Genomic DNA, 72089 nt, shown 5'->3' on the forward strand with positions numbered 1-72089 from the left:
ATACACTTGCAGAGCAAAACAAAGTATTTGTCTTACCATCAAGTGAGTTGATGCCAACACTGTGAAACCAAAACTAATACATTAGAATACTAATTCCCTTACTTCCCTGCCCTTTGCTGTATTTTCTTCTGAAATGGAAAACCTTTTGAGCCACTGAAAACTGAATGGAAACTTATAAGGACCATTCTGTGCTGGATAATTTTGTGGCAGCAGGTTTTTACTCTACCAGGAATGTTTTATTTTTCAGCTTTAGTTTCTTCATTCTTGTTTGATTTCAGCCTACTCTATTTTGTAATAGACTCTTGCTGGAATGTGCAATGACATTCTCTTCAGTATTCCTTGCGGGCAGCATAATGCTGACCATTAACTAGCAGCTAAGTGTTATTAGCTTAGTGACTCAAGGTCATTCAGGATATCTTGCTTCATTTTCTGTTCTCCAGCAGGAAAGTAGCTCATGGAGAGAACATTTTTGAGATGCATCTTGACTAAAAAATTTACCACTTTTGAGCTTAGAGTACAGAGGCTTTATGAAGGCAATAGACTTTATGGGTATGCATTAGGCCAATAACGTGATAGGTCAGTAAGTTAGAAAATTTCCCTGTAGTGACATAATGTTTCATAACTCCCTATTACTTTCTTGGGGATATGGTATAGGCAGTAATGTCTTTCCTTTTCCATGCCTGCTGTGGAAAATATTTCTCTTTTCTTTCTTCCTTTTTTAAGTACCTTCTGTCAGAGGATCTCAAAGCACTTCACAAACAAACTAAAAACACCTATGAGGAAGGCACTTATTTATGTTGCTCAGGTTTCATATGGGGAAATAGAAGTATGAAGGGGAGACAGACAAGGTTACAAAGTGATTCGGAGATAAAATGAGGAGGAAAAGAAACAGATTTTCCATATTCTTTTTCTACCCATTCTATGGCTTCTTACCATCTTTTTTTTTTTTTTAATGATCATTTGAAAATGTTTTCTTTGAACATTTAAGGGAAAACTATGTCTTACTAGTAGGAGGAAAATTAATACAATTTCTCTAACATTCTTCAGGTTACTGTGGGAGGGAAGAAATAAGGGTATCAAATAGTGAAAAGCTGATAAGAAGCAGCATGGAAGGACTGACTCAACTACAGGCATCTACGATGTGGATGTATTTGTAGACTCTTTCCTCTCATTGTAATCCTCTTTTCTGCTATTTAGGAGCTTCCCATCAGTGAATATGAGTAAGTCTTGTTTTTATTACCTTGTGAAGGCATCATGCTATCTGCATCTTTTCAGAGATTTTGGAATGCTTTTTTTCCCTCATAATAAAAGGATTATTTTATTAATGAGGCAAGGTCACAGACTCCAGTGGATTGGTAAAGAAGTGGTCTATACAGGTTATTTTTCCCATAGATGTTAGTATTCCTTGTGCTTGGATATAGGTCTCGAGGAAGTATCTTAAGGAAGTTATCTTAAGGAAGTTTTGAACACTGATGAGCATCCTGATGTCTACTAGAATGAACAAATGATTCCTATTTTTTCTGCCTCTTTAGCTGTTGTACAAGTAGCTAGGAGTATCACTGAACCCTCATATGGCAGAGAATATAGAGGATTGACCATAGCCTTCAGAAACAGGTAGGAGTAGACCCAGAAGAGAGAGAATAACAACTACCTGTCGCAGTACTCTGGAGGCTCCCAGTGAAATCTCAGCTGTTATAAGTCAGGGTTACATGAGGCTTCTAGACTCTTCCTAAGCACAGAGCTGGAAGTTTTCAAAACTTCCAGAAGAGAGGAAAAATAGTCTTCATGTTTTTTGCAGAAAAATTGCTTGAAATCTATTAATACTTCCTGCACATTAATTTTAATTCAAGAGCTCTTACACTCCAGACAGACCATGGGTTTAATTCAGCTAAGCTTCTGAATTTTAGGATAAGTTGTTGAGGTATCATTTATTGTTATATGTACTACTTTTAGTGATAATTTTAATATCAAACGATCTTTCATTTCCTTGTCTTAGTTTGCTCAAGTAAAAACACTACTTGTGTAAAAATATGTAGCTCAAACTTGCTCTAGAACTTAACGCACAACACTAATCAGCCTAATAAATACTGGCAGTTCTAATGTGAGGAAATACTCGGCAGTCCAACAGGAGAGATTACTCATCATTTCTTGGTAAGCAGATTGACATAGTGTAAAGTCTTGTTGGAAAGTTTTTTGTAACATTTGAATGGTCATAATGCCAGTCCTATTACTGCTCTCTTGTTCTTTCTGTCACTGACATGCAATTATGGAATTTCACAATTGAAGTGATGACAATTGCTCCTGTATGTGTGTGTGTGTGTGTCTGTCTTTCCACTTAATCCAACTGTATCTAGCAATCAGTAATTTGATAAAGTGGAATTGAAATGACAGGCGATGACAGAAGTGCCAAAACAATAATATGACCTCCTGCTGAAGTGTCAATGTGTTCAGCTGTATGACTTTTACAAATGCTGAATACGTAAAAGGGACATTGATAGTATGTTATTGTACTAGAATACCTGTTAAGGCAGAATACTGAAAAACGATCTTACTGCAGTGTGCCCTTTTGCCAGCACATTCCATCTGTAACCATTATGTTTTCTGTGCTTTTATTACTCTGTATGCACATGATTGTATACAAATTGCCTTTATAATTTTATTAGGAGAGGATTTTCTTGAAATCTTCAGTTTTGAAGCTATTTTTCTAAATCTTGGAATTATCATTCTGTGGTTGTGTAGCGAATTAGTACTTGAACAGGCTGTTTGTTCTTTGCTTTCAAGGACAACTCTTTCTTATTAAACCTCCTTGGGGGAAGAATGAAGAACGAACCATGTTTTCCTATATAGAGAAGTTGTTCTTTTTTGAAGTCCTTTAATACTGATGAAATCCCTAGTTCCAGTTCATACTGAGTATAAATTTCATCCCTGTTACAGATTAGCCTGTGTTGTAAACAAATTTTATCGAGGGCCTCAGTCCAAAAAATGGCAAATTCTATTTACTGTGTATACAAAGTACAGAATATAAAAAAGTATTTTCTGCAGTAGCCATGTACTGATAACTTCAATTTTGTATGAGAAAAAGCTTCTGGAATGGGTGACTTTGTCAGCGAGCAGTTTGAGTACTTGGTACCTCTGAAACTCTAGCTTTTCACTGAGGTATGCTGGAGCTTAAGAAATCCTAAAATCAGGTTACTTGTACTCATAGTTTTGATTGAAATCTGATTTTTACAATGCTTCCAAAAAAATCCATGGGCACTATGAGTTGTATTACATCTACATACAGAATAACATTTCTCTGTTACGTTTACATGTTACAAATGAAAAAAGCTTTTTTTTTTTTTTTTTTAATGAAAGATAGTGCTCATTTCGATCTTTTCTTGTGACTACCAGTCATGGCTTTCAGCTGATATTCTTTCCAGCCTTTTTGTTTAATGCTTTGGTGGCACATGCATTCATCTACTATTAAATTCAGCACCGATGTTTGCATTATGCAAATTTAAAAACAGAAAGCAAAAAAAAATTTACTTTTTGAACTTGCTCTGCCATTAAACAAAATGCATTAGGCATGACAACTTTGTGCTGATATCTCCTGAAAAGCTCACTGCATGTCACAAATAGCATTCTGCAATATCTAGTACTTTTAGATAAATTCATAATCATTTTCACTGAAGTAAATTTCATGCATATGCACAAATTGCATTGGAATATATTCATATGTACTGTAGCTACATTGCATATAATGAATTATATTTCACCTGGGGACAAGGAATGAGAAAGAAGAAAGAATGAACTTTTGGATATAATATTCAGATCAACGTGAAGTTAAAATATTCAGTTTCAAGTCAAAAAAATCGACTGGAGAGTGAGAACCTAAGTCTGATTATCTGTCAAAAATAACTGAAAAATAATTCATGAGACTAAAGCCTTGTTGAACTTCTTTGGCTACATCTGGCCATTAAGTTTTCATATACGTCAATGGTATAAAAACCCAGAAGGGAATTGGCTTTTGAACTTGTACAAAAAAAGGTGGAAAAAACCACAGATCTGTCAATATCAGCATGCTGTGAATGGGAATGTGTCCTGGGTCTTCTCTGTATGTGTGAATGAATAAAACCTTACAGCAATAGGACTGATTGTATAAGCTTTTACCCAGACTGTATTGCATCAGTAAGGTATAGTTGGCGTTAGCAATTATGTTACCTTACATGACTTGCAGTAATGAATCTGACCTACTGGATCTTTTCTTAATGCTAGATAAAGTTGTGCAGGACTGAATGACATGGATTTAAATCCATATCAACTATATCTCAGCATGCAATTTTATATTGTATGCATATTCTGAAGTGTTTAACATTCACTGTTGTTTTAAAAAGAAATGTTACAAATTTAGGTTTCCTTCCTGATGTTTTTGTTTGCTTTTTAATAAGGATCTGGGAGACCTAAGAAAGAAGGAAAGAAGTTAACAGTATGTGCAAATTAATCATCTGATTTACAGATGCTTTCCTCCATACTGTCAGTTATACTTGGTAACCCCAAAAGGAGAAGGTGCTGAGTGAAAAATAAGAGCTCTGAATTCCCCTTGCCTGCTTCGCTTTCTTTGAGTGCAGCTTCTCTGAGTGACCAGGGCTTTGGCAGCACTTTTTTGAGTCTTTGTGCAGTACCTTTGGTGTGTAGTCCTTCGTTAGGTTTCCTGCTGAAAGGCTGGGGAGCGCTTAAGTTGTTGTCTGTCTGTTGTTGTTGGTTGGTTGGTTGGTTGGTTGTTTTTAGGACCTCATCTGAAGTACACTGAGGTGGGAGGGAAATCTTACATTGAACTGAATTACTTCCTTGTGGGCGAGAGTCTCATGGCAGGGGATGTTATTTCACGTAACTGACTGCCAGTCAAGGCAAACCTCTGGCTGCTGATTCTGGTATGGAGGAAGAGGAACGCACACAACTAGGCAAACACCTAATAAACAGCTGTCCTCCCCACTGCCTAGTCTCACCTGACTGTATTTTTGCTCGTTTCTCCCCGTTCCTCTGGCGAGATGACGGGCGATGCGGGAGGCTGGGGTGGCCTGCGTGACAGCGCCGCGCGTGTCTCAGCCGCCATGCTGGCTTGGCCTGTGGCGGGGCTTTGCGCTCTTCTGGGCGGGGGTGCTGAGCCGGCCGGAACCGGTTCTGACCGGCCCGCGGTGATTGCTGCCCCCCACCCCAAACGCAGACCTCAACTGCTCCCCCTCCTCAGCTAAAAGATGTGCGGTGCGTGAAAGTCCTAGGAAAGCAAATAGAAATAATTCGCTGATCAGGATTATACAAAGCTTGTGTGTTATAGTACCATATGGGGAGACTACAGGTATGTTGGTTTGTTGCTGTATATTAAGGTGAATTACGCCTGCGGCCAGGAAGCTGGGGTTTCGTTCCGGCCCAGGGCTGTGCCCTTTTTAGCAGCAACCACGCCGATATGCTGGTGCTGGGAGCACCGAGAAACTTGGCCTCAGCCTTTTTTTTCAGTTACACCAGTATCGGTTTGTTCTGTAGGCAGTGGCATGCAGTTATGGCAAAAACTGTTCAAAAGGCAGAATATGTGAATGATATTATCATTTATAGCATTAATGTGCATTATTATTTGTTTGCCTTAAGCAAATGCAAATAACGCTTCATATGAAGTCGGGCATGTAAAACGATTTTGCTATTTAGGCCCAATTCGAGAGGATTACTGTCTAGTGTGTGCTGCCTAAGCAATCCTGCTGCCATAATACACTTTAAGTTAAGAACATGCTTGATTAGCTTTCTGCAAAAAGATATAACTTTTAGCTGTGTCTTGTAAGGGGAGATGAGATGGGAGTTCAGGGTTGAATGGTGTAACAAAATGAAAGTATTTGGAATGGGAAATGAGATAATGATGACATTTATTGGGAGAGGTTTCATTGCTGCTAGAGCTAACCTTTCTTAATGGCTTTTCACTTCTGTGATAAGGATTCAAAGGCATGTTAACCAAAAATACAGCTGGACCTTAAAGGGACCTTTATTTACAATAAGAAAGAAATATCTTTCATTCAAATTAACTAGAAATCACCTGCTAAGCAACTGCTAGAAAAGTCTTTATTTCTGTAGCTGACAGCAGCTGAAGATAATTTAAGATATATTTTTGATGTAATCCTTTCCGACCTGTACCTGTGTTTGTATGCCTGCATTTGGAGACGTACGCCGTTTCATGCTGTCATCTGGTCACAGAAGCACTGAGATGTTTTGCCTTTCAATGTGATAAAGTTGCTGCAACCTGAACCAATATCTAGCTTCTTCCTAGGCAGCAGGGTTATTTTTGTAGATAAACATTTCCCAGCACAGGATTTCAGCACAGTTTTACCTGCAACTGGTAGCCATTTTGACTTCTTTTTAACACTTATGCAGAGTTTTCATTTTGTAATCAAGATTGATATTTCATGATTGGGGAAATGAAAATTATAGACTCATTTTACTTAAGGATTATTAAAACCTTTCATTTAACTGTTTAAGCTGAACCATGTGTTCCTAGTAATTATCTGTTTTAGTGATCTGGAATTAAATGTTTCTACTGAACCTACAAGAATAAAGTATCTCTTACAGGATTTCAGTAGTCTGTGGTATAATTGTTTTAAAGAGTTTATCCAGTTAAAAAGTTACAATTTTAAACTCAAGGGCTATTTTGGTGGAAGGCAAAGAGGAAAGGAAAAAGGTGTGTAGCATCCCTCTTAACTATGTTTTTTATATACCTGAATAATTACCCTGAATTTTAAAGTGATGAGCATTCAACTAAAAGCCTTTGTTTTAAGCTGTTATTACTAGTTTCAATTATTCTTGCTCAAAATGTGCTTTCCATGTTTGAAAAAAGTATGGTGAAGTCATTAAGCCAGGCGAAATCTAGTCATGATGACAGTAAACAGAATAGGTCAACATGAGCTGGGATATGGAGCAGAAATAGGCAACAGAATAAATCCCAAGAGAACTTTATTTAACAAGGTCACTGTAGGAAGCCACTTGGTGTTCTGCACTCACAGAGAATCAGAGAATTTATCCAGCTGACAGAGCATTTGTTCTTGCATAAAGCCCCCAGATGGCAGCATTCAGAAAATATAGATAATACTTTTCTTTCTTTTGTTGCGCATCAGGCCTGTTGATACACTTTTTATTAGATAAGTAATTTCCCAGATGTTGTTTTACTCAACTCAGATACAGTGATACCTTCCATTAATTTGCTATTCCCCAGTTCAAGGCAATGGATTCTAATTTTCTTTAAAATTGCAGGACAGCATTTTGTATATTGAGTAATACACAGATCGCACATTAACTGATTAAACTTATCAAAACAGCACTAATAGAACACTTGCTAAATTGTCTTTTTGAGTTCTCTAAAAGGTTAAATAAATAAATATACAAATTTTAACTTGTATACAACTTTATTGTTTCAGAAATATTTTTCTTGCAGTAGGAAAAAGCCACTATTGACTTCACAAGTGTTTGAAATAGGCACTGCATTTTCATTAAGTCTCTTAAAAGAGCCTTATCGGGGTGTGGAAATCTAGAGGTTATGTATTTCTCCAGACAAAATTTTCGTCATTCATTCTAAATCCTTGTAGTAGCGCTCATGTTAAAATAAATACGGAAACCTGTTGTGATACGGGAACTTGCAGTTACATTGATTGAATGAGGAGAAAGTATCTGCTGGATAGCCTTTTTTCCGAGTGCTCCACTATGATGCAAGGTTTGGTAGTCCAGTATCCTCCCCACTGAAATTGAGACAAGGGGATATGAAACTTTGAAATGCTATTTGAAACTGTTTGAAGTACTTAATACAGCCAAGTGTTTTACTGTTCAAAATCACAAAACAGAGAGAGATAAAATTAATTCTGTAACAGCAATTATATCTCTATGGAAAGTTTAAATTTTAATTTTGAAAATGGAAATTCTTTTAGGAAGTGAACAGCCTATTAGATTTTTACTCTTGTTTTCCTTGTAACTGCTAACAAAAAGATTCTTATGGAAGTATTTAGGAATATTATGTCTTAAACATTCACTCTAATATATAAGCACTTTTTCTTGCTACTTGGTGTCATTAGCATGGTTGTCAGGGAGAAAAGAGGTGGCATATTGGCTGTATATGCATATGGGCTTATGGGGAGTATGCCTAGCTCCATCTCTGAATCTTTCGATAGTCTGTCTGTGAGTGAGTCTTTCAGTATCATCTTTCACCTCCAGAGGATGGACCTCTGTGACTTTTTCCTTTCTGCTAAGCTCCACTGTTGGTATCAAAAGGAATTACCTAGGTGTCATCTGGGCTGACTGGCGATTCCTTTCAGGCTGAAAACTGATCCAAAATAAAGTATTGCTCATGCTTAACCTCAAGAATACAGCAAAGGAAAAGGGAAAGAACGTAAAACCAAAGGACATTATATGTATGTCTGTATTTCAAAGGGTCCTTTCATGTCACTTGAGCCTTGTGGAAGGCTATCTTCTAGTTTTGCACCTAAATAAAAATCCTTTCCCTCTGCCTTGTGTAGATTAAAACTGCTTAGTCTCTTCTACTGTGTACAGGTGTATAGCTTTTTCCTTTCATAGAGGACCATCCTGGGTAAACCTATTAGAAAGTTTCAGCAGCCTGAGCCTATTTAGAAAAAACAGATCACACTGAAAGCTTTAGCTGGGGGAAGAAAAAAGAGATATAGGGCAACTGGGAGAGGAGAGCAGGGTTCCTATGGCTGGTGAGAAAGATTCACCTACCATTAAGCCAGTGATCCTTCATTTGTACATATGGTATGTATAACCTTTTTACAGCAGGAAGGAGCCCAGCCATAACTCTTTGAACTGTCTCCCTTCACTGCCAATGTTTCAGCACTTTCTTAGGAAACAGAGGGCAAGTTTACAGGCTATTAATGAATGGAGAAAGCCCCATTCCATTTGTATTTGTGTTTAGACTCCATTGTTAAGGCACAAATTGATCAGATGGCTTTCCAGGAGTTCAGACATGGCCGCATTGTCGGTGGCAGATTGTTTTCAGCGTATTTGAAGGGGACAGACTGAATCAGACTATTGTTTCATTTGCCAAACTACATCTGGGATGTAGTCCAAACTGATAAACAGGTTGGCTATGATTGGACCATAAAAGGGTAAGCACACGTTTGGAAGGCTTTTCTTATACCTGCTGGCTTTATTACTTTCCTAGTAGCTTGAACACATGCAAGAATATGCTTCTATCCAGTAATCCAATTCATTTCTCATTGATTCCAGTTTGTCTTGTTATGTTGTATTGGATATCTTGCCAGGTAAATCTTTTCTCTGTAGCAATGGATTCCTTTTTGCAACTACCTGGACATCTGGTATTGGGCGGTTTGATCAACACTTCCTAATCTGGTAATCTCAAAACTGACTTCTTCAATGATGATGCAGAATGTCTTTAGCTGATGAAGCCTACCATAACTGAAGATAAGACCACTTATGCTTAACTATGTATATCCATATTTGGAAATGCTGAATATGTATATATGTTTCTATCATCTCTGGAATATTGTTGATAATGATTCTTATGTGAGAGGTAAAGTAAGGGTTAATGTATTTTTTCATCTTTCTTAAGCAGGTATATTTTATTGTCTTACTGTGTGATGGGTGATACAGAGAGCTCGTGGTTTATATATAAACCATGTGCTGTCCAGATTTGATTTATGTAATCATAGCACTTTGCACAGTTCAGCTGAAATTTTGTTGATCAAGGTCAGAGAAATCCAGGGATTCTGCCGTTTATCTCAGCAGCTTGAATACTGAAATAATTCTTGAGGACACCTAAGGCAATATTAAAAGAATGGGTGTATAGGATAGGAGAGATGATGGTAGTGCAGCTCCTCACTATGGTGTACTTACTGTGTATCAACTTTTTAAAAATTATCAGAGGTTGTTTCTGAAAAATACAATATAAATATTGAAAAGAATACTGATGTTCAAAGTATAAAAGTAAAATATTCTCTCCTCACCATTAGCAGAATAATGTAAAAAGAAAAAGTTCATTAGTTCATTTATGCTTTTCTGGAAAACAGTAATATGCATACTGTGCAAGTGGTATTAAATTAATATCAGTGCCATAAAAATAATAATATTGATTCTTATCTCTGTCAGTCTGTCTTTCACTTTCAAGACTTGATAAAGATTGAGTGGCAAGGACAAAGTAATTTCTTATGTGGGAACTGTCTGAGGTCCAGTAGGGAAGAGCTATTTCAGCAAATCTGTTCTGTGTGTTCATTTCACACAACTTTACAACTTCACTTCGCTCTGGCCTTTTCCTGAACAGATAAATGTTTAGCTCGTAACATAAGGCAAAATTTACAGGAGGAGGTAGAATCTTAGTGTACTAACTGTTTACTTTCTTGGGAAACTTGCTTTGCGCCTCTCTTAGATCATCAGTTGCAACACCATCACTGCTACCTCATGAAACTCTTTGCCTTTGCAACCAAACACTTTGATCTTATCATATCGCTGGCCTACATTTTCTATGTCCCGTTTTGCTCATCTGCATGTATTATTTCTGCTGAATATAGAAATAATTTTGTTGTTCAGCGTTTCATTGGTTCATAATGATACCCTGATTTAACAAATGCTTTTCAACTTTCAGATGACAGGTGTGTAATGTAAAGACTAGTCAAGAACACTTTTGCTGGCTCTGCCACTGGCTCTCTTGACCTTAGCAAGTCAATTATATCTTCAGTGTACTTTCCATATCAGTAAAACGGGTTTCTAGATTACTTAAGAAGGCTGGTTTTCTTTCACTAGTTTGATTTGTTGTAGTTGCCATTGAAGATAGATACAAAATGCCTAATCAATTTATTTCGAACGAACATTAGGAAGAAATTTCTGTGGTGGTATTTGAATGCTTTTGAGAAGTAGTGGAATAGAATAATTTTTCCATTCTGAAGATCTACAAGGTAACACACATGATAGCAAAGAGACTTAAAAGCAGGACTGCTAAATGTTAATGCTAATAAATGCTGTGATTTAAAGCTGATCTTATAGTAGATCTAACAATTTGTTTCAGAGCGGCTTAACAAAAAATAATTTCGCATGCAGCCCTTAACCAGTCAGAATTTTCAAGCATGTTCCTGAGTGCATTTGCAGTCTAGAGACTTGTAGTTCCTTGTAAGGTAGGGAATATCCATCTTGAAATATCAGCCTGAAAAAGGTTGGATTAATTTACTCTGTGTAGCTCATGATGGTGCCAGAAATACTGAGGATTTTTCATTTGTCTTCTCTTGTCATAGTTCTAGAAGCAGAGTGTTTTATTGCCTATCATCTAATTTTCATGAACACTAATTGGCTCGAAGTTAAAAGTGAAATTATCATAAACATTGTATTGTCCCAGATATTAAATAAAGTAGTAACTAGTGACATAGAAACATAGGTTTAGAAGAGATATTGGAGGAGTTCTTGACCGTTCTAGCAGCCAACTCCTGTTCCCATTTAGTTCTCGGTTACAAAGGGAAATCTCTGTGTATCCGAACAAGTTAGAAAATGTGTATCTCCTATCAGTTCTCCAAAATTTGCTTCCTCTAAAATTAAGTTAAAGGAAAAATTGTGAAATGAAATGTAGCTTTGATATTGTTGATACTTTTGATACTGTGATCTGGAAAAATCGGATGAAGGTAGACTTACTTTTATGGGATAAACTGTATGCTGAAATAAAAGTCAGTAAATATAAAATCCTATAGATCCTTTAAAAAGTATATAACTTACTGTATCTTTTAATTCATACAATCTCTGTTTTCTTTACATTCTATAAAATGCACCTTTGAAATAGCGCAAGACTTTATTAAAATTTAACAAATTCCCAATCTTTATTACAGTCTATGTCAAAAAACTTTGAAAAGCTGTTTTAAACATTTAGAATAAATAAAAATTATTGTAGCAAATACATTAGAATATTAAAATTAAGTAACATACACAAGTGTTAATCCATCTTTTCATTATAGCTTTATATTTCTGTCAAAGCCAAAATCTTCTTAAGAGTTTGTCTCTGATTCAGTAACAAATTTCCACTGCATGAAGCTGTATTTTTTCTGTTTTCAATCAAATGATCTAAAGAAGTATTTGGGTTTTTTCGTCTAAAAGTGAAAGAGTGAATTATCTGTCTTTAAGAATAACACTATATAATTTCAGTTTGGGGGGAAAATGATCACAGAATTTCTTAATTTTTTAAAGAGATTAGGTTCAGATGCTGTCTATAGTGTTTTTTTTCTCTTACTGTGATAACTAACTCTAGCATTACTACAGACATATTAACAGCACAAGAGAATGAGACTGGAAATTTCACATGTCTTAGGGTTCTTTTTCCTTCCCCTTAATGAATCTGATCGCAAACAAAGCTTCTGTCCTGAAAACATTTGCAATCCAGAATAACAACATGCATGATAAACTCAAGGGTATCCTTTCAAGTGCAAACGTTTGAGGAGAGAAACTTTGCTAAATTAAGTGGCTTCTGTGAAGTACATGGGGGAGGTAGGGGCTTAATGTTTATGAAGCTCAGCAGTTCATGTTTAACTGTGCTAGTGATAATTTAAAATACCATGTTGTCATACAAAAAACGCTTCCTTAGAGAATACTTTTAGTCAAGTTTAGTTATAGTTTGCAATAACTGTGGCTAAGAACACGGTGCAAGTGAAGGCCACACGATTTGTTAGTAATGTTGTGGGTTCTGTGCGCATACCTATGTGGAATTGCTTGTCTTTTCCTTTTGGTCCTGTAGCACAAATATTAACACTGAATGGAACTCTATAAATAGATATCCAAAAATTTTTGGCTAATCGTATTTTATGTATGTATTTGAGTTCTCACCTACTGCTCACTGACTTCAACAGAAACTTTTTTTCATTGGATTCATTCATGTCATTGAGCACTGAATCTGATACCAGAACCAAAGAAAGGCTGCCATGCTCATCTCAAGGCCTAAGCGAACTGTAGGTGTGAAATCAAAAAGAGAGTTCAAGAAAGCCTCTAGTATCAGTTCTGTTCATACTGGAGATTCCTACATTATAGATGAGCTGTTCTTCTTGGAAGTTTGCCTGGGATTCTGAAATTTTATACTGAAGGAGTACCTGGAAGAAATGCCTGCAAGACTTTCTTTCAAAAAATGAAAAGAAAGAGGGGAAAAAAAAAAAAGTGCTTGAGAGTGCTTGTCTCTTGCCTGTCCAGTTCTGCTTCCCGATACAGACATTCCTCCAAGTAAATATACTTGAGAGTCGTGATTAAACTAGCCTTCTTGGAGTGCAAAATGTAATGGTATGCACTGGTTTAAAGGCATTAACATTACTTTATCCGTTTTAAACCATGTGCATCTTAATCACTACTTTGGAATGACAGAGATTTCTATCTAAGTATGTTAAGCCTTCTGGTCTTCATCCAGCCATTCTGCAGTCTTGATATTTTAATGTGTTTTTGCCTGACATTTTAGGATCTAGTTTTGATGAGTTAATTTCCCTATGTATTTTTTTACAAGGTGTTAAGCTATTTCACTTAAGCACATATTACTTGTTTTAGAAATAATTGTCTGCAACTCTTTCTAGGAAAAGATATTTAAATGTATGAACTTTTTTTGACTTTGTTTCCCTGTAGCTCCTGAGCTAGCATTGACCATTGTCTCAGATAACATAACACAGTACCTATTTTGGTATTTATTCTTTTGTTGCAGCTAGTGTACCTTACTGAGTCTCTTTACTCTGTATTACACTTCCTCAGAGGTGTTTGAATACAGCTGTACCTATCTTCACTTTTTATTGGATGCATAATGAAACTATGCATTTTCAATCTACAACATGCTTAACTGTTTGACTGGAGTACACCATAGCACATGCTTGTTTTTCCCAGATTCGTTTATCTCCCAAATTCTGTGCCAGAAAACTGATTGTGTGATAGTTGTATGCTGCTTTCTTATGCCTCGCAGATCAACTGTACACATTGGTGCTGGATTTCTGGCTATTTTATGTTTACAATGAGAAGTGAATGCTTCCAAGGGATGTTGTAATTCATTCTTCACGTTAGCCCTGGTAACCTTATTTACACTCAGTGGTGTTTTCAAATAATTTAAATGGAATATAGGTGTGTGGCTGAAATTTCTGTGAAGATCTTAAAAGAACTTTACAGATCTTGATGTTTAGTACTTGCCCTGCCCATTAAGATAATTAAGACCAATTGGGTAAGGCTCCTCTCTAATTCACGGCCTTTGGAACAGCTAGGATTGCAGTGAGACTGTGTCTTTTAGCATATAGTAAAAAGTATCCAGTTGCATCTTACCTAAGGAAGACACATGGAGGCCTGTGTTGGTTCACTTGACGAGCTTATAGTCTCAGCTGAACTAGATGCAAATATTAATTGTTGCTACTATGTTCAACAATTACTATGTCTTAACCTTTTAATTTGTGTTCTTAAAGTCAAGCCCTTGAAGAAAAGTGTCATGTTTTTTGGAAGCTCTGCTCACTCACTTTTTTTTTTTTTAAAGAATGCAAGAACAACAGAATTTCTCGGAGAATGGCCATTTTTATTTTTGGCAGCAAAAGGTAGCCCCATGAGCTGTACTTCAGATACTCCATTTGGAAACTTGGCTTATTTGCTCTCTGCTTTTAAACCAGATAGCGTGCTGTAATTTGATACATTCAGGTCTAGCAGGAGAGGCTGTAAGGACTGAGTCAGATCAGAACCTGGACTAAATTATTCTGCATGCTAATGAACTTGTTATTTTCTTTTAAAATACTCCTTGCAATTGCTCTTTTATATCAAATACTTGCCTTTTTAAAATTAAGAAAGCTATGAAACTTGATATTAATTTTGAAAAGAAGATACTGTTGTAAATTTCAAGAACTGTTCCTACCTTGCCTTTTTTGCCCCCTCTGTATTTAAAACCTACCAATGTTTATCTTAAGGCTTCTCAAAGCATGTAGAGCACAGCTTTTTTTATCCTATGGGATCTGAATTGTAGCTCCAGAATGATGGACTGATGACACAAAGAAACACTAGTCCTTAATTAACAAAAATGTCTCTTCATTACTTTTATTTGTCCAAGATCTAATGTGTCACTCAAGTCATCTTGGGTAACCCTGCAAGTTGATTAGCCTCAGTTCCAAAAGCTGGCGAAGGATGCTTGATAATCATTTTAATATACAAAATGTCCTTGTTTCTGGCATAGTGAAGAACAGAGTTGATTTATTTATATGTAGCTTAAATGTTATAAGAAAGGTACCTTAAAATACATTATTGGTTTTAGTATATTTACCCATGAAATATCTCTGTACGTTGCCCTTTTCAGTTGCCTAATCCTAAATTATTTTGTAACCCTTAAAAATTACATAGGTTTAAACTATTAAAAAAAAAGAGAGAGAGAGAAAAACATGTTTATAGGCTAGATGGAATTCATAGCCATAGTTTTAGTCAGTTGATTTGAATGTTCTGCTTTCATTGTGTTTTATCTTCAAAATAATCTTTTCAGTTATGTCTTGAATGCTTTTCTGTATAAATACTACGAGTCTCTTCAGTATTTTCTATTAATACAAATGTGCATACTACTAAGGCTTTTCTTTCTTGCATATAGAAGTAACTTGATCTGTTGAGTTTTGATATATCATGGTGACATGGCATGCATAACCAGAAGATGGCAGTGCAGGATTAAAAAAATATGCATTTGGTTAGTAAACTAATTCATTATTTAAAGGGAGAAGTTTTGTTGGTTACCCCCACCCCTTTCAACAACTCAATTTCATAATAACTTCTAAATTAGTTTAAAGCTTGCTCCGTCTCGACAGAAGCCATGGTTAAGATCCTCTATTATTGTACTGTCAGTACAACTTATCTGTACATTTATTGTACTCGTCTTGTTTTAGATCTGATACTACCCCAAAATAATTTTTTTGTATTTTATGTATTTTTTTATTTGGTGTGATCTCATCACACAATCTTAATTGCAGGCATTTTGCAAGACCAAATCCTGAAGAACTTTTAGATGGTTTCTCTTGAACAACTCTTTCAATTCCTACTTCTTTTTTTTTTTTTTTTAATGTTAATACTTTGATCCAGTCAATGGAAAGTTTAATGTACTACGTGAAAAAAAAAATTAGAACTGTAGTTTCAAGTTCATAAGCTACATAAAATCCACATATGTTACAGTGACTGCTCTTTCATCTGCATCCCATAAGAAATGAAGAGATGGAATTAATTTAAGGCAAAAGAAAATGTAGTTCACTTTTCAGGCTGACACCTGGAAATTTCCAAAAGACTATTTTTGTACACTTCAGCCTAAAATGAGTGCATTTAGCTTCCAGCTGATTTGAGTGAGACAGCTCAGTGCTTTGTTTTCACTCTCTTTGGCCCACTCCTCTCTTCCCCAAACTCTTGCTGTTATATAGGCATTACTGAATTATTTTATAAGCGGGAGCGGATTAGGGCAGAAATTATGCCTCTTGATAAGGATTTCTATTTTATTTATTAATTTCAGTTCAGAATGACCAAAGAGAAGATGTGGTAGCCAATTCGCAACATGAACATATGAATAATAAAATTAATTTGAAGGGTTGGGTGATAAGTAGCTGAATTTTCATAGGATTTTTAAAAAGAAGTTTGTTTATTTTTCTAACAGACATGATTGAAACTGTTCAGAAAAGTGATTCTATTAATTTGGTCAAAGCACAAGTGAATGCATCGCTAAAAAGTACACAGAAAAATTCACCATCTCTCAAACATGTTATTTTGCTGAAATTTTTTTTAGTCTGAAATATGATTGTTATGTTTGAGTATTTGGGCATATTCATCTGAGGTTTTCTTATTTGTTATTTTTATTTTTTTAACATATTGATTACTGTGTTCCTATGCTTGCTGAATAACTCAGGCTTTCATAACAAAGCTGCTGTTACAGTCTTTTTTATGAGAACATTTGCAAATGTGTCCTTAAGAGCTAGGCTAATATGATGGTTGACATTTATATTAGGGAGGGTAATCAGGAATCAGCAGTGGAATTGCTTGCTATAAAACTCCATGGTAATGCACTTGGGGATAAACAAGAAGGCCTAAACTCTTGAACTTGCCTCTTCTAGCCAGTCAATTAAAGCCTGACTCCTGTGGCCTGCAGGGCACGTCGCAGGACCTGGCTATTTAGTCAGGCATTTATTCACAGGCTTATGGTGTAGCTGAATGTGATTTTTTGACTGACAAGCTGAATAGCACGTGAGGAGCTTAACTGCCATTGCTTCTTGTAGGAAAAGCTTCTTGCTCACAGGTATTACAGTAAAACAGTAATCTAAATAAATCAGAAACTGTATAACCTATACTACTCTATAGAACTCTTTCTGCCATTGAATGTGCACTGGTGATACGATATGATCAAATTATTTTGTCCCACAGTATATTTGATCATTTATATGTACATAGGGCTCTAAGTGTAAAACAGAGCACAAGAAATATTTCTGAATTTAAGTTCAGTTACCATTACTTACATTAAACTGTTTAGCAGAATTTTCAAGTAAGGTGTTCAGGATATATATATAAAGTTGTTCATAATCTGTGGAAAAGGAAGTTCCAGTTGATAGACACATTCATGAGACTTAGGCACTTAATTCAGTAAATAACTGAAGAATAAATTCATACAGGAGTTGAAAGTTCTGAATTTCCTTGGTTTGCCTAATGCTATGTTAGTACTCTAGTGTGTGTATACTTCAAGCTAGCTAGACTACCTATAATGATTGTCTGTCCAGATTAACACAAATGCATCTGTTGCTCTGTCCTGTCAAGTCTATAAGTTTGTGCAACAAAGCATGGTATTTGCAACTAGCATAATTAAGTTAGCCTTGGTTGTGGGCTTTTTTAAAACACTTTTTTTTTTTTTTAATACTGATTTTTTTTTTCTTGTCTTTCTTTAGTTTTTCAGTAGATAACTGAAAAACCAGCATCATGTTTGATAAATGTCTTATTGTTTGTTCACAGTTTCTACCTGTTGTTTTTATCTCATCAGGTTGATTTTTTTCTTTGTGCTTAAAGATAAGACTTTGCTAAAAAGTTAGACCACACTTAATGTGTGCGTCATCCCTTTTGTAACAGTACTCTTTGAACAAAGCCATAAAATGTATGTTAATGGTATTTTCTGGTTATTCAGTAAACTAATTAAGGTTTAATGACGTTGGGATCAACATCCGACGTCACTGTAATTTGGTCTTTAGTGCTTCAGAAATTTTGCTGTGGGGATGTTTTGGCATGTATGTGTCTCAGAACTGAGTCTATACAGCTAAGAGTAGGGGTGAAAACTGTTTAGAGATATTCTGATTTATAGTTTTTAAACTTCGTTATTCTTAATTGCATTTCTATTAGTATAACAAGTACTTGGGGATCTTCAAAGATTTTCCACGATGAATAAAAGTCATCCAGTGGTATTAAATATCTACCTATTTAATGAAAAAGGGAAATTAAAAAAACAAACAAGTGGACAGAGATTCACTGTTATATAAAGGACTTCATCTTGAAGAAAAAATGGAACAGTAACTTTGGCTTATCTTTTAATTTATTATTTCATGCTAAGTATTATTTTGTGAAAAGAAACTCCTAAAATATGTGCCTACTCTCTTTTTATAATTAATTCTATTTAATTCCCTTTGAAAATGTTGAAGTTACTGTACAATGCAAAGTCTGGATATTGCTTGAAGGGAACAAATTGCCAGATCATTGAGTTGGATGGTGAAACTGAATATTTTAGAGGAAGAGTTGTTATTCTGTTCTACTTACAAAAAATACTTTGGGGAAGTCTTCTACTGGCCTCTGAAGCTTGGTTCCATAGAGAAGTCTTTTTCGTTGTTCTTTATTAAGTCTCTGTTTCTGGTTGCGTACAAGCAAATCTGCACTAAAATGATCAAGCTGAGACTGTTACAATCCTAATGTAATGTCCCTTTTTTTTTTTTTAACTTCTTTTGAAATGGCTATTCAGCTAATCTTATCTGATTTTAGTTGTGAGCACGTGGTTGCTCTTGCTGTTAGGAATGAGTCTGTAGTGCTAAGTAACAGCAGAACGTTGATAAGAACTTGGTTAAAATGGTGTCTTTTTTTTTTTTCAAACAGAACATACATTCTTCTGTTGTATCAAATGAGAGTTTAATTTTGATCACAAACTTCTCTGTATAATTCATGGACGTGTGCAGCTACCTTGGCTAAGTGAGAGACACTGAGATTTCCAAAGTAAACTGAACACCAGAAACAGTTCCTTGAAATCAGGTTTCTGCTGAAAGCTAATTATGGAGACTCTCTCACTGTCTTTTGAAATATAGAGACATTTCATCACAAGGCTACATGTGGACTGTTACTCTAAAAATACAGACATAGTTTACAATCAGTGTAGCTATTTTTATTCCAATTTCCATCATGTAATTCTGTGCATAACAGTAACTTTCATGATACTTTCATTTGGTCAACAGACGTATGCGATCGAACTTTGTGCATTTAGCAACGAAGCTAGTAGTTTCCTTTGAAAGTCAATCTCTTGGATCCTTTACTGCTGTCTGCCGCCTATTCTTGGCTGTTTCAGAGATAAGATTGTTTAAAAAAAAAAAAAGAAAAAAGAAAAAATCAGTAATTACACTGATACTATGTGATTAAGACATATAATGTGCTGCATGTGAAAAGATGAGCTAATGCACACGTACAAAAATTTTGAGAAATTTTTATTGTCAGAAACGTGTATTAAAGCCAAAATTTTGATTTAAAATCTACTGTTACTTTTATGTGTCTGCTTTCTATATGACTTGTCTTGTTCCTTTTCCTATATAACTCTTCAATGTGATGTTTAATGCAATAAAGCCTCAGGTCAGGTGGAACAACTTTTATTCTAAAAATGACCAGTCATTTACTGTTATAAAGAACGCTATTTTTAATTATTTTAGTTATTCAGGCATGTATAAATATGTGAGGAAAAAGATCCATGTTTGCTTGCATTTGCAGAAGACAAATAATATTATATTAGTCTCTAGCTGATGTGTGAAATCCTCCAGCTTAGCCACTTCAGTATTCAAACAAAAGTTTGTTTCATTGCGCACTCATTTAAGCAAGTTCGCCATGTTTTCTCTTTGCAATGATGGTGTGAGGCTTGCCTTTCATCCTTATAAATTCACTAAATACTTTGGTGAGATAAGTACAGTTTACAGTAAATAACAAACCAGTAATGCTGATCTTCAAACATGGGTTCATCTGAGAAATGGGAGGGGCAGGAAATCAATACTTCTTATCTTTACCAATTTCTTTTAGAAGATAAAAATCACTTTGAGTTGGCACAGATTAATTATACAGATTATATCAGCTGTCTTCATCAGAATCCTATAATAGCAAAAGGGGAATACTGGTGTATTTAGTTTCTCCTCAGTGAAATACAGACTTAATCTTTCCATGATTCCACCTCCCACCCCCCCCAAATATTGCCACTTTAAAGTTTTCCACTGCAGGAACTCAGCCTTACTAAAGTGGTTAATATATCAGGTCTTCATGTTGTTCATAACTATTCTGACAAAATAGTATTTAATTTGTCTCCTTTCTTCATATGAGAAATCTTTGAAGAGCAAAACCACTACATTCAAACTTAAAAACGTGAAAAGAAATCAATGGTGACATTTAATTAGATGTTCCAGGCTATTTTTAGGAAGAAAATGAAAAAGCTGCTGATAATCTGTGGCCCTATAATATCAAATTTTCCTATAGTTGTTTTTATGTTCTTTAAAAATTTTCACATCCATGACGATGTGCTGCTGCCTTAAAACTCTCCATAATTCTTAAACATGCACTTTTCTAGATTATTCCTTCAATTGTCTCTTTCTTGAAATTTCTAGTTCTCTCAGTCTTCATTTAAGTCTTCGAAACTCAATAGCTGATGAATGGCAACAAAAGAATCTTGGGTTTATGTAGTGGTGGAGAAAAGCTTGAAAATACAATATAAGCATTAGTAAAGGCTTAAAATGCAAAAGGAGATAAAAAAGCAAAAAAAAAAAAAAAGAAAAAAGAAAATGCCAACTATTGTTTCACTATTAATGATTTGGAGGTGAACATTAATTTCCCAAGCCATCACACAGAAAAATGGACCTTTCACAATGTTCTGGAAGTCAGTAAGATTGCTACAGACCAGGAACAGAGGCTGAGTTTTAAAGGTCTGTCTGTTGGCAGCCCTGGTCCCCTTTTATTACTACAAACTGCACTCGGAGAGCATAGCTGAGTGTTAGGAACCCAATTACAAGTGCCCAAGCTGAGCCTCGGTGGAGGCAAGTAATCAGTACGTGTCTGCGGATACAGAGGTTCATGCAGAATCTCTCCCCTTAGTTGAAGAAGCTCATAGGATGTTCCCAAAGGACCACACGCCTTCAGAGAAAAAAGGTCGTACTGTTGATGCTTGGGTGAGTTTCCTTTCTGATTTCTTAACCATTTGGTCAGTGGTCATATGGCACTTGTAGGACTCTTGGTCCCTTCCTTCTTTTACACACTGACTTGATGATTTGTACTGGCATCCAGTTTACCATAGTGACCCTCCTGTTAATGTATGTTTTGGCAGCAGGGAGGTAGGTCGTTACCCTGATTAGACACTCACAGAAAATCCTTGGTTTCACTGGTAATTGATTAGTTGGTCAGCAAATTAAATACTTAGTACAAGAAGACTTTTATCTTGTACCAGCAGTTCTGAAAGTTAAATATTTCTACTGATTTCCTTGGGATGGGAACGGTCTTGTTTTGTCGTGTCTGTAACTGTTCTAATCCTTGACAAGGCTCTCAAGTTAGACTTTCTTCAGTGCCTGCTGTTAAACAGTGTTGCTAGTTGTGTATTTATTTGCATCCTATTCACTGTTGATAGATTCCAGGTGTTTCTTAAAAATATGGAACAAATATTTTGGTGCAAGGATTGTATGGGTGAGTGCAAAGCAGTTTAGATATAGATTATGGTAGTATTGATGAGGAGATCCTTTAACAGCGTACCAGTTTCTTTTTGATCTGTAATGTACCATGGTTTACCTAGATGCTGGAAACCATTTCTATGACAACAATAACATTGTAGTGCTTTATTTTACACATTAAATGGACCATTGATTTAAACAAATCATTTTTTCATTTTAAGATGGTGTAAAATAGAACTTCATTTTTAGTATAAATGGCTGCTCCTATATGGGGAAAGACAAACCCCTTTACATTCAGTGTTATATAAAAGATGATGGAATTTTTTATGAAGAAAATATTTTTTTAAATATTTTCCTAGGAACATTAGTCCAGCTGTATAATGCTGACTTATTTTCAAGTAGAAACAGAAAAAAATTACACTTATGATGATGAGCCTCTACCCTGAGTTTTATTTAAAGCACAAAATGACTATTTTAGGTCCTAATCTTAGAATTTCCTCTAAAAATCTGTTGAATCTCATACAAAGTTTGTGGGTGTATTCAATGCTTTTTCATGATGTATTCAGTGCCAAGTAAGCCAGCCACTTCTGTGTGATAGGGAAGTTACTGAACCCAAGATAATTGGAGGCAGTTGAAACTTCACGTAGATACCAGAATCTTTTGGGAATATTAGGAAAACTCTTTTCTCTTAGTTTGCCTTAATGTAATCTAGACAATGCAAGAAATCAGTAATATACTATTGGGCATGATCATTATAAAATTTTGTCTTTTGGTTTCAATCAAAGCTGCAAAAATACGAGTACAATGTGGTGAAGAATATTTCTTTGGCATTGGCAATTGGACTACCATATTTACAGTCCAGTAATTTACTCCTCTGTAAAGGTACTCGCGCCTGAAAATGAGTGCCTAGAGAAAATAGGAACTACTGAGGGAGAAAGCGAGAGAGAATTGGAGAGGAAGCCTTGGACTGGCTTTCTCCAATATCATCTATGTACGTGTACAACCCACACTTCTCTTAAATCATGGGGGCATTAGAGATACTCCATTAATTGTATGTTATTTTTGCTATATGTGTATATGCAGCTGCTTAGTATGGAAACGTGTTTGGCAACTCGGTGTTTGATTAGCGTAGATTACTCAAGTGTGCTTAAACCCAAAGATTCAGCATTCAGCACTCTTCATTTGGTGCAAATGCAGGGAAAGAAATGTGAGGGAGTATTTCCAAGGAGCGTTGAGCTCTTGAATGTGGCTTGTGCTTTGTTTTTGTATGGGACACTTATGACTGGCTTTTGATTTTTGTATGACTGCTCTACAGAGAGGCTTCTTCTGTCATGCTGTTTGTGCTGTGATGTTAGGTAGCAGAGTGCTGGATGTCAGTCTGAGTAAAAGCTTCTCAACTCTGAAGTGCTTTTAATTTATATCTATATATAACTTTATATCTGTATCTATCTATATGTATACATATGTAAAAGTACAGATCAGCTGAGCTTCAATGTCCTTTGAAAAATTACCTATTTTTACAAGTTTTTCCAAAGAGGTGTGGTGGTTATAGGAGCTGGTTGAGGAGAAGAAATGTATTTGTGATCAGTATGCAGGGTTTTTTTCATGGTGAATTTCATTACTGTGCATTGAGGAGAATACAAAGGCTGGACACCTGATTGTATGTAAAAAACAAAAACGAATAACAGCAAAGCAAAACAACCCCCCCCCCCCCCCCAAAAAAAACCCCAGCTTTTAAAATAGAGATAATTAACGTTTTATTCTAAATAAGTTTTTTTTTTTCTGTGTGCGAATTTTCACCCTTAAAGTAGTTGTTTTCAAATTGATCTTGTGTGTGTTTGCAAAATTGATGTAATGTACATAATTCTAGATACAATATGTGAAGATACATGCTCTGGAAGAAAGAAAACAGTATATTCATCCTCAGTTTTCCCCTTTATAAAGCACCAAGTTGACATGGGAAAACTGGAATTTTACTAGCTAATACAATTTAGCAAGTATCAAGTGGAGGAAAAAGTAGCTCCATGGGTTTTTTAAAAAGTTTTGCTTAAAAGGAAAATACTGGCTCATTTTTGGAAACAAATGCTGAGTATCTGCAAAAGTTTATTCTTAGATGTATATATAATTTCCATATCACACTGTCAATTGATGCTAAAGTACACATGTAGTAATACATATATTTACACCAGCAAAGAATTTAGCACTGTAGATACTGGAGATAAATAATAAGACTGAGGTAAGAGGAGATAAGAATATTTTCTTCTTGTTGTCTATTAATAAAACATAAAATATGGGGAACATCACTTTATAGTGGTTCCCTAAATAAACTACATACTCTAAAAATGCATTTAGTTCTTTACTGATTATAATACTGTCCTAAATCTAAAATGACTGCCTTAAAAACTTTCATAAAGCCTGCTCAGTCTTTTCAAATGATGGTATGGCAAACGAGAGATCCTTTATTCCTTTTGCCCCTTTTTTTTTACCTTGAGGTAGTGAAAAATGAAAAATTTTTGTGTAAATGTCAAAAACATCATAAAGAATAAATCCTTGGGGTTAGTTAATGAAAACTTTCTGCCTGGTGGCAAGCAGCAGGCCCTCATCACTACAACAATTGGCACTAGGATGCTTTGAGCAGTAATATCTGAAGAACTGTGTAGTGCATTCCCTCACTGATTCCTAATTTACTTAGTCTCCTAGGCACCTGGCTTAGACTGAAACAGAAAGCAATGAAGCTGGTATGCCACCCCCCAACCCCTGCTTTAAGCTGCCTATACCATGGAGATTTAAACTCTGTTGTCCATATATTGAAAAACATAAGATTGCATGAGCTGTGGATACTCCTTGTTCTTACTAAAGATTAATTACTTGGATTATACAAACAATACATAATATTGTGTTATGTGTTAATACATACAAAGTGAGATTTTTCTGTTTGTTTATATAGTTACAGGCATGCAATCTGTGCAGTCACAGTTGTAGGTGTGTAGCTACAGTTAATATAAGAGCAACAAGAAATGGAACTGAAAAAGTGAAAATGAAATGTGGAAGATCCCCAAATAGGACAGTTAGAAAGGTCATGAAAATGATTGTTTTCTGTTGTAAAACTGAAAGTACTTACATTGGGAAGTATGTCTGTGTGCATGAAATAAAAATTCCTCCTGAAAATGCTTAGAAGTAGTTCAGAAGTATGCACCTATGTTCACCTGTTTTATGAGACAGATAAGTAATTCAGGCCTTCTAACCAATGAACAAACCAAGAAATGGTCACTACTTACAATATTTACTTTATTGTAAATATATTTATTATGTAGGCTTGCTGCAGTATTTACACAAAGCAAAGCTAGTCAGGATAGGGTAGAGGTCATATGCTATTTTCAGTTTCATAGTTTGAGCATCTAGGAGGTACATCTCCTCTCCCAACTGCAACTCTGAGCCTTTCTCAAAAGACCTAGATGCCAAGATATTTGCCTTGAGCTGTTTGTGCAAGTAGAGTTGTAGTATCTATCTCACTCTAATAAAAGGGTCCCCAGGAGATGGATGAGGACAAGTGAAGCTGTGTCTCACCAAGCTCGTTATCAAGTGGCTTGTTGGCATATGCCTTCAATGTGCAGGAGGACATAAGAGAAATATCATCACCACTAGTTGAATATATGTGTGTGTATTTACATATATCAAAAGAAGGGAATTTCATAAGTTATTTAGGAAGAAAAAGGACACTTGTTGGCTTATCCATTCCCTGGGCACAAATTTAATAATTAATTGAAGAGAGAAGTGGAAATTGCAATCCACAAATCTGTCTGCAAGTAATCTTAGGTTCTTCAGGCACTGCAGCTTGGTCAGTCTCTATAAGGAAAAGAGAGGCAGAAAAAACTATTTGATTCCCCTTAATTCCTGTGCAGCTTTCTGTACATAGCATATCATACCTGGAAAATCACTTGAAAGATTAATGTTTATTTCTTTTAAATTTTAGCAGACCATGTTTTCTGCGTGTCTTACATATGTTGCACCATCTGTTTTCCTTTCTTATTGGTATGGAACCCTAGGCACCTTGTCCTATTATTGGAAAGAAGGCACTTTGTCCTACTGTTGGGGAGTGAAGGAAGACGTTAGATGGAAGCTTTTTTGGCGAGAGACTGTCTTCCTCCTGTTAGATGAGGAAAGGAATTTCGTAGTCGCTTGAGATTTGTTCAGACTTCAAGGTGTCAGTAGCAGTAAGCTAACGTCCTTTTTGTTTGTTGATAGACAAAGAAATCAAGTTCTGCTCATATACAACATCACAAGATAAGAGTGATAGTTTTTGGGGAAAAAACTAGAATATCTTCAGTCTTTGTTATTTACTTTCCTTAATTTTATCAGATTGACTGTAATCCCTAGCTTGTTAGTCACATTATTGACATAGCCCTCTTCCAAATTGTGTTAGGTTTTGACCTTCTCTAATTTTCTGTTTTCAAATATCGTTGTTCCACTGGCTTATTGGAATTTCTAGTTAAAAAATAATGATAAAAAAAGGCCAAACTACTAAATTCCAGAGTCAATCTTCCAAGTTTTCTATTTAGCCTCTTAGCATTAAGAGGGAAAGAGGATTCCCATTTCTGGTGTACGGATAGGGAAAATTTCTGTACCTCCTAAATCCTGCCTACTTATTCTTATTGTAACATTGATAATACATCTGTTCAGATTTAATTAATGTGTTAATAAATTAATTAAAACTGGGAGGAGTGGTTGATACACCAGATGGTTGTGCTGCCATTCAGACGGACCTCAACAGGCTGGAGAAATGGGTAGAAAGGAATCTTGCGCAGTTCAGTAAAGGGAACTGTGGAGTCCTGCCCCCAGGGAGGAATAACCCCAGGCACCGGTACTGGCTGGAAAGCAGCTTTGCAGAAAAGGTGCTAGGGGTCTTGGTGGGCAATAAGTTGAAGAGGGGCCAACAACGCAAGGGTTCTTGTGGCAAGGAAGGCCCACAGCACCCTAGTCTGCAATAGGGAGAGCCTCTTGCCAGCAGGTTGAGGGAGGTGATTTATTTCTCTGTATTCACTGTACAACACTGAACAGACCACAGTGCTCTGTCCAGTTCTGGGCTCCGCAGTACGAGAGAGACATGGACATACTGCAGTGAGTCCAGCAAAGGACCGCAAAGATGATTGAGGGACTAGAGCATCTGGTGTATGAGGAGAGGCTGGGAGTGTTAATCTTTGAAAAGAGTAGGCTTAAGGGGATATTATCCATGTGTCCATAAACACCTCATGGGAGGGAGTAAAGAAGACACAGCCAGACTCTTCTCAGTGATATCCAGTGAAAGGATGAATGGCAATGGGCACAAATGGAAATACAGGACATTCCATTTAAGCATTTAAAAAAAAAACAAAAAAAACCCACTTTTCTACTGTGAGGTTGGTTGCCCCGAGAGGTTTTGAAGCCTCCATTATTGGAGGAGTTCAGAACCCCGGTGGACATGGTCCTGAGCAACCTGTTCTAGTTGACCTTACTTTGAGCAGGGGGGTTGGACCAGATGATCTCCTGAGGTCATTTTTAACCTCAACTATAGTGTGATTCTGTGAAATTTGTACTCATACTGAAAGCTGCTTTTAAAACAATATGCATTTTTGGATGCAAATGGTTGAGAGAGCACTTATCTAGTAACACCTGGATTTACTATATGTAGAACACTGCCTTAAACATAATAATTCTAAATCTACCACTGCTCTTAATTTTTATATCTTTTTAGGCACACCTACATACAGCAGCATTTTTTTTTTTAACTGCTTTCCTCTCGGCATGGGAACAGATTTGGAGGTAATACTAGTTAGTGTAGACAGTATTTAGTAATAGAGATTTTTTTTGCGTTTTGAATTAATTAATACATTTACTTAATTAGAACTAGAAGCAGATGAACTATCCAAAAAAAGTGACAGAAGGGTGCACAAATGCATCCATTAAACTGGTATAGTCTTTACTTTAGCTGCTGTTTTGTGAATGTGCATGAAGTTAACATCTCTGTAAAAGTTAAACCTAATTTTCTCTCCACCTTTACTTCCACCTTACTTGCCTTTAATATATAATATACCTTACATATTGTTCCTGAGTTCTCCCATAAGTAAACTATATCACTTGTATCTGACTTGACGCTGATTGTTGCTGGTCTTGTTCAGGGACTCGCCTTAATTGCAAAAATTGGGGTTTTAACCAGCAACCACTTGCACTTCTGTGGGTGGCATGTTATAAAGGAATTAACAGCCCCCATCACCACTTGTTATCTGCCAACTTGCTTTCTGTCACCCTTCCTCTTGCTGTGTTGCTGGTTACCAGATTAGGAGCAGTGGTGCAGTGAATGCGTTGCTCAGTGTTTTGCTGGGTTATCCTTCTGAAGTTGCTCCTAGTGTTTCTAGCTTTTGAGAGACTTCTCTGTGTATAACTTAGGAGGTTTATGTGTCATTTATGTTTTGACATGTGTTTTACATTATCAATTACATGTATTTTTAGAGAGTTATTTTTGGTAATCCTGTAAGTAATAATTCAATTTCAAAGTCATTTTGATTGGAGCACAGTAATAGCCTTACTATTGACATCTTTTGTGTGGATGGAAGGGTGGTGGTTGCTTCAGTTGAAGTGGAGTAAAGCTAGACTGGCTGGAGGACAAAATATGATAAATGGAAGTTCAAAGAACACATTTTTAAGTAAGTCAATTTGGTAATTGCAAGTTGGTGTACAAGTAGATTTTCACAGCAGGGAGGATGGCAGCGAAAGTAAAGAGTGCTAATTTTATTTTAATTAAGTTGTTCTGTTAATCAGAATTGGAGAGAGAATTCTGCCACTAAGCTGGAAAGGAGGACCAGTGTGTTGTTACAGACTTACACAACGCTTAACTTTGTCAAGTGGCATCCATTTTACTGTGGTTATAGTATGAGTGTTTTCAAGTATTATTGAAGGAGCTATTCAAACTGAGAGTGAGCATACAAGTAACAGGATATAGCTCACTTGATCTCTTTTTAGGCGTGTGGCTTTTATAAGTTTCCACAAGCTCTCAGGGCTAAAGCTCTCTCTTCTCTCTTAATGAGAGAAAAATTAGTAGATAGAACAAGAGTCCTGCTTGACAGTAAATGTAAAAAAAAAAAAAAAAAAAAAAGATTGTTTTTAAGTTTGATCATTATGACTCCGTGCATAAAAACGAAAAACATTATATGGTTTACATTATGGCATAATTAGTGCCTTGTGGGAGAACAGTCACCATAATATGATATCAAAGTCTTCAAATCTTCTAGCTGCTAGGTCCTCTCAGTCATGGCTGTGATTAGTAATTAGGCAGAGATGCTTGCTTTGTATGAATAAAAAATTTCTTCCATATATAGACTATTTCAAAACCAAAGTCCAGTTCAGTGTTTGAGGATGCACAGAAATCAGCTTGTTTAGGTAACTGAGATTTAATTGTCGCAGGTGAACACACACAAACTCAAACAGAAACGTTCAAACAGAATTTGTGCCCCAGTAATGTGCCTTTTCAGAGCTGGCACCGCTCTCCTATTCAGCTCAATCTATTCCTTCCACAGAAGTACAAAATAAATTACTGGCCCTAATTTTGGTTTGGGTTTGCAGTGTGCCTGTAGTTTCCTGATCCATGTGCTGACAAGCTCACTTAAACTGATCAAGACTACTATTAAAGCCTGTTTGTTTTTTATAGAACTCCTGAAAAAAATATTATGTTCCAGGAACTAGGTGTAGGCTCTTCTAAAATTTTCTCTAACTGCCTTGCTAAATACTTTAAATGATAAGAATAGTAAACCTATTATCTGATAATTACCAGTTGCAGTCCAACTACTAATTTGCATGTTCTGATTCTAGCTTTGCATTATATAATCTGAGTCTTCTGATAATATCCCAGTTATGAAGAGAATTTGCTTTATTCTATTATCTACATTATCAAGAAGCTATTGCAAGACAAATTCAGGATCCAAATTGTAATGATTGGTCAAGATATGCTAGGACACACCTTAAGTTTCATATACCAAGCTGAACTTGCAGTTCTAGCACTTGAAATAAAATTTGTTACAAATTGGAGTTGACTTGTAATCGCTGAACTCAGAATGGAAAAGAAATGCAAGCACCCTATTCTCCTAGATTTTTGTAACCATTGCTTGAAAAACTTTTGAATAAGGCAATGGTAGAGCTTCTTTTACTAAGTTACCCTAAAGTAAGTGCCCATTCAAAGCAGAAAATCAGATGTACCTGGGATGTGGCTTTGTTAATAATTAATTGATCAATTAATTTCAGTCTAAGCCTGCTCCAGAGGTTTCGAGGCTGACTTCTAGACGGGGTACTTTGACTTTTCTCACCTGGTTCTGCACATCTTTCTCTCCGACGTTATATCTCAGTCAGTCAGGAGGGCCCCTTAATCCTTTGCTTTCATGATTAATATAGGCCAGTTGTGTTTGAAGTTAGTGTGTTCATGAACTCACTTCTTGTTAGAGTAGTTTGTTCACAGTTTTCAGTTTGTGTGCAAGACTACTGTTATATCAGATAATTCTGCACAGATAATTCATTTCCATGATTTAAGATGTTCTTAATTGCTTTACTGAAGGGAGATAGAACACCTTTTAACCAAACAGCTGAACGATTTGCTATGACAATTCTGCCACTGTGCATTCACTTAATTTCCAATTAATCAAACATTCAATAAATCATTAGTATAATTACACCTGTTCAAATATTCTTACCCCAGCACATTAGCTATGCTCAGGCAGACTCCTTTAGCAGCTGTGTGGATGGATTCATTTGTCTGACCCAGTTGGTTGCACGTCCTTGCTTCTTGTGAGCCTTGAGAAATGATAGGGCAGAGATTTTAATTATTTATAATACCAGAAGTTTGCTTGATTCTTGATTCCTGCTTCTCACCTGAATGCTCCTATAGCAACTTAAAACAAACATCGGTGGAGTAGTGATTGGTTAATTTCTGAAGCTTTTTAAATCCTTTTTATTTGCCTACTGTGCCACTTTTCTAATTGCACTGTCTCCGCAGGTGTGCAATAAATCCCTCATCACCATATATCTGAAGCACAGATTATTCAAATAGTATAGCTTGTGTCATGCAAATGTAACAAAGTATCTTAACGGTGCGTTATTGAAAGCCAGTAAATCGGTTCAACCGACTACCATTTTAGGACCTTGTTTTTAAAAGGTTGCACAAGTACAGGCCAACTGATGTGGTTTCAAACAAATTGGTATAATTGTTTTTAGCATTTGAGTAAGACAGAAATCCAAGAGCACCTCTCCCAAGTATTAAAGAACTAAACCTTGAAACACCTCTGTGAGATAGGTGAGTTTTATTATCTGCTCCCTCCATACAGATGAGGAATCTAAAACAGAGGGTAAATTGCCTCAGGATCTGTAGTGAGCACAGAGTAGTAGTGGGATTACTCAGTATTTAGTCTACTGACTCTTGGTCCCCTGCTGTAAACTGTAAATCATACTTAATGTGTGACTTTGCTGTTAGACTCGAACAAAGCAAGAGTGTAAGAATTCTGTGGAAGCATTTAAATATTAGGATTTTCATGTCAATATAGATGTATTTTAGAACTTGCAGTGTAGGTGCTGTCCCTTGAAAAAATAGGTTTACTGGTAATAATTGGTCCATATTTTCTCTTTGAGATATCAATTGGAGGATACTTTTAATTGCTTAATACAAATAGGTAAGATCTGTGGAATTACCTGAAGGTTTCATGATTCATTCATCCAGTTAGCAAAATAGGTTAGCTTTCCCTTGACACCCCATACCATACTCTGTTTATATGTATTTTCTTTTTGCCAAATATGCTTCACATAGTACCAAAGGGAAGCCCTTTAACCTAAAGGGAAAGGGTATCAAAGAATCTATTTGAAAAAAGGGGTTTAGAGAAAGATACACTAATTGGACATTGTTTTACTTACTTAAACATTTGTCAAGTTACTTTCTTTCATAATAGTTATTATTAGAGTCTTTAGTGCAGAAGTTCTCAAACTCCTTCAATCTAAAAAGCAGTAAGAAAGAATCTTCTCTGAAGATTAATACTTCTTATTTCCCCATGGCATGGGGACTTACTACCCTTGCTGTAAGAAATGAATGTGTAGAAAATGGGAAACAGGAAGATTTCTTTAGCACTTAAGCTGCATTTGTTTCTAGATATTCTACCTTTCCTAAAAGTGTATTTCCATATCTAATAATGGCATGGTATTTGGTTGTATTTAATTTTATTGCACCTGCATAAGTGTGGTTGAATATAGTCCAGCAATCTTGCTATAAGATGTGGTCCCAGCATTCTGTGTAGTGCCCGGGATCCCGACTGCAGGTTTTAATGACTTGTTTGTTTATTCTTTGCATTTTTGCAATAGCGCAACACAAAAACATCACCAGACACACCTCCCTACCTGTATAGCCTTATGATTCTCTTGTTTCACTCTTGAAAACTTTGAGTCATAACCACATTCTCAAAATTTCATTTTAACTATACGTATTTTAGTCAATCATTACACTTACTTTTACAATTTTCACTCTGTGAAATTGATTCTTTTATCTAGCCATGTTGTTATAGTTCCCCTTAGCCCAAACCTCTTTGCACCCTCAAAATGTCTTCCCAAGTCTGAACTCATTTAACTTCAGCTTTATTGAAGTTCACTATAAATAATTTATTACCTTGAAACATAACAACCTAGAAAATTAATCATCATAAACATAGTGCAGCTTGTAGTTGCCTAGGGAGAGGTTCATAGTCTTTCAGAAGATGCTGAACAGAATCCTCCACCAGCTGAAGCATGGATATAAAATTCCACTTTGCCTGTCATCACAAGGCACTCTTCAGGAAATTCATCTAAGGTTTAGCCCAAATATTAGATTTGTTGGTTTTCTTTTCTTTTTTTTCCTGGCTTTTCAAGTACTGCGTAATGTACTTTTTCTTCAATTTTCAATCATACTCTTTGGGTATATACTCATACACTTTGCAATTTTAGAGTATAGCTTAAATGTTCAGAATTTGGTGTGATGCAGTGCTTCAGTTAAAAATAACATTATAATGTTTTACTTTTAAAAATTACCAACTTCTCTGACTGGCACTATCTGACAGAATTTCTTAGCCAAAATGTGCCTTGTCTTCCCAGGTTTGAGAGCAGAACAGCTTGATTCCTGGGTCACATTTTCAGAAATGCATGATCAGTGTTTGGTGTGTTGTGTAGTGAAAGTATCATCTTTGCCCCTGGTGTGAAACACCAGAACAACTTGTAGTACAAGTAACTTTAAACAGTCAAGAGAGTTTTGTCACCCTTGCTTGGGTACCACAATACTGGAAAATTCACTTAGTGGACAGCTGTTTGACCCATGCATTGACCTGCCCCCAGCACCTTATGATTGTCAGATGAAGCAAATTTGTAACCAGGTAGCTGCTGGAAATCTTAGCCTTTGCTACAGGGCCCGTGTCTGTTTGCCCCTCTAAGGCAAGGCAATCTAAACTGGAAAGCCGTACAATCGGCATGAGAAAGTGAAAAACTAGGTGACTGTTCCAAAGTCTGGTTGTAAAGCCTGTTGCAGAGTCCACAACTGAACCTGCATCAGAAATGCTTCTCTTTCCAGTCACAGGCAACTTAACACAGTATACAAACGTGACTTCATTATTACCTATACAGGTGTCCTCAAATTTCTGTTTTTACTCCACCTCTATTCTGTCTAATAATGTGAAATAACTTTATAATATCAAATTGTGAAGTGTAACAGGTAAGAGTATAATCAACACTTAACTTTAAAACCAGCAAGCAAAGAGTGTGTGAAAATGCATCTAACCATGTTTAGGAAAGTTAGAGACGAGGCTAAATTAATAGAAAATAAGTTATGGAAATGCACATTTAGGGAAAACTCATCACTTTAACTCTGCAACACCTTTTAACTGTATAATTTTGATGAGGGCGTATCAGTGTTTGTCATCCCAAACTGCAATTGAACTAGCAGATCATTCTTCCACTCTTCATTATGCAGAAAAATGGAATTAATGTTGTTAAGATTTCTCACATCACTTAGAAATATGCAGCCAGTTGTTACACAGCTAAACCATACCACTGTATAGACAAATCCATTTAATGCTATCTGTAGTGCAAAATTTCTTCCAAATGAAGAGGAATTAGCTTCCAAAATTGTCAGATTTACTTTTTATATCCACATTGCCTCCTGGCTGAGCAAAGCTGCAATGTGAGCAGACACCTAGATGACAGAAGGATCAGAGAGGTTTTAAAGTGCCTCTCCTTGCTGGCCTCCCCTTTTCAGACATCCTCGCCCCTGGTGGCAGATACCTCATATATGAGATGAACTTCCAGAATTGTCAGTTATGCAGAATTCTCCATTTTGTAGGAGGCAAAGGAAAACGATGAACATAGAAACTGCTATATGCATTGGTTGAGGAAGAATTATCAGGGCTGGTATTTGTATTATAACTTCTCCCCTCTCTTCCTTTTGAAACCTCCGACGACTATAATATCTCTTGATTTGAAATCTCCAGTAACAATCAGGCTCTACCAGTAAGATTTTTTTTTTCTTTAAGATAAAGTCCCCTTTTTAAGATTGATCGTTGTTCAGCTTGTATTTTTTTTTCAATATTCTAACTAATTATTTTTTTCTACGGATGAAAAAATCTGTCCTGCATAACCCTTCCAAAATGCACTCTTTTTGATGAGAAAAAGACTCAAAGGGGGTACCTGCAAAATCGTGATTTATATTATGTGGATGATAGCCTTTGAGAAATGTGCAGAATGTTTCTGAACTCTCGACACTTTGTGATGTAGTTCCAGTCTGGAATCTTCTGGGAGGTGCTTAGAAGACCCCTTTTTTTATATTAACTGTTGATCAAACCTACTAGTACAGTGAGTATCGTGTAGAAGGAGGATAAATGTGTAGTACTTTGCTTTCTGAACCACAAAGCAGTTTCTGTGGTGATAACTTTAGAGGCTTATAAATGCTTTTATGTTTTTTTTTTCTCAGATTAATAAAATGTTTATTATTTTTGTACCATGTTTGGATAATCCACAATTATGCTTTTTAGGAGCAATCTAATTTAAAGGCCCTAGTCATCAATACAGTGTGAATTATGTGGCCGGGGCTTCATTTCTGCATTGTTTTCTGCGTGTCCAGATGGGTGTTTTGGTTACCATATTCATCAGCAAGAAATCTAAAAGCATTCTAACATCTGTGTGAGGCCTGAGCCCACATGCTTGATTATTTCCAAACTGCAATGAGCAGCCTAGTTTTCTCTCTCAGAAGGATATGATGATGTTTTTATACTTTATTTGTAAAGGAAGAGGCAGCTTCCCTGGGTGCAGAATGGATAGGAATCTGTTGATTGCACAGCAGAGTGTGGGAGGTAACTGCTCTGATGATCTGATGCTGCAGGTTGTTACGGCTTAAAATCATCTGTCACTTCAGAAGGTTTTGGAAAAAGCACAGATGTAGGTTATGGGGCAAGCACTTCAGAACGTCATCTGCTAGGATAACGAAAGTTCATTTGCATCGCAAAGGGCAAAACTCATTGTTCAGTGGTCACTAAATACTGCTTCTACAACTGTTGCACTAGTCCTGAAGGACACTATGAACAAAATTTAATAGGATTTTGAACAAGATCGTGAACTGTATCACTTTGTGATGTTCAGGGAAGGACATAAAGGAACTCAACCTGAAGAGGAATGCAGGATCTGTGACAATAAATATCAAGGAGGCTGGGGAAAATGGACAGATTTGATATTGACAGAAAAGACTGTTGTGCCAAATAACTGGAGAGGTTATTGAAGCATATTTCATCCTGGAGGAAATGTACCCATAATGCCGACAAGGTCAGGTGCCAGCTTAACAAGGTCAAGCTGTCTGTGCCCTATGTGCCAGCTGTACAAGTTAGACCTGCTGTGAGACTGGCTTGGGTTGAACATCTGACGTTCTCAAAAGATTCTTTGCTGCGTTTGGCCTTCCTACCCCTATACCCCGTTCATTTAGGCATCAGGGTACATTGTTCTTCTTTTGTTATCATTTTGCAAAGGCTTTTCAATCCTTACTCGAGTTTGTGCCAACGCATGTCAATTTTTATTCATTTATCTAAAAGTAGTTTGTGAATATAGGCATGGTAATTGTTTGCTTTTTAAGTAGAAAAGCTTCTGTTAGCATTTCCCAAAGCTCTTGTAACTTATTTCCTTTCTATTCATGTGTTTTGATCTTTCTTTTTACAAATTAAATTTTGCATGAGCTATTTTTATTAGTTTTTAAAATGAATTAATATATAGTTTCTGTAAGGAATAGTTGGCATATTTTGTTTTTGTAAGTAATCAATGTTTTGTAATAAGGGTAAAATAAGTGATCAGGATCTTTCTTAAAATAAAACATTGAAAAATAAGGGACCACAGGCAAAAGCAGAACTTCAGAAAACCCTAAAAACCCCACCAGCCTAACTTAAAAAATTACACCTGTTAGGACAGAAAGTATTCCCATTGGTAATTAAAATATTGAATCTTTCTTCTAATGAAGGTAAATGTGATGCCTTCGTATACTTTTTGTATTGTCTTTCATTACAGTATCACATTGCATTTTTTTTGTTTAAAAAAAAACTTTTTTGCTATATAACAGATATATATTTTGCTACATAACAGATACAGTTAATGACAATGTTAAGGAAATAATCTATTCAAGTTCTTAGCCTCTTGTGTTGTGCTTGACAGCTTTTAACTTTCAGCAGCAATAGCCATCAACCATCCTACCAACTTTATGTATGGAGGGAATCTCTGTATTAACTGATAAAAGAGCATCATCTGTGCAGTTATGTGACTATTAGAGAAAACATAACTTTGTTTTACCTGTCCAGGAGGGGGCGGTAAATTTCTTTTTATTGTTATTAAAAGTAGGTCCAAAATTACCTATATATTAGAAGGTTCTGCACTGAAATATAGCCATTTTTGATCTTTACTGCATGATCTCCAACATGTTTACTCAATGGTTTCTTATCACTTTCACTGTCTTTAATTGTCCTTTCCTGAATGTCTTTGTTTTTAACTTTTTTTTATCGAAGATCAGAACTTTCAAAATCAGTCATTTGTATCTTTCATCTTCAATATACTCAAAATAATCTGTAATGAGGCAGGCATTATAACTATTAAAATTTCATATAAATTTATTCCATTCTTTTATCAGCTTTGTGGAAAATACTCTGTTCTCAAGTAGCTCTGATGAAATGGGGAAAACTTTCCATCTGTGCTGGTATCATCATGTTTTCTTATCAATTCTCACCTCCATGTTCATGTACATATGCATACAGAGAAATCAAGCTGATTTTAAATATATGCTTTCAAATTGTGGGTTTGCATTTCTCAGTGTATTACAGTGGCTTTCAAATGAATAGGAGGAAAAAACATGGTTTGTATGAATGCACATAATTTTTCAGGCCAGTTTTTATGATTTCAAGTTATTGTGCTAGCTTGGCTTGGAGGTAGAATGGAAACACTTACTGGCTGTGAGAAGGAGAAGAAAGAAGTGCCATTCTAGTGCATCGTAGGCGGACAGTAAGATTTTACAGTCAGTTGTTTCTTGGAATTTTGTTTTTGTTTTTGCTGTTGGGCAAAGTCATTAGCATGAAATTTAAGGTACAATTAAAATGGCATCATAATTCCCCATAACCTGCTTTGAAAGTTTTTGCTTTTTATAGGTACTGTAATTCTGAAGACGTTCATAGTAAAAATCCCCCCAAACTTAAGAATGATGGTCTTAGTTGGTCCAAAAGTTCCTTGTAAAGGGAGTAGAAATAATACTCTTTGACCCTGGTCAAATGGAATACTTTTAATAAAGCCTCTTAAAGTGTTTTTTAATTATTTTTTTCAATTTTAGGCCTACTTGGAAATTAGGTAGGAGCACTGCAAAGCCCTGGCTGCAGTGTTCTGTTACACCCAAGTAACTAAAATGCTCCATTCAGTGCTATCTAGTGAATGATTTGTGTCTTTAGTGGGAAGTTGTTTAGCTTGTCCTGGGAACACAGAACTACATCTAGCTACATCTAGCACAGAAACTGTCCCACAGAAATGTTTTCTGTTTAGTAGGTGGATGAGTCTTTTGAAATGTTTCCCAAGACAGCTTTCTTCTTTAAAGCCTTGTAATGTCTTCATTTAAAATGTGTGCAGTAGCTGGTCCGTGATCCATGGTGCTCCACAGACAGTAATGGTTTAGCTCCTCTCAAGTACAGACTGCTGTTGCAAAATGCATAATGTTGTTTGTGTTTTAGTATTGTTTCTTACTGTTTTTATTACTACTACTATTATTATACACTATAATGTTTTATGAAAAAAAATCACAACTATATTCTCTTAATGGTATTTTGTTGAGTTAGAGGGTGTTGATAGGGGAAAAAATGTATTTTATATAGACAGGTCTCTGAAATAAATTCTAGCCTAAAAAATTAAAATAGGAGCCAGCTGGAAGAATGTGGGAAGAGCTTTGTAACTGGATGACTTGAATTTATAAATGCAGTATAGATTTAAAATAAGTGCCAACTATATTGAATATAATAACTGTGCATACAGTTAGAATTCTTGGACCAAATTTATCAAGCTTGGTTGTCTAAAGTTACGTATCTAAATGAAAGTTACCTGACTTCCAGAGTGTGAAGCAAGCACAGCTGAAGATATAAATCAATGGAAATTCCTTATGCTCCACAGCTATTTAAAAATATAATGCTTGTAGATATTTCAACATTTGCAACCACATTTGAGCAGTCTGGCCCAGTGTGGGATGGGCCTTATAATAACATTCATTGATGAAAAATAAAGCAGACTTTAATGCAAAAATAAGGTTGCCCTACAGTTTCCTGTCCAGCAAAGCAAGCTGCTAGCAAGCATTTGGCTACCTCTGGAATTACTTGCTTTTAACTTAGAAATATTATTTGGCTTTTTTCCTCGGAAGAGGAGGAAAAACTCTGAAGTCTGATAGATGGGTTGTAGCTAACTATTTATAGGTATCCCACAGCATAGCTGTTTAAGCCTAATTTATCTTGGGAGTTGCTCCAATTCAGTAGCTAGAGTGTCTTCCTTTGAACGACCCTGCCTGTATGACCAGTGAAAGGCTCCTGATTACTCTGTCTGCTCTTGTATTTGCTAATTTACTAAGCATTTACCTATGCAGAAGGAGAAGCTCTTTTGGTGAAGGCAATTTTTTCTTTTGCTCTCCCCAAAAGGTTTGTATGTGCTAAGTGATAAATAACCAAGATAAGTGTCAAGGGACTACAACAATTTTGAGAGCCGTTATTGGATCAGTGTTGCATACAAAGGAAAAATTGGTCAAACATGTCAAATCTAAAGTAAGGGCTGTACGTTGCGCTCTCTTGCTCAAATGACTCCCAACATGGATGACTAACCAACATTGTATTCCTTAGAGATGTGCTAAATTTCAGCGTGGTCGAAAATATCAGAATAGATTGTTACTTGGTACAGAAGCAGGTTCTGCCGTGTTCTGTTGTCCTAGGATACGTCAGGACCATCTTGCCTGTGTTTGTTGCTACCTGGAGTCCAGAGTGGGATATCTAACGGTCCATCGATGCTGCCTCGTGTTTTAAGTGTCCTGAACTGGCAAGATAAATGAGTGAAGTTGGGTTATGAATGTTATGGATTTTAGGCCTTTACCATTCCTGGTGTGTTTTCTTCACTTTTTAGAAAAGTTACATCTTTAAGCAGTAACATTACTGAAGCTATTTTTAAATCGCTATTGAGAATTAAGTTGCATGCCAATATTAGACCTTTTTCATTAATTTCTTCTTTTCAAGATTTTTTTTTGTTCTGTATTGAACAAGTACTTGACCTGATACATTTCATACTAAATTTTGTATGTTGAATCCCTAGTACTGTTTTACTATCTCTGACAATAAGTACTAGATGGTACTAGACTACAAAGGGCATTCATCAGAATTTGGAAAATTCAATAATCATCGTGGGGAAATGAGCTTAAGCATAAACTCATGAAAAGTGAACTTCAGGCCATTTTTCTTTTTTATAGCTTAGTGTTAAACAGAAGTAAAAATGCTGCTTTCAGAAACAATGATATATGGCAAATAATCTGTTATTTTCAAAACAATATGCAATTATTCAATATAAAAAATGTAGCTTTTAGATGCTTCTGTCTTCATAAGCTTCCTAACTATAGCTAATGTCTAATATTGATCCTGAATAATTTAAATGGCAATAAAATTGGGTTTTCATGACAGTCAATCAGAGACATTTTATATTTAATGTTCATTTAAAGAAACATGGTGCCTTCTTACCTTCTGCATTTCAAAGCCATTAAAGTAATTGCAGGTCATTAAGCTAAATTTCTTTGAATAATCAGGACAGTTAATCTAATTCATACACTATTCAAAAGAATGGACGGGAAGGATTGGAATGCCAGGCAGGGATTTTCGAGAGATTCACCAGATGGATTTTCAGATGTACTTGCTAGTATGTCCTCAGAAGAGATTACCCACATGCTTTAAACTGTTGGAACTTGCAGTTGTGTTCCACTTTCATATTTTCAAAATGAATAATTTTCAGAAGAGAGGAGACTTTAGAGGATCATTTTCTTTTAAATAACCAAATAACTGCATAGTCATGCAGATCTTTATTATGCCCTACAATGTGTTTTTCCAGAACTTATTTTTACAGGCATATTAACGATCACAAAAATATTCTCATATAATGTGCCATACTTAGCAAGTGCTATGGAGTGCAAGGGAAGTCTAAATGAAAATGCCACAAAGTCAAGGTCTTATTATGAGAATGGATACATGCCATCTCTTAACATTACTTTCTTATTTGGAAGTTGAAAATGTAAGATGTTCCCTGACAGAATCTGGATAAGATGATGACAAGGTAAAAAGGAAAGAACGTAAGTCCTCAGACAGCAGCATTTTCTATTCCTGTGTCTCTGTCTGTGTCTCTTAAGAGAGAGAGTAAGGAAGTAACAAAAATGTTATCTCCCTTCACATGACTGATACATTAATATGCATACCAAGGAGCTGGTGACTAAGTGTTTAGACTCTTGGGTGATGGGCACACTGGTGTGTTTTTAGCACAACGTTTTTGATCCCTGTATTTTGAGGCGTGCTAAATGAATGCCATTCACATGTTAAGGAAGAAGGCCAAAAAGAGGTAGCATTGGCCTTACTCGTGCAGATCCATGTACAGTTCTGCCGTCAGGCCTGCCCTGGAACACAGCTAATAAGGTCGTTAAGTGAGCACACAGGCTCCTTGAGGTTCAGTCCTAGTGAGAGAACAAATGCCGTTTTGCAGTTTACTCGTCAGTGCAGCCAGTTCCTGCTGCTTCAAATAGTCTCTTGGAGGTGTCCGTCCGGTCTTGGCTGTTGGGTGTGTAGAGGTGCTGCCAGCTAGTGCGAGCTGCCACGGCGCTGCTGTGCGGCACTGCCTCGTGCTCTCGCGGTGTTGGCCATCGCGCTCTTTCTGGCGCACTCTCCCCATATGCTGTGCAAGTTGCTGTCTTTGTAACCGGTGGATGTCTTGGATCAGCCTACGCCTTTGCAGCAGTGTTTCATAATTAGGGAGTTATACCAAAAATGGGAGTTACATCAAATACTCCACTACACAATGCTTTAAATAGGTCCAAATTTTCATAACAATAGAGTATAAAAAAAAAAAAAGTTTTAAGCTATATAAGACAGACAGAAAGTAGCTGTATTATTTTTATACTTCTTAACAGAAATTGCAGTGTACTTTTTAAAAAAAAAAAAGTCTCCCATGGTGATTAAGAAAAGAAAAAAATACCTCTTTTTATATCCAAGGCAAAAGCTCGGGGAACATTGTATGATTGTTCATCAGGACTGTTTCCGTTCTGTGAAGTTCATGGGGATTACACTCGGTGGGAGATTTTCAGTAAAGACAGCACTGGTATTTCAGACATCCTTTTGGCTTGATGCTATGAATGTGTTCAGAATAGTAGCAATTGGAGTGGACCATTTGTTAAAAAGATTTTGAAAATCTTTTTAAAAAACCAAATTCCTTGTTAGTGTTCTACAGAGTCCAAATCTCTCCTACAAACTGAGATACTTTTCCTAAATATCATGTGTGCTCTAAAAAGAACTGATTTGTGGGCATACTTTGGTCTTTTAAATGTATACAAGGTAGATGCTTATATTTCCAAAAAATGTAAGTTGTGAGCTTCAGTTTGCACCATTGAAATTTTGAGATCTCAGAGGCTTAAACTTTCCTGTGGGATTCACGTTGTATCTCAAGCTGACTCAGGACACATATATCTGATTTTGCTTACCCTCTGATTAAGTGAATATGTTGGGTAACTTCAGTGAAATCAATGGGAATTAGTTCTGATCTTATGCAAGATTTACAGCAGTGATTTTAATGGAATTGCCTATTTTTACATTATGTCAAATGAGATCTGAATTGATTTTGTGAAGTTTAAAAATGAGTACTAATTCATCCTACAAACTCTTAGTTTGAATTACATTTACTTTTGAATAAATATTTAGAAGAATGGGTCTTCTTGGTAGACTGTTTTGAAGCTCCTATTATGTCCTTAAAATGTGAGATAACTCACTTTGAGATTTAGCATTATTAAAAGTTTTAGGTTTTTTTAACATGAATTTTTCTGATGTATACTTACTGTAACTGGTGTAAGGTCTGAGATAGAGTGAAATGTATGTCGCAGCACTCTGCTTAACTGTCTTTATTTGACAACATGCATATAAGGCAGAATATTTTCTTCCTGTCCTAAGTCTTGTCAGTCAGTATAGGTTTTACTGCTACAATCTCAAAGACCGAAAAGCCCCTTTCTTCCTTTACAAAGGTACTGATTCAGGAAAACTCATGAGCGTGTGCTCACACCCATCACTCCTCAGGACACCATAGGAGCACTTTAATTAAGCTAGAAACATCTAGGTCAGGTGAGGAAAATATGTCATTTACTCCCACCTGTAAAACAAAGGCTGGGTTTATTACCTTGTTAGGTAAGTGTCACTGCTCAGCTAGTGCCAGGGCTTCTGTTATGTTCTCCTGAAAATGGTGATGAGGTGCAATTTAAGCAGATAGATGCTAATCTGGCCTTTTGAATTTTAAGGAGTTTATTCCACTTCTCTCACCTTGCCCAAAACTAATTAATAGTTTTTTCAACTGGAGTTGACTCACTGGCCAGTTACTAATTGCTTTAACTTGAAAAAGGTGTTAATTTTTCAAACTCCTCTTGTATTTCCATCAGTTTCAATGACCAGTAGCCTCCAAGTTTCATCTTTAAAAAAAAAAAAAAAAAACTTTTGCATTTCATTATGCTCAAAGTATAACCTTTTTAATCTACGTATTTCTTGCAGACTATGCTGGCTTATTTCCACTGGAATACACTAAAATGGAAAAGTATTAAAAATATTGATTTACCATTTATAATACCAAAGTGATATATTGAAATGAAATTTGGATGCTCTCCAGCCCTCAAATAACATTGGCATTATTGGAGGAAACTAGATGATCTCATTCTAATTAATATGCTAGTTCCATGTGCAAAGTACAGAGAAAGTCTATCTCAGAGTTGGTCAAAAATGATAGTTCAATACTGAAGACTGTTAAGCTTTCTAATTGTTAAAATATGCTACCTTAAATATTTAACATGCCATATAAAGAGAAATCATTGCTGTGCTTTGTCTCCTCTCCATCTTCTGCCCCCCCCCCCCCCCCCCCGCCTTGGACTCTCCATTATCTTGGTATAAACCTGTTTAAGTGCAATACCTACTTTTGTACTACATATGAATTCATAGGATATACGCATGCATTTCTGTATGGATTATCAGTTACATCCTGCAGTGTAGTTGGTAACAACAAAGCTGCTTTTAATCAGGAGAAGTTTGAATCAAGAGAATTCAAAACATTAATCTTAACCATGAAGAGTTCTTGTAGTAAATCTGTGGTCCCAGCCTTCTGCATTTCGGCACATTGACATGCTAGCGCCTTCCGTAATATGGAAGCATCGGGGAGAAAAAAAAAAAAGAGTTTTCAATTGCTATGAATGTGTCCTGTATGTAGAGTGGTGTACATGTGCATTGATTTTAGTCTTCCTTTATTCATCTATTTGGCTTTTTTTCCCCCTCTTCTACCAATCAATTTAACAGTCTGAATTAGCAGGCTTGGTTTCCATATTGGCTTTTTTTTTTTTTTTTTAAATGCTCTCTATCCTCTTGTCCATTAGGCTTCTAAAACCTACCTCCTCCTCTTTGTTTTTCACGTGTAGAAGTTAATGGAGGAAAACTGCCTGTCATCAGATTTATGCGGAGTTGAGAGTGAGCGAATGCTTGCCATCGCTGAAGTTGCCGTCTCTTTCACATTGATTGAGCTTCCTGGGCTTGAGGGATTTTTGCAGGGCTGGGTTTTTATGGTTGATATGTTTTTGGTCATTTGTCATGAAAATCATTCCAACTGAGCTGTTTACTGGTCTGAATACTTAATTACAGCAGTAGCAGGGAATGGCATAAGCTTTAGCTTTTACTGAATATTCATGTAAAAATATGAAATAGATGGTACTACTGTTTTCTCTCCATGAAGATCTTACCTATAAGCATCTATTTTGTAAATGGCTACCAGAACTGGGATTTTTTTTCTCATCCTAATATATGATATCGTAGTCATCATTTTATGTTTGCAATGCATGCTTCAAAATTGGGTTGATTTCATTTTATTTCTAATGGTCATGTGAATGCAGCACGTTTTAGACATCTTGTCTGATGTTGATGATGAAAGCTTTTAAAAGGATTTAACAGTTCTGTTTCACTTTTAAAATACAGAAACACACTGAAATTTGTCAGTTTAATTTCTGTTCAAAACTAATTCACTGAAAATACCGATGTGATTGTGATTGTAATAAGAATACCTTTTTTCCTTTTTAAATAATACAAATCTTCTTGAAGGAGCTGATTATGTTTTCAGACTATTCCACAGGTTTTAGTATTTATATTTCTCTCATTGTCCCTTCCTGCTCAGTTGTTTCTTTGGGAGAAGAAAAGTTGGATGGAAAAGCGTAATTTGTTTTTGGTTCTTCATGTTAGTATTTTTATAAATTATATAGTATTTTATATTGCAGTGTGTTTCTCCATGACTGTGTAAAAGCATTTTACTTTTTAAGTACAAGTCTCTGTTTTGAATGTGAGTATATATATTTCATCATAGAGATATGTAAAAGCAGAAAATGAATGTTTTAATGCCAAGGTAATTTGTCAGTGTAACCTTAAATATTTACTATCATTTTGATGTTTCATTTATCTTTGAATCAGCAGGGCATTGTGCTGTTTCTATTTTTCATTGTGCTGCAGTGCAACCCATTCAGATTCACTTTAAAAGACCTCTTTTAAAAAATTTAATGTCTTTATTGTAAACAGGAAATTGCACTATTAACTATTGCAGTTTTGTTTTATTTTACCAAAAGACCCTTTTTTTACAATCTAGTGCCCTTATTTTAAGTTCTCATGCTTAAAGTGATCTAGATTGCTTTAGGGCTGCCAAAAGGCGGAACTGACTGTTCGGGAATGTATGGCTGCAACCTGCAGCCTAGGCACTTTTTCAGGCAGAAAACTCCTGTGTGTTAAGACTGTGAAGGCACAGTTTACAGTCAGTTTCACACTGTTAGCTGAGCCTGGGAATCAAAAATACTCACTTCTGCAATCACATCAGCCTGGTCTATACGTGTTCCTATGTAGATCAGAGGTATCCTGTATAGACATTATTTATTCTATATGTGAGGAGCAGTTTGGAATTTAGAATTTTTCATTATGATCTAAAGTATTGTAGCAATATTACAAGGGCAAATACAAGAAATGCAATGTGATCTTCTTTGTTAATGTGTACTCAGTTTGCTCACACGCAAGTGAACTGGCTTCAAATATTCTATACAGGTGTCTACTGTAAAAGAAACCACCTATTTATCATGTTTGTTAGAAAAGGGCTCCAATTTATTTGATTTCATCAAAAGCGACTGATCCACATAATGAAAGGAAAATGCACGTGTTGCAACTTACAATGTAGAGAAGTAAAAGGATGTTTTTGGAATGTGGGTGAAAAATGAGGTCAAAAGGCTTTGCAAGTTAGAGTATAATAGATGTATCAAATGTGTGTGTGACACTACTATGTTTAAAAAAAAAAGAGTGAATGCGGATTTATGTGCCACACCAATAGAAGCTACTTTCAACAAATTATAATTAAACAGAGTTTACAGTAGAGTTAGCATATTGGCACTGATTAATTGACATGAAAGCCTGGTCTGACATAATTTTGTTGAATTTTGTGAGCTGAAAATAATGTGGAAGACAATAATACAATGACAGATTTTGGAATGATCTTTGATTCAGGAGCTGTTACTTATACCCACACTCTAAACCTTCTAAGAAAAAAAAAAAGTCACACTAGAAAACCCAATTTTGAGCATTCTCAGATGACTCTAGTGTGAAAAGAGAATTATTTTATATTATTATATATCCATAATAAAGTCATAATGTAGCCAAGCCTTTGACCAGGCATTATGAAAATTCATTTCCCATTCCAAACCTTCTACTTAGAGTCTATCCCTCTCCATTGACTATATTTAGAATTCCGGGTAATGAGCTTCCAAACTCCAGGTACGTTAACACTACGCCTATGACCTATGTTAGAATGCGGTGTTCTGAGACAGATGGTCACCCACCCCCAGAGTAACTCAGATTTTTCTAAATTTAAATACAAAATTAGTTCTACAGTGAAGCTTTGTGAATATTTCTTATCATTTTAAAGTATCTCATAAATGTTATTACTGTAGTTTTCCAAGTAACTTGTGTTTTCAGCTGATTGCTGTGTTAAATGGCAGCTGAGTGACTGAGTTTGGAAGGAAAGAGGTAGAATGGCCTGTTGTGCAGAGGACACCGATGAACTTTTTATTTAGGCTTTTCTGAAAGTCAGTAATGTATTAATCCTCAGTGTTTTGCATTGCCACAGGGTGACACTGATTGTTTCCAGTACCTGTTTACATTTAATTTTTAAGTTCTACAGAGCCTTGGGGAGTTGTTGCATTGTATTTTGGCTTGAATAGTAGAACTGCCTTCCAAAGGTCTGCTCTTCTGTTGCTTGTTTTCCAATCCTCATTTCGATTGACTCAATCAGTTGAGTGTTTGTAACTTAAATTGTACTAATGATCTGGATTGGAAATAATTGTAAGAGAGTTTTGCTGATGGGCCTTACAGAGGAGTGCTACAGTCAACCAGGTGGCAGGGATACAGTTTCGAGACAGAGTGGGAAGTAAAGCGAAAAAAAAAGGGAACTTTTTAAGAAGCTTTGCTATGAGGGTTTCACTGTCAAAGCAATGCATGTAGCTGCTTCCATGGTCTTCCAGTGGTCATCTGACAGGTGGCGAGGTTGATAACTAGATATTATCCCAGAGTAAGTATGGATGGTAGAGAAGCTGAAAAAGATGGTCTGTATATGACCTGAAGTGAGGCACATGCAAGATTAGCTATAGACTATGTCATTCTAATTCTGTGAAGAAGTTAACCCAAAGCTATCGTCCTGTGCAACTGAAACCCAGGGTGAGGACACTTTTTTTAGGCCTGGTGACTGGAATTTTAATCTGGCTTGTGTATCAGCAGTTCCAAGCCATACTACATCATGTGAATATAGCTCACTGAATCAAAATGAGGTACTTAAAATCTGTAGGTGTGAGTACTCCCCTTTCTTCCCATTCCTGTTGTTCTCCCTGTTCCTCCTCCCATTTCAGTAGGTGGGGAGTCATTGCTAGCACTGTTTAGTGTTACCTAAAGCAATATAATTCCGAGGCTAAACAAATCCTATCTTCTCAGAAGCCAGCTACTGTGAACAAGAGGCATGTGAAAGCTTCCAGGAATATGGTGTCACTTGGCCACCATTTAACTCAGACCTCTCAATCTTATAGTTTGCCTGAGCCCACAGTTGAACTTGATAGATCTGACTGGTTAGAATGAACTGAAAACCTTCTTTTTCAAGAAACATATGAGGGCATGGGAACATAAAATCTTATTTGTTAAACTTTGCCAGCAAACCAGCAACAATTTTTAGATTCTGCCTGCGTAAAAAAAAATCTTACAAAACCCACTCTTATAAAACCCAGAACAAATCTGATGGCAAAGTTTGCTCTTCTCCACTCTCTGTGGTACAAGGACAGATATTTGCAAGCTCTTTTGCACTATGCTACTGTTGTTAGGTATTGCTGGTAAATGACAGCGAAAACACAAACTCAAACTTCTCATGTATATTAGATTGTGGAGAGGAGTTTCTCCAGGAGGAAGGAAAAAATATTCCAGATAAAAAGCCGTATATAGGGCTTTATATCCTTGTGCCTCTTCAGTTTAGGAGAGGGGCACGTATCCGAGTAAGAGGAGATCTGAATTAAATGTGTTTAAATACAGACCACTGTCTTCTGGTTGAGGCACAAGATTCAAGCTTCAATTTGATTCACTTTAGGATAAACAATTGTAGATTACGTCTTTGTTCCAGGTCTTAGAAGAGCATTAATGATACCCACCAAACTTGTGGACCGCATATGATCATTTCACACCTTGCACTTGGCAGTTCAGTATTTCTAAAATACGTATAGGAATGATATTCTCCAATTTCCAGTGCATCATACAAAATACTTATATTATGTGTGGAGGATTCATTTCCTTTCCTTAGAAAGCAGAGGGAGGTGATAGCTGCTTCCACCATTATAGCAAGTAAAAAGTTTTTTTTTCCCAGTTTAAGAGAGCTAGTGTGCTTCTGCTGGGGTGTTCCCATGTTTTTAGAAGGCTTTTGCTGTTTCTCTTTGTTCTTTTAAAGACAAAGGTGGGATTGTTCTCTTAAAACTCTTTCCCTCCCCTACTCCCAGAAGTAGCACAGTATGAGTCACCTTTCACTGGGCGAGGGAGGGGGAGTCATTTAACGGAGACCTACCTTGTAAACTGAATTAATCATTCGTCCTTTTTTGAAGGTTATCCTAAAAATTGTAATAATAGAGGGTGAGGGTATGAACTTAAGCATTTGGCAGTGGTGCTTCTTAGGTTGATAACTACCTCTGCCTGTGGGGTATGAAGTATTTTGAAGCATAGAAACGAAACATGCTGTTAAGACTAACATTTTTGTTTGTGAAGACTGGAATCTCATTTTAGTTGTTGCTGTTGTTAATGGTGACAAATTGGTATTTGAATTACACTCAAATTTTCACATCTATTGACTGCAATAGTTGATAAAAAGAAAAAACAAACAGCAATACAGACATTGGCAAAAACTCTCATTATGTGGAAAATTTTCTTACTGGTATGCCATCCCACTGGTTTAATTAAATTTAATTGCTCTCCAGCTAGACATCAAGTTGTATGTATGGACTGCCCCCCATAACGCATAGTATAGTCTGAGATGCAGACCTGGAAAGATAAATAGCATTAAAATATATATGGTAATATCCAGTAGGCACTACTTCAGAAATTAAAAAAATTCAGTATTTTTGCTGAAACACAGAAGTATTCTGCAAAATAAAATCATCCTGATTAGTTAAGATAACTAATCTTCCATTGTGAGACCTGTTGATAAAGTTTAACCCTAAATACATTCAGACTTTAATTAATAACCTTACTGTCAGCTACAAAATATTCCGAAGTACAAACCAAATTTTAGACTTTGTTTCACTGATCTAAATGACTTTCTGGTGTTTTTACATGCCCATTTTAATGTATTGAATAACTTCTAATGTTAAGTCATTTAAGTTTCATCAGAATATCAAGTACTTATGTTCCAAACATTTATGCTGCTTTCTGTATACTTGCTAGATTTAGTAAAATAACTTGATAATAAGGGATAAATAACTTTTTAATCTTCAGTATCTCTGAAAGGTAAAACTTCAGCATTGTAAGAGCTCCACGACATCTTCGTTTCTCATTCTCCATTTTTCCTTGCTGATCAGAATGTACCAACTTTTTGCTGACGCTTCTGGCTTTTTTTTTTTATCTGTATGTATACAATGAATATTCTGAAATCTGTTTTTAGAGTAAGTCATCTTTCAGAATTTCTGCCCTTTCAAAAATTATGATTTGTTCCTGGTGTCCTGGAACACGGTGTCTATTCGTGTGGCCTCTCTGTGATTTTGAGCATAACGAGAGCTTTGGCAGAGTTCTGTTTCTAGTTTGAGAGAAGTTGTATCCATTTACTATCTCTTTCAGGACAATAACAGTTTCCCTAAGGCACTGCCGTTTGTTCCGTTATCATTGTCCTCTGTCAGCTTTACCTCTGAGTTAAACAGATGCATCTCTTTTAGATAAGGTCATTTTATTTCTAATACCACCTGCATAGAATCCTTGTCAATTATACTAATTTTTTTCTGTCAGATCAAGTTACATATTGAACATGATTTAAATCATTGTAAAAGATCTGATTCGTTCCACATCTCATGAACATTTACAGGGCCATGTCTTAACAGAAGAATGTGTTACACAAAAAATTGACCAGGAGTAAGAGGAGGAAAAAAAGAAAAGGGGGAAAAAAATACCCCCAAACCTATCCTGAAAATTTAACTTAGAGTTTCTTTCTGTGTTGGTCATACTGCCAGTTGTAGTTCATAGGAATACATCTGGATTCATGAAGGAGTATCTGAGCTTGAGAGAAACTTGAGTTTTAAAAAGATAACAGTGCATTCTCTATCTGCTGTGGAAATCCCTGTTGTTATGCACCTTCCACATTTTAAAAATCTACTACATCCCTTGCTATTATTAAAAGGGAAAAAAAGAATGCAAACTACCATTGTGGTCTTCACCTCTCTCTTTTTGTACAACTTGATTCAAGAGTGTGAACCTCTTCTCATGTATTACTTGGAAGAGGATGATTTAAAAAAAAAAAAAAAAGAGTGGGTTGTTGAATTGGGCTGTTTATTGTGTTTTGAGATAGAGAGGAATAGACTCTGATTTTTTCCCATAGCAATTCATGGTATGCTTTATTTAAATGTATCATTTGATTTTATACTAGGAAGTGAAGCAAATCTCTTCCCCTAATCTGCTTTAACCTAAGTTTAAAGCTGTATATCTTGATTCATTGTGTTTTCCATCCAAATAACTCAACTTTGCATTATAAAAATTCTTTGGTATAGTGTACCAGTATAATTATATAATCTAGTGCAGACAGTAGTTGTGCAGACAGTAGTTATGCATACACATTATCATTTCCTGCAGAGTACATGGGTGAAAAGAAGAACAAGAAAAACTTTATGTATGCAGTATTACACATAAAATTTGGAAATATTCTTTCATTTATTATTCTAATATTGATTTGTAGTTATACTTTAACCAGATGGCATCTTTCCTATATATATTTTTTTCAATTACAAAGCATAAACTTTCTCTCTGAGCTTTTTTTCCCTCACTTCTCCCCATTCTGTTGTTGCCCTTAATACTGTCTGCTCATGTATTTGCTCCATCTTGTCATAGATTGAATCTATACCAGCACTGAGGCACTGTCTGCTTATTTCAGTGTACAGGAAATGGCTTCCATTTATAATGACTTTTACTTGCAAGTTAGCTCACCAAACACTGACAACTCTGAATAAAAAGCAAAGATAATTTTTATAGTTCAGGGGAAATTATTCTATATGTGATGTTTAATTTAGAGGCTTCTATGAATATTTTCTAAACAAATTAAGGTTAATGTTCAACCTATTGCATGGGGAATTTGGTGTGTGGCTCCTGCTGGGTATTAATGGAATGTGATTTCCTAGCACTGAGCTGAAAATCCATCCCTTGGTATCTGACAGGTCAGACTAGGTAAACCTGAAGCCAGCTAGTTTTGGGAAGAATATATTAACTTCTGAGTTATAACATAGGTTGTAAATACACAGTTTGGGTTGGACAATGTATGTTATAACTTGGAATGAGAGAGAAAACTGTCTCCTATTGTACTAATGCTGAAAGCTTTTAAATGAGAGCTCTGGCCACAGGGATATTCCCAGTACTGAGTGCAAATCTCATGCTTGTCTAATAGTCTGACTTATGTCACTTATTTTGGCACAGGGCATTTAACACGTTTTAAAATTGTTTATGTATTTATTACATGAGCAACTAAATAAGTATTTGATGTTTAATTGTGTTCACTTTCTTGTAGTATTATGTGAATGAAAGAAATGGTGTCTGTGATGACAAAGTTTGTCATTGCCTCAAACCTGCCGGTATCTGAAAATGCTGAAACTTATCCTGCTCTGGAATTCATATAAGAGTAACTTGGGTATTCTTGCTAGAGTGGTGTGTGAGGATGATTTCCATACTACCAGGTTTTAGTTGAACTGTAAATATTAGATAGACATGTAAAAAAATTGCGTAATCGTTGATATGGAAACTGAGGGAAGGTATTGCATGCTGTAGCGGTGACTTCGGTGCTCGGCCCCGGGGAGGGCATGTTGATTGCGCGGTCTTCTCCAGGCCATCCTGATGTGTTATGCCAAGTGAGAACGCGGCAGCTGGAAGCACTCCTCGTAGTACACCTGTAGCTAAATATGGCTAGAACTTTGAGCAGGTCAGCAGCTTCAGAAAAATCTCATAATTTCGCTCAGTCACTCGCACGTTCAGCAGCGGGTTAGTATTAGCTCGTAAAATACACGTGGAGTCACTCATACGGTTCGTGCACTCTTTTCACGCATTTGCATGTCGAATGAGATTCCCCCCTGTTGTCTCCCTGCTAACATACTTTTTCTCTACTCTCCCTTAATTTCAACAAAATTCTGATGTAAAATGAGGCATGTTATCAGGAAGTATTTCATGTGCAGCTCAACACGTTTGCAATAATCGCGGTATTTAAAGAGAGACAAATTCTAAGAGGACTACAGGATTACAAATCACAATGTAATTTTAAAGTTGTAATGAGAATAAGTTGCACAGGAAGGTATCTTTACAATTATCGTCATGAGAATGAAGTTACCCAATGTTAATGTTTCATGTATTCTGTGAAAGATGGTAATAAACTCTACTCCTTTGACCTTACTAATGTTCTGTAATTTGATTTGCTGGCCATTTGCATTTTTATTTGCTTACAGCCTTAGTAACCTGTGAAGAAGAGGTGGAACTGACAGTGAATTTAAACATAACTGAATACTGAAAAGGTCAGAAATATCAGGAAGGTCAGAAGTATCAAGAATGATAATTCTGATACCACCTCCTCATGACAAAGATTGTAGCAAAGTGGCACAACATGAATCTATTGTAATAACAGACTGTTACAAAAATGAGAAGTTTGGTGTTGCTGTCTTTAATGAGAACTGCAAAGGAGAGCAAGCTTATTTTCTTGTAGTTACTGAATACTGAAGTAATGTTTATCTTTATATAAATGACTATGCGCAATGCTCCCCTTTAATTTTCTCATTTTACTTTAGAAATAGTAGTGTCTTTTTATCCTGGAGGGCCCTATTCTAGCTAAATAAAGATGAAGGAGGCTGAACTTTATGCTCCTCAGGGATTTTCCAGTTGTTCAGGACAAATGTATATTTCTTACAGTATATTTTGACTAAAAAATGAATAAACTTTCACTAAATAATATGGTCATCTATAACCAGTGTGCAAGTCTTAGTCTTTTCTCTAAAACAAAAGCTTCAGCATTTCCAGAATTTACAGAGCCAAGATCTGGTATTGAATGTGAAGGCTAAAGGTCTGATTAAAATCCTAACGATGTTCTTTGATTTCTGCTTACTTGACTGAACACTGAATTGGGCAAGCACTCCTAGTGCTTGCTGATACTCAGCAATGTCACTGATCAATTTATTCCTTTATTGTTGCAGACCGAAGTAAGTAATCAAACTTCCTAATAAATGCTTTGTTCTTGGTGGTTTTTATTAAAAAAAAAAAAAAAAAAAAAAAAGGGATAGGTAATTCATTTTGTAATAGTGCAAAGATAATAAAGATAATAAATATATTTGGTCAGTAATACAGCCAAATACACTTGTGCTTTTTGCCTGTGCTGAGACCTTTGATATATATTTAGCATGTTAATGGAGATAAAGAGTACATAATACACATCTTAATTTATACATACACACACATGCACGTGCACAGATACACTAAGTTATACTCCTATTAGGTCCTTCATTTGTTATGACTTTGAGAGGGACTTCTTTTGTTTAAAGAAAGTAAAACATTTTGTGGTTTCTTGTTCTTTGTAAATCTCTTTCAATTCTGTTCTCATTTAAGAATCAATGTAATTAGAGTGCAAGAAGCTGCTCAAAATTATATATTACGTGATGTTTGTAAAAAAAAAAAAAAAATTACTTTTTATGATTTTTCTTCAGTGTGGTAATGTATTAAATTTAAAGGGTTCGGTTTTCTTTCTTTAGGTGCGCTTTTACCATTCCAGGCAACAGACATTATTTTCTCACAGATGCACTTTAATTTGAAATTCGATACAGTGTGGTGTTGAATTATACAGAGAATCAGTTACTGTATTTTGAATGTATTTTAGCAGATACTGGATCCTTTCCTCTCAAAGCTTGTGAATGGATTAATGATATCTGGATACTTACCTATGTGACATGATTTTAAAATCTGTTTATTAAACAAGCACATTCCATTATTGCGGATAAATCCAGTGTGTAAGTGTAAAAGGAAGTGTACTTTCAGTTTATAGACTGAAGTATGGGGCACAAATTCGGACACAGGAAATTCTGTCTAAACATAAGAAAACACTTTTTCACTGTGAGGGTGACTGAGCACTGGAACAACTTGCCCAGAGAGGCTGCGGAGTCTCCTTCCTTGGAGATGTTCAAAACTTCACTGGACATGGTCCTGGGTAACCTGCTCTAGGTGCTCCTGCTTGAGCAGGGGGCTAGGACTTGAAGGTCTCCAGAGATCCCTTCCAACCTCAACTATTTTGTGATTCTGTATATTTGGATTACATAATACTTGTTGAGGAAGTAAATCTTTAAACATAGTTTCAGAGTAGATTTCTGAAGTGTCAAAATAATATACCTTGACCTTTCAAAAACAAAGTTTAAGTATATTTTCACAACTTCTATTTAGAAGATTCCACTAGTATAATAGCCTTGCAGTATGTGCTTTTATCAGGATTCCACCATCTTCCATTGGGATTTCACCATACTTAAGATATGTTTGGTGGCTCTAATCTGAAAAGCAACAGCAGCGAAAAGAAGACATCCTGCATGGTCCACCAGTGAGGGAAGGCAGTGGAATCCACTTCCTTTCCTGGGATTTTGTTTTGCACAGTAATAAATTGGCCAGTAGGAGTATGAACAAACAGCCTGCCCATCCTTTCAGTAGTGTTTTTGTCTTTATGGTAGCACAACTGAGTTCAAGTAACTGATATCTTTGGCATTGCTACATCTCTTGTGCTTCTTGATGTGGGTAGAAGCTGAATGTCACCTGGAGCTGGAAGGGGATTATATTTTGAGTGTTATGTTTTTGCACTGTAGTGGCAGGTGAATTTAGAAAACAGATTGGAACAATGTGTAGATTAACGATGACAGATGGGATGCAGCGTAAAATATTCTTGCCTCCAAGAGCTTTGCTTAGAGTTCTAACTGATGTTTAGATTATTTCTGTGACACTTCTTCAGCTGTAGGATAAACATTTTTCTGGAAGAAGTGAGTATGAATGAAGAGCTTTACAGATCCATCGCAAAGCTTAATTTCAGATACAATCCTTCTCAAGGAAAGTTCAATTCCTGAAAGAAAGACAAGACAATTTTTCGTGGATGCTGAGAAACTTGCATTATCTTACCAAGTAAGTTGAGCAGTCCCTACCTATTTTCTTCTCCTGTCAGTGGATGCTTGAAAAGTCAGGCACAGCTTTAGAAATTGCCTTAAAAATCTTTAGCTATCAAAGGTTTCAGTTTTGCCATGATCTAATATATTAAATGTATACCCTGTGTAGGATCAAAGTCTTCAAGGCAATTCGTGACGTGTTAAACATAAGCAAATATATATGTGGCAGTGAAATGAGGACCTCTCCGTATCTTAAGAGGATGGTTAATTTCTTGTTTTGCTCTCAGTCAGTATTGCATATTTGGAGAATTTTATTTTCCTTTGACCATACTGAAATTCTTTCCTGTGTCATATTTCTTACTTTTCATTCCTTCAGAGTTGCTTTGTAACATGGTGGTAAATAACACCAATATATTATTGTATTCACAAAACAAAGACTAATAGCTAAAAATGACTCAAAAATTCTAAATCAAGACTGAACGTGTTGTAGAAGGCAGACAACATATTCATTGTTTTGGAAGTTGTCAACCAACAGTCTTGGAAAATGCGAATATGCTGAGCTTAGGAGATGGTGTCCAAATGTTTTCTCATGGAAAAGATCCCAGGGCTTTTGTATGGGTGAGTCAGCACATTCAGTTGGACAAATGGTAATTGGTGCTCTGGGACATGCAACTTTCTAATATTTGCCAAAAATACTAAGAGTTCATTTTTAATGCATCCTTATGTGGTGTCATTACAAAAGCATTTTCAGACCTTTTTTGCACTTAGAACTGCTGCTTTTTATGCTCTGGCATCTTCCCATACATCTCATCTGAGTCTTATTTTATGCCAAAACATACCTCTAACCCACACAGAGCAGCAGTTATCTTACTTTTATTGTTATACGTAATTTACATCTGAAATGCTGAATCTGACAACAGAGGCTATATAAAATGTTATATATGTTAAAGAAATTAACCCTACATCAAGTTAAGGTTCCTTGCCAGGTTGGTGCTGTATCATCGCTCATTTTGAGCCTTGGCAGGATGAGAGGTTTTCCTCTTACCGGTGTGAACTCTAACTCCACGGAGCTGTGACAGCTTGGAATGTGGAGACTGAGAGTGATTTGCAGTATATGAGAAAGATGCATGTTGGAAGAGTAGAGAAAGGTTATTTGACTCTTAAAATATCTTTACCAAAAAGGTCTGCAATTCACTTTCACTGAATTGTGTGCTATTGTAGTGGCTATGCTGTTGTCATTTGCTCTGGATTCCTTATAAATTCTTACAAACTGACGATGAATAGTGCACTGAGTTTTTTCAGTTATCTATAGATGTATTACAGCAATTTTGCAGATGTCTCACTTAGCAGCTACTGTTATTTTCTACAAGTGTCCGAAAGCCAAATTAGATTACCGCATAAATTGTATTTATTTTGCTATTAGTTTGTAATTGAAGAATGACTTGATCTGTACATTACTTGTACAGATTTTACAGATAGAAGAAACAGATTCAGTAAGAGCCTTTCCTAGTCACATAAAATAGGGTTGGAGTAAAGAAGAGGAACAGCAGGGTTAAGTGAATTTAATGCAAATGTGTGTAGCTGTGGTAGTTCAGTATTTGTGAAGGGCCAAGCAGGTGGCGCAGCTCATAGTGCACAAGAATATGTTGATGCTAGTTATAACAATTTATGAAGTTATACAGGAAGCTTGCACATTCTTCTCTCTTACTCTTCAGAGAATACATTTGTAAATCAAAAAGGAATGCTAGACTTATGTAAAATGTTTTGCAATGCATATTCCATAGGGAATTCTCACCTGAGTTTGAAATCATCCGTTTTAATTGCTGGTGTATTTTAATGCTAGATTGGGTAAGTGGGAGCTCATCTAACATCCTTATTCATAAAACCCCCTTATGCGAGTGCAATAGAGATCCTAAAACTGTGAAGAGAATTTGTTTATTGAAAGAGAGGAAGGGAAAGTGGTAGACATTCAAAGCCCACTGGCATTCATAAAATAGATACAGGCATAATTGCAGAAGTGAATATATGAGGAAATTGCTTATAAAGTCATAATAAGTGCTGGACTGCTGGATCTGAGAAGTTTGAACAGCAACTTCCAAAGGCAGGGCTAAATTCCAAGAACACTCTTCATTTTAGTGTACATTATAAACCTATTTAAGTGATCCAAGAAATACATTGTCTCTGTTTTTCTTTATTTGAGAGACCTGCTAGGAAGCTGCCAAGTCAGCAAGTTAGATGCCAAAGTACATCTGGAGTATGTCTTAATAAAGCCTCCTTCTACTTCACAAAAGTTCTTTGGGAAACTTGACGGAAATTAGTGTATTTTAAGGGAGACATTATCTTCTGGCGAATCAGAATAGGAGAATTTTCACTATTGAGTTTTCAGTTACTTATCAGACTTTTAAAGAATTTGCTGTTTAAAATTGCTTTGTTCACCAAAATATTTATATTTCATTTCCTTTGATCACTTGCGCATTATAGAGAGATTTTCAGAGGTAAAACTGTTAGGTGACTTACTGGAAGTCAGGAAGACTTAGTTCCATGCTGGCCGTTTGCAGTGCATTTGCAGCTTGGTACGTCTCTTTCCGATGGCAGTTTCTGTCGTTTTGAGATAATGCACAATGACACACAGTGTGCATTTTCCTTGTTCTCAGCCATCTCGACCAGCTGAAGATGTTCCAAATAACTGATCTAGAAATCCTTCCTTTTTTAAAAGTCTTTTTAAGTGCCTGTAACGTAAGGCTGCCTATTATCACCCTTTCTTGAGCAAAACTTGCTTTGCGGTCCTCCTGCTTTAGACTACCCCACTCCAGCACGTGCATTTTGTGAACTGGTACTGCTGCTTCAGATTCCTGAGGGTAAGAGAGGCCTTAGTGTTGTGCTTTTCCCCAGGAATATGTACCTTCTAGTGGGAGTCCATCCCTGAGCCAAAACTGGCCACATGTCATCACCACGGTCTTGCACCAGATGTCCTTTTGATGCGTGACTCAAAATGCAAGCACTTCCTGGCCTATGCTGTACGGCATGAGATCTTATATGTCAGAATATTAGCAAATTGAAAAGTCTGGAAGCATCTCTTCAGATTGGGATTAGCCGTTAGTGGTGGTGGTCTCCGAAAGAAACCCAAACATTCCTGGGGACAGCAAACTGAACTGCTAAAATCCATGATCTTTGGTACTTCCTTTTGGTTGTATGAGCTTCACTAGCCAAACATTGCTTTGATGTAATCATAGCAGATAACAAAGCTGGCTTTTCTATGCAATGGTACTGCATGGAAATTCGGAGGTTTTTCTAGTGGTGATGATGATTTTATCTTGCAGTAATTTTACAATTATATCTCACCCACATAATTCATGTCTTTGACATGAGAATAATGGATGAAATGAAGCCTCAGACTAATTTTGATACCTATTTGAGTGTCTAACATGAGAGCATTTGTCAGCATATGATACTTAGCTTTTACTCTTTTAAGCCTATGTGAATTACACAGCTACTACAGGCATTGCTGTATTCATATAATTTTACCTTTTTACTTAGCTGAAATACAGTTCTTCTGTGCCTGAGCACTTTTTTTTTTTAATCTTCACTTCATACCCTACATCTGTTACAAACCACTTTCCAGTACCATGCACACAGTGGTTTTCTGTTGGTTCATGTTGATTTTGGGTAGGTGTGCTAGACTAGAGCTGAATGATACTCATAGCCTGTAGAGGGTTAGGCACAGCTGTTTAAACAGAAAGAAGCCTTTGCTGTCAGAAATGGTCAACAGAACACCACTAAGTACACACTTGAAAGATTATAAGATATCGCATGGCTTCAGTGACATGGGCTTCTGCTTTCCTGAGGGCAAGACTTCCTACCAGTGCTATTAACTTCTTAGTGTAGTTCAGTCTGGTGCGTGATGATGAAATGTGTAAAAAGATGAATGACTGATGGAATGATGCCCTCCCAAAGTAGAAGCAGTCTGATTGGAAACTTTCTTTAATATCTTATTTGTATATTCAACAGTGCGTCGAACCGGTGCTTGAATGGGCAATATCTGACCCTGGTAGAGAAGAGCTGTTGTGTGCAAACAGCTACCTGGATGATTATTTATACAACAGTGCGGCTGTCTCATATTTCATGGCTGGGGATGAAAGCAGTGTAGCTTTTTTTTTTTGCGCGTCACTGCTTACTGTTCGAAAACCCTTAAAATTTTTCTCTGAGGCTTTAATTAGACCCTGAGAAATTGAGTTAATGCAACCAGCTTTTCTGTGTGCGTATATTCACCATAATGCAACTCGACTGTTATAACAGAAGATCTTGGAAAGTTGCAGCTTTATAGAAATGTCCGTCTGTTATCTATTTAGATTTTGTCTCTACTCAGACAGAAATGTTCTTCTGACACCTGGCAGATAGTGTAATAGTTGCATAAATCAATATACTTAAAGATTTCTTTGTACAAAAGAATTCTCTGGAGCATTCTCTTTTACATACTTTTTGATAGATGGGTGGGTTGCAATAACAGTAGCTGTGGATGTTGGACATGGTGATATATCAAGATCAGCAATTTAAGATTCGTGTTCATCTACTAGGCTACTCGGGCTTCTTTAGGTTTGGGTTTAGACCCTTATATTTATAGTGTGAATCTGTATCGGGTACCCATGATTCATATAACGTGAATCACGCATCCATAAATTTGGCTAAAAAGAAAGTTTAACCTGGCTTCTACAAACAAAATTAAACAATAACTCCTGCCTGCTGTATCAGGTCAACTCAAGATTCATGTCCTGAGAGTCTGTAAATAACTGTCTAAGAAGCCTCCGTTGCATTCAGCCAGGTTCCAGACTGAAAGGGTTTTTTCAGACTGAGAGGAGAAGCCGGTGTGAATTCCATAGCCGTTGTCAGCTGTGGGGGAAGCAGACACTGAGACTCTTTTCAGGTTATTTGACAGAGGAAACCACTTATGGATTCCCTGTTGCAAGTATTGGGATGGAATAAATGTTTGTACGTTGCTTAGTTAATGATGTACTCCTGACGTTTTCAGATGCAATTATGTAATTTGGATGAACCAGTGCCAGTAAGTTGCATTTGTCCTCAGAAATCTTCTAAGCAGTAAAATCCAAGATAGCTAGTACTAATTGCGTAATACTGTAAGCTTTCAGCAATGTGATATGTCATAATTCAAAAATAAAACTGGTCAAACATCATCCGAGCACTTCACAGAAGTACCAGGAACCTAAACATGGCTGGCATTCATCATAAAAGCCTAAGACTGAGTTAGAGGCTTGCACAGATTGCAAGGATGATATAGATTAAGCTGCAGTTTATTCCATTTCTTATCATTAAAATCATATGATTAGTTTACATCCCACTGGCATTTTCAGACTAGTGGAAAGGCTTAAAAAAAAAGTGTTAAGCATATCATGAAAATTTAGATTCTTGTTAGAAAGAAAAGTCCTAAGGTAATTTAAATGCTCATATTAAACTTTTAAAAAATAAGTGGGAATTTGAAGCTAACATCTACCTGAAAGGAGATCATCTAATCATCTAAGTGCCTTGAAATTTTTACAGTAATAGGCTGAAAAAGGTCAGTAGGCTGAAATGCAGAGGGTTTTGGGGGGGAGGGGAGGGCAAGGGGTTAGTTTTAGCACTACTTTGTGCCACTTGATTTTAATTTTATTAAAAAAAAGAAAAAAAAAGTTACATTTGCCTAGAAGTTCAGAGCAATTCTGCTTGTAGTCATGCCTACCTGAAAAATATGTAATTCAAGACAAAAGAAAACTGTGGTTTATGTGGTTTATGATTTGAAAAGTATTACGGAATTCATGGTAGGAGACACATGAGACACACTGCAGTCACTAGCTGTAGGCTGTTTTTTTTGGTTTTCTTTTAACTCTTGCTCATGCTGGTGTTCGCAGCCTTACAGAAGCAACAGCAGAATGTTGGCTGCTACTGTCATTTTAAACACCACGTAGTTAAAATGATCAGAGCAGAGTTAAATGATATAATGCTTAAAATAGTGACAGCTGCCAGATGCCCTAGCAGCACCTACTGTTCTTATTTTTGACAAAGATAAAATGGCACTAGCATCGCATGCTTAGTGGTGTTGCGTTTTGTCGGGGGCTTTTCTTCCTTGTTTATTTGTTTGTTTTAACTTTGTTCATGATTCTTGAAGTGTTTGCTTGTGATTTGTTATAAGGATATGATCTGACTGTCAAAAAGTTTGTCTAATGTTACTGCAATTTCTGCATGAACTCAGAAGATCTATTCCATTTTCCAGTGGATTTGTGGCAAGCTTATTTCATTCGTAAGATGTGAGGTTATATCAAAAATAAACTTTGCAGTATTTTAGCATCATGTTCTTTTTAGCTACTTATGATTACATTAACATTATGCAACTTGTAAGGCCCTTTTTTGTTCCCTTTGGTGAAAGGGAGACCTTTTTCCTCCCAATTTTAAATAATTGCTACTATTTTTAGATGCTGCCTACTTACACTAAAAAAGTTTTTGATTAATGCATGTATAATTGATGTGAATTCCTGAATGGCTACAGAAGTTAAAGATAACGTGAAAATACTTTGTCATTTGCTAGCTTTTTGTTTTTATATTGTGAAACCTCCTTTGTAATGTTTTAACTTTAGTTTATTTTATTGCTGCACATTTGAATCTCGTCTCTGTTAGAGGAATAGGTACACAAAGGGATTTAGGGCTTTGGTCCGTATATTTAAAGGTGCTGTGGCATTTCCCCTCTTAGAAGGGTAAGGCGTAAAGGGTTGAGACACTTCCGATTTCATCTTCAAAAGCGAGTTGAGGCACGTTTGCTGTGTGCAGTATAACATAGTGCCGAGCTCCTCGAATTCATGTTGAACAAACTATTTTCAGAATCGGTATAGCTTTATCTGTATAATGCTAACATAGCTATATTGCTGTCCAGGATCTAAGAAAGGATCTTTGAAAGTGTCTGTGGTATATTGAAAGAAATACTTGCTAGATTTGCTGTTTTTAATTCCAGTGTGTAATGTAGATGTACTGTTTAATAAGTAAATATTTTCAAGGGAAACTAATTTCATGTACCTGCTGAAATTGAGATTTAAATTAAATGTGTGCCATAATACTATATGAAATAATGCCTAAATACCTTTTAGAATTCTATTTCTTCTTTAAAAAAAAAAAAGAAAGAAAAAATGAATTAATTGAAAAGTAAATGTGTGTATATAAGGGTGTATATGTGTGTATACACACACACACACCCTATATATATATATATATACACCAAAAAGTGTGTGTGTAGGTAGTATTTTACACTGGAAATTTCTCTTATGTGTAAGCTTTAAATGTGTATAAAGAACATGTAAAACTTAATTGAATTAGGCTGTTTGTATGTCGCTGAAGGCATTCCTTTAATCGTTACGGCACGAGCAGAGGGTATGTGAGTTAAAACTTCTTTCAGCTAGAGTCTCAAGGAAAAAGCCTTCAGTCTGGGGGGAAGGTAAGAGATAGAGGCTCCTAAGAGCCTGTATAATTAGTGTTTAAGGAAATTTAAATATATATATATATATATATATTTTTTTTTTTCATTCTTGTGGCCTCTCTGTGCCAATTTGTGATACGTATCCCTGTATGGGGCTGTAGATCTTGAACATCTGTTTGGTAGTCGTGCCAGATAGAAAACAGAGTACAGTAATGGAAAATTCACACATTATTCAGCAAAAAGAAATCCAGTTTCTCGGGCTGACAGTTTCTTTAAGCTGTGGGCCTTGATGTTTTAATCTCATGCATTTTGATAGTGCTTGATATTCATAACTGGTAGGTTTGATAAATTTTTAACAAAGAAGTTGAAGATGATGAGAAAACACAAGGGGAGCATTGCATTTCACACCTTGTATTCAGACCTTCAGGTTTAATTTTCACTTTTTGCACCAAGAACATTCCTTGAAGGAAGACTGGCCGGATCACTATTGCCCAGAGCAGTCTTTAATCTGTTAAAAAAAGAACAAAAAAACAAGCCAATCCTCCCAAAAAACTGCGGAGTTAGCTTTCCAAAATTCCAATTTTAGTAAAGGCAGCAATATCGGCGCTTGAGAATCGGAAGAGAGATCTATTTAAAACTAATATAAATACACATTTCTGCTCTTAACCTATAGAATAAATTGTGTCATTTCTACAAAAGTAAAATTAAAAACATATCAAGAGATGAATACGATTTAAAGATATGCATGTCCTAGTTGCATTATGGAAAGAAAATCTCATAAGACAGCTTTAAAAGAGAAGACCAATAAGAAATTAAACTGAGACAGCAGCTTGGAAACACAATTCAATTTATTTTAATTTGTAGTATTATAAATATTTTATTTATACTTCAGAAAATTATATTAATATGAGATTTGAATTCCCAAGTTATTTTGGAAGTGAAAGCATTGTCTGTCTTTGTGCAATCATAACATTTTTCTTTTTGGTACATGAACCAATTTTAATTGAAATACTTTTATTAACTGTCATAGAAGCTTCACAATTAAGAGTGTACTACTTGTATTTACTCAGGTGTGAATGCTGGTTCCAACTACTTTTCATTAAGTTTAAATTAGAATTGGAGACTATAGAATTATGACATAAGTTAATTGCTCAGGAGATAGCAGTGATAACTCGCATTGGATTTACTGTATTAATGAGAGGAAAGGAGGAAGACGCAGCAGAGAGAATAGCCATCTCGTTTAATAATGTCTTGCTTGCAGTGTATGCATAGGATTCCTGGTACTATGAGCATTGCCCTGAATTCCATTCGCTCATCGTAATAAGCAAATGTTTACCTACCTTTCTACAAAAGGAACTGAATGATCTGCTAAATTAGGTTGCTGTCGTATTTTCTGATTCAGAATATCACTGATATTAGTGAGATGTTTCTCATACGTTTGCACAGCTTGTGAGGAGGTTTTAATTTAAATATTGCCATGCTATTGTTAATGGCTTAATTATGTATAAGCCATCTGTGTCAGGACAGTCAAGATTTTTAGACATGGCAACATGTAGAACATCTTTATAAATGCTTATGAAGATACCTGGTGCATGGAAATATTACAGTTTACAAGAGCTGAGGCATACACTGCTTCCAATATGCTGAAGAAAGGATTTCACAAGTGTTTTAAGCTGTGGTCTATATTATTTAGGAGCTCCTGCTGTTTACCGTCTGTGTATCTGTACTTCTAATTTTTAAAAATATATTGCTGCTTAATAAAGTGCAATTAGAAGTGCCTGACAATTTTAAAGGGAGATCATGTCTTTTTTTTAATTCCTGGTGTATAAAATCCTGTTCAGCAAATTGCAGTGAGATTTCCATTCCTACACATCAAGTTAGAAGGGGAGTGCCTTGGAACTCACTAAGAATTAAAAATGTTGAGGTTTTTTAAAAAAGAAAATGCAAGCCGTTTTTTGGTGCATATTGTCTTAGCTGCTGCTGCTGTCTGCTGTTAGTACACGTTTTGTCAGTTGAGTGAATCCAGAGACCTTCATGTGGCATATCGGGCACCTAGAATTTGCGGTGGTGATTTTGCATTATAAAGAACAGCGTCAGGCTTGACTCGGTGACAGAGACTCGGTCAGGTTTCTTGTCTGGGTGGCGTGGCCTGAGCACGTGAACTCTGGCAAGGCATTCGTGCGTGTCTCTCTGTGACCAGGCATTGGCCCAAATCGTGTCCTGTTGGGCAACGCAAGGTTTGCGTAGGCTTGGGAAGAAGAATGCATGTCTGTTAGATCTATTGGAAACTCTTGCAAGAGAGTAAGCTGAATATTAAAAACCACAGCTTTGTAAAAAAATGTGATTATTTAGGATTCACCTGCTTCTGTAGTGTTTTAAAACTTTTTTGGTACCTTTCTATCAGCATGGCATGTAAATTAAATGTGCAATCTGTATTTGCATGAGTACCTTACCACTGCCACCAGAACAATTCTAGTGGGATGGACACACAAAAATACAGCATTTAACAGAAAACAGCATTTTTTTTTCTCCTTATTTCATCTCAAAAGGTTTGGAATAGTGCTTTTTTCTCTTGCTTGACTTCGTCACAAAGCAGGAGTATTTTGAAATGATACTTATCCAGGGTGAGAGCATTCAATAGTTAATCAGGTTTCATTTTCTTAATTAGTACTTCATAAAGCTAAAATGAGGGTTAGGGATTATATGCATGCATGTGTTCAGTTCAAAAGCACATGTTTGCAATGAATGCAAAGATGCCAGGAGATTTCTTTTCTTTCAAGTGAATAATAGCTTAAACAGCAGGGGTGTGTGTGTTTATAAAAAGAAACAGTTTTTCAGAGATTCCATATTGTAGAATATTAGTATTATACATAATACAGATTATATAGTGTATTCTGATTAGTAAAGAACTCTAAACCACAGGGGAGATGAACATAATAAATTTTAAGATCCAAATTCTAAGCTCAAAAATATGTTGCGGTTATTCCAGCCTGCCATTTTCGTAACCTTCCAGACTTAGCCTGATTCCTGTGTTCTTCTAACTTTTTTTCTTGCAACTACCAGACAACTCTGGATAACTTAGCCTGAGATTTTTGTACAGTTCTCCCCACCTATAAGAGATAATGTATAAGAGAGCTAACTTTATGATTCATTTTTCCAAGTGTCTGAAGAGGATGGAGTCCTGTTTTGAAACTCTTTCCACATCATTTAATGAATAGGTTTCAAGACAAGAGAGTACGTAGCTGTGATATATGCCTTGTAGGTGCCGCAAAAGCCACGCGTGGCAGTCAGTTTGGAAAGGCTGGATAGGGACCTGCATGATATTCCCGCGATTGGTACCTCTTAAGCTGAAACAGCGAAGCTGGAGTGCTCTCTGAGGTCTGGTTTCAGAAGAACACGTATCTGTTTCAGGACCTTATTTGTAAAATGGAGATGGTGCTTTCTGTAAAGAATATGTTAACAAAGTGTTTTGAAGCATCTACAGAAACTCTCATAGAAGTGGAGATAGAGTTGTCACACTGGAGAAACAGTTTATGTATAAAAAAGAGAAACCCTTTACTGAAAGCATCATGAGGTGTAAGTTTTTGTTGTTTCCTGACTCCCCCTTCATGTCTGGATCAAAGGAAATAGTTTGAGAAGCACAGATTTCTTTCCTTGAGCTGTGTTTCTGGATATTTAATGTTACTTTGTCTTCTCTCTAAATATGTACAGTGTTATTTAAAAAAAAAAAAAAAAGGACAGATCAAGACATGCACATATATTTCTGTGTTTTGTGAAATTCATTCTGAGGCAAACTGTTATCTGCAGATAGCAACTTAAAACTGCCCCCTGGACTTTACTGTTTGGGTGTTCACAAGTGTATTCCAGTGTCTCCTAAGAATGATATTTTGAATTCTTAGATTGTCAGGTGTTAATTTGTTACTATATTATAATGTAATATAATGCAATAACATTCATTAATGTTACTTCGACAGAGTGAGAATGGTGGTACCATTGTGCCTTAAACTAAGGTGGATGTGTAAAACAAGTCAGATGACTTGCAACCTAGAAATGCATGTTTTCTCCATTTGGTATAATGAAGGAGTCTAGACAACTAGTTAAAATATGCACATATACATTGGCTGAGCTACAGGAAATGGATCTTTCTCTTTATATCTGAGACTCATATCACACGCTTTATAAAGACAAAGAGAAATGCATCAAAATGATCTTGCCTGATTTTTCAAAAGATACAAAGTTGTAAAGTAGCTCCATTCTTTATTGGTACAACAATAATATTTCTGAATAAAGCACAATTTAATTTCATATACACTATTGCAGGGAATACTCTTACTAGTCAATAAATTCTGTTTACGGAAGAAAAATGAAGTGAAAGGTAGTGTGCCCAGTGAGAAAATTACTGATATGTCTCTAGCAAATAAAGCATACTACTTTTTTTTTTTTTTTTTTTTTATCAAGAAGGTTCCTAGATTTTTGCAGGGTAGATAAACTCCTGGTGGAATAAAATCTGTCAACAGACATGACAATATATGTATTTATGTAGTCAAAGCAACTTAAGTTATCAGCACTGTAATTCTGACAAATGAACAGTGGTCGTTAAAAGAAATGTATCATCTTGTTTCAGTGATCCCCAGAACCCTATTGTTAGGAATGCTTATGCTTCCTGTTTTACAAAGATTTCTGTCCTTAACAAAGAACTGTTTTCCTTTACAATTTGGATGTGTGTGTGTGTGTGTGTGTATCTGTGTGTGTGTATATATATTTGTTTATATGTATATATGCATGTCTGTCCAAATAAACGTGCATAAACCACATATTATTTGTACGAGTATGAATTAAATTTTATATTGAATGTAATAACTAACTAACTGTTAGGTATGTGTTATGTGTCATAGATGGAAAAAGCCCTGCACTTTCTTCAGTGGCTATGGAGTGTCTGTGATTTTATGTATGTGTGTAGAAAGAAGCCTGTCCTATTAGGTAGCTTAACAGGTGATGCTTTTGCATCGTTGATATCTGGTTCTGGTTCTGCTTCGTCTTTGAGCAAATAACACTGCTTTTTTTTGTGCTTCAGGTTCTACTTCTGCAGAAGTGTGATGTAATTGTTTCCAAGCATTTTTTGATGGTTTGTGGGTTTTCCCCAGTCTTTTTTTTTTTTTTTTTTTTTTACAAGGGACTTATGCAGTAAGATGATGGTTTTTGTTTTGTTTTTTGTAGTTGTTTCTTATTCTATTCTGGCTACCTTTCCTTCATTTAAAATTGTCTTCTCTCTTCCTGTTTCTCCCAAAATACTTTTCTTTCCATAGCTTTCAGATAGTGGTGTCGGGGCCGTCAACCAACCAAGAGTTTAATCAGACTTTAGAGATCAGATCCCTCAAAACCCAGTTACTTTGGTCATCTTGGAAATAACAGTATCTAAAGACCCCAAAGAGTTGGTGTTTCTTTAGCTGTACGCTGTATCGTCACACAAAGATGTCTGCACAGGCGAAGCATTTAAAGGGAATGCAGAGTACAAAAATATAAAAATAATGGAAAATTGACATATATCATTTAAAAACATGCATTTTAAAATCAATTATTTTTACTGTTGTTTTTAAATTACATCAGAGAGAGGAGACAGTGAATGTCCTGCAGAAAAAGTCCACTAGCTTGAAAAATTCTCCTGTTTCTTATCCTTGTTTTACATATGCATCAGTAACCAAGGAAACCTGACGAAGTGTTCCATCATTAATTCTGTTTAAGTGGATTGCAGCAAATTCCACACAGTGAAGAATGATTAATTTTGTTGTAGCAAAAAAACCTTATTTTTGCTGAGACAGACTTAAGTCTTTGCTATTAAACGTAAAGCGCTAAATTCATGTAACAGCTTCAAAATGTTATCTAACTCGGTTCCTCTCAGCCAGTGAGGGTGTGTGAAAATTCAGAAGAGAATGAATACCAGAGAGATAGAAAGATATAGGCTACAGAAGAAGAAAACGCTTTTGTTTTTTTTTATTCAACCGCTTATGCTTTTGAAAATGAAGTTGCCAATTTTAACAAAGAAACATTCAAGCTATACTATTTTCTGGCCTTCTGAGGTGTATTTTTTGAGGAGCAGTGTTGTAGTGTTTTAGGTATTTCAACCCAGAATTGACTTCTACAGTAATTAGCAAGTTGAGCTAGAAAAGAAAAATGAGCTCATCTGAGGGGTGGGAGTAGAAGAGGAGGAACAAACGAAACTCATCGTAATGAAACAAGTCAACAGTTTCAAGTAATTGGTTCTTCAGTAAAATCTTAGTCAAAATGTTGGCAATACTTTCTGGTTTTGACCAGCCCTCCTTCAGCGTGAAAATGATTTTATTCTGGTTAATGGAAATGATTCATTTTTGTGTCATGGGAACAAAAGGCTAAGTGGAGAGAAAAGCAAAATAGAAATAAAGGGGAAAATGTTGGGGAAATGCATGAGGCATCACCCAGTGTCCACTGGGTTTCATGAAATAGTGCGGAGCTACCAGCTTGTTTTCGTTGATGCATGTAATGAATGTTTTACTTCTGCCTTTACTTTCCCTTTATTTAATACACTAAAATCCAAAGATACTTACATATATAACTTTGAGAAAGTTATGTGAAATGATATGTGTGTATGCTAAGCTCCTGTCTATCAGTTTGGAGGCCAGCAATATTTGCTCACAAAGAATTCAGTTGTTTTGTTGCTATTGACAATAAAATTATTCCTGTAATGATGCAGGAATTGGTAAAGGGACTAGTAACATGTTATAAAGACAGCTTCTTGGACATGCAAAATATCAGCTTGGCTAGATGAAGATAGGAAACTTATTCTAAAATATTGTAGCAAATTAATCTCGAAGGATTTATGTTCTATAAGAACATGCTCGTGAAGGCCTTCCTTTTGATTCGAAGGACATAGTCAGCATTTATTTTTTATTGTGAGGAAGGAGAACACCTCTCAAATGAACAACAGCCCTAAACATGAAATATAAGCCAGAGCGGTACAGACTTCTGGGAGCTCATTTTGTCAGGTAGGCTCTCACTTCATCTGCCAAGAGTAATGGGATATTCTTGTTCCTCACAGAGGAATGAGGCAATAGGTCTCCGTTTCTGCTATAGCAGACTTGTGACTTGGACAAGACAGTGTGCATCACTGGTAGCAACTTCTACAAGTGCAATTACGATTAGTTTGTGGTCTTCAGTAATGCCCAATGTATTAAACTTGTTTAGAAGACTATGTTAAAATGCACTCTTTATATTATTTAATCATACCGCACATTTGACTCTCAGCTTAATTATGTGTATCCAAATAACGTGCGAGTGTTCTGAGTCTGAATGTTACTGAATGGCCCAGCTCGAGAGAACCACGTCGCACCCAGTTTTTAATTATTTTGTGTTATCGCACTTTAGGCAGAATTAAAATGTTATTGTAGACTAGGAAAGACAAATCTTATCTCCTCAAGAAAATAGGGAAATACTAACTTTCTTGTAATTGATTGTTTCACTTTTTCTGATATCAGCTGATTGTTTTGAGTACTTTTGAGTTACTGTGTTAAAACTGAATTACATTCCATATAAAAGTTGAAGGCAACCTCCTATTGGCTTCAGTAGAAGGAAATCTGTAATTTTGAAAGATGATATTGTACTGCTGTCTAGCTGTGTACCAAATTGCTGATGGGAATTGGTGTATGCGGTAAGATAGTAATACGGAAAAAAAAGAAACAATGCAATAATGAAATAATAACTCAGAATGAAGGAAAACCTATCAAAAACAGTGACCTGAAAATAATTAAATAGTCAAAAATAGGATGATTTTCTCTTTTTAGCAATGCTGCTCATTTAAGATATATTAAGCACAAAAATTAGTTTCTATGGTATATTATTAGAATTTGTGGATGGGAAAAAGCAGTCTGTAAAAATACTAGTATTGGTATTGCTGCTGGGGATAATTTTTAAAATAGGATACAAAGCATTTTTCTCTCTCCTGAGAAATAGGCTGGTGAAGAAATCACACAGTGAAATAAAAATGAGAAAGAAAGAATACCAAGAATGGTATATGATTCAATAACACTCCTGAATTGCTTTGTTGGCTAGCTAATGAAGCGTGGTACCAAATTTCAATGCTGACATGTCAGCATATTGCCAGCTAACATTTACAATATCAGGGTTACCAGTCCAAGAAAGGGAGACTGTTAACTAGTAAATACATTTTAAAAAGGGGAAGGATCGAGTACATTAGTTTCTGTTCTTTGTAAATACCAGGTTTCACAATTGCTGCTGCATATATTACATTGGCTACACTGTCTGTGGGGTCTAATACATTGTTTCTTACAAATACATGAACATGAACTTCACCATAGAATAGGATTTTCAAAAATAACACTTCTATTGCTGTGACAATACTTTTCTTAATAAACCTGTGCTATTCCAAAAGCCCTAAATCAGAATTATTCTAATTTTCTTCCCTGAAATATTTCTGGTTTAAATTCTTACTGGAGTAGTTCAGTGTTTGTTTCATGTCTGTGATAATTACTTTGCTTTCTGCACAGGTAGTTGGGTTTCTTTATGCGGAAATTTGCATATCCATTTAATATCATTGTCCATAATGACCACATATGGTCATTGTTTCAGTTGGTTATTATTTTAAACAAGGAATGTATAAACATTTCACTGGATTTTAAAATATACTTATTTTTAATATGGCTTGTAGCCAAGTACTAACCTAATAATTTTCTTAAATGTTGTTGTGGGTTGTGTGACATTACTGTTTACTATCATAATTTCAGTGTTAATTTTTTTTTAATTGAAACTGGTAAGAAAGTGTATCATAAAGATTTTTGATAGTCATAAATAATAAATAAAAGAGACGTCTGACTTAGTCCTACTTGAGAATAAACGGAATGTTTTGCCCCTTATCAGTGGCAGAGAAAATATGTAAATCTATATGTTACTTTGATACCAATAAAACTGCAGGCAACATACAGTTGAGACCACCTGTAATGAATGAGATGTTTCTCTTTTCTGTCTTCAACAGTAAGCT

The sequence above is a fragment of the Apteryx mantelli genome, chromosome 16 (genome assembly GCF_036417845.1).
Source record: "Apteryx mantelli isolate bAptMan1 chromosome 16, bAptMan1.hap1, whole genome shotgun sequence".
NCBI lineage: Eukaryota > Metazoa > Chordata > Aves > Apterygiformes > Apterygidae > Apteryx > Apteryx mantelli.